A 72089-nucleotide genomic window follows, 5' to 3' on the forward strand; every position below is an offset into this window, starting at 1 on the left:
TCGTTACTGCTTATAATCCATAAAACTAGTGTATGCACTTGTATTGTCCTTTAATGTGTGCTACCACAGGTATGGCACAACTGTCGGTGTTGGAACTTTTCAAAATACCATATCTCGTAAGCTACTCGTACTAGAATCCTCCAACAAATACCTTAGACATTCTAATTTACCCTTCTTTTAGTTTGTTAATGTCAATAGGCATTGTTGCATTTAAAAACCTGTCTGCTTGCACAAACCATAAGCTTTATAAGTATTATTACAAACTGTTGAATGACTAACAATACGAGTCCCTGACTACGAATCCATTCTGAGAAAAACACACATCAATAACACTTTAAGCTTCCGTAATATTTGCAGTGCTAGTTTTAGGCAATTTACCCTGTATGCATGACTGTGAAGAAGACAAGGTCCACAACAGAGAGTTGTTGTTGTTGTTGTTGTTGTGGTCTTCAGTCCTGAGACTGGTTTGATGCAGCTCTGCATGCTACTCTATCCTGTGCAAGCTTCTTCTTCTCCCAGTACCTACTGCAACCTACATCCTTCTGAATCTGCTAAGTGTATTCATCTCTTGGTCTCCCTCTACGATTTTTACTCTCCACGCTGCCCTCCAATACTAAATTGGTGATCCCTCGATGTCTCAGAACATGTCCTACCAACCGATCCCTTCTTCTAGTCAAGTTGTGCCACAAGCTCATCTTCTCCCCAATCCTATTCAATACCGCCTCATTAGTTATGTGATCTACCTATCTAATCTTCAGCATTCTTCTGTAGCACCACATTTCGAAAGCTTCTATTCCCTTCTTGTCCAAACTATTTATTGTCCATGTTTCACTTCCATACATGGCTACACTTCATACAAATACTTTCAGAAACGACTTCCTGACACTTAAATCTATACTCGATGTTAACAAGTTTCTCTTCTTCAGAAACGCTTTCATTGCCATTGCCAGTCTACATTTTATATCCTCTCTACTTCGACCATCATCAGTTACTTTGCTCCCCAAATAGCAAAACTCCTTTACTACTTTAAGTGTGTCATTTCCTAATCTAATTCCCTCAGCATCACCCGACTTAATTCGACTTCATTCCATTATCCTCGTTTTGCTTTTGTTGATGTTCATCTTATACCCTCCTTTCAAGACACTGTCCATTCCGTTCAACTGCTCTTCCAAGTCCTTTACTGTCTCTGACAGAATTACAATGTCATCGGCGAATCTCAAAGTTTTTATTTCTCCTCCATGGATTTTAATACCTACTCCGAATTTTTCTTTTGTTTCCTTTACTGCATGCTCAATATAACAGATTGAATAACATTGGGGATAGGCTACAACCCTGTCTCACTCTCTTCCCAACCACTGCTTCCCTTTCATACCCCTCGACTCTTATAACTGCCATCTGGTTTCTGTACAAGTTGTAAATAGCCTTTCGCTCCCTGTATTTTACCCCTGCCACCTTTAGAATTTGAAAGAGAGTATTCCAATCAACATTGTCAAAAGCTTTCTCTAAGTCTACAAATGCTAGAAACGTAGGTTTGCCTTTCCTTAGTCTTTCTTCTAAGATAAGTCGTAGGGTCAGTATTGCCTCACATGTTCCAACATTTCTACGGAATCCAAACTGATCTTCCCCGACGTCGGCTTCTATCAGTTTTTCCATTCGTCTGTAAAGAATTCGCGTTAGTATTTTGCAGCTGTGACTTATTAAACTGATAGTTCGGTAATTTTCACATCTGTCAACACCTGCTTTCTTTGGGATTGGGATTATTATATTCTTCTTGAAGTCTGAGGGTATTTCGCCTGTCTCATACATCTTGCTCACCAGATGGTAGAGTTCCGTCAGGCCCGGCTCTCCCAAGGTTGTCAGTAGTACTAATGGAATGTTGTCTATTCCAGGGGCCTTGTTTCGGCTCAGGTCTTTCAGTGCTCTGTCAAACTCTTCACGCAATATCATATCTCCCATTTCATCTTCATCTACATCCTCTTCCTTTTCCATAATATTGTCTTCAAGTACATCGCCCTTGTATAGGCCCTCTATATACTCCTTCCACCTTTCTGCTTTCCCTTCTTTGCTTAGAACTAGGTTTCTATCTGAGCTCTTGATATTCATACAAGTGGTTCTCCTGTCTCCAAAGGTCTCTTTAATTTTCCTGTAGGCAGTATCTATCTTACCCCTAGTGAGATAAGCCTCTACATTCTTACATTTGTCCTCTAGCCGTCCCTGCTTAGCCATTTTGCAATTCCTGTCGATCTCATATTTGAGACGTTTGTTTTCCTTTTTGCCTGCTTCATTTAGTGCATTTTTGTATTTTCTCCTTTCATCAATTAAATTCAATATTTCTTCTGTTACCCAAGGGTTTCTACTAGCCCTCGTCTTTTTACCTATTAGATCCTCTGCTGCCTTCACTACTTCATCCCTCAAAGCTACCCATTCTTCTTCTACTGTATTTCTTTCCCCCATTCCTGTCAATTGTTCCCTTATGCTCTTCCTGAAACTCTATACAATCTCTTGTTCTTTCAGTTTATCCAGGTCTCATCTCCTTAAATTCCCACCTTTTTGCAGTTTCTTCAGTTTTAATCTACAGTTCATAACCAATAGATTGTGGTCAGAGTCCACATCTGCCCCTGGAAATGTCTTACAATTTAAAACCTGGTTCCTAAATCTCTGTCTTACCATTATATAATCTATCTGATACCTTTTAGTGTCTCCAGGGTTCTTCCATGTGTACAACCTTCTTTCATGATTCCTAAACCAAGTATTAGCTATGATTACGTTCTGCTCTGCGCAAAATTCTACCAGGCGGCTTCCTCTTTCAATTCTTAGCCCCAATCCATATTCACCTACTATGTTTCCTTCTCTCCCTTTCCTACTGACGAATTCCAGTCACCCATGACAATTAAATTTTCGTCTCCCTTCACTACCTGAATAATTTCTTTTATCTCATCATACATTTCATCAATTTCTTCGTCATCTGCAGAGCTAGTTGGCTTATAAACTTGTACCACTGTAGTAGGCGTGGGTTTCGTGTCTATCTTGGCTACAATAATGCGTTCACTATGCTGTTTGTAGTAGCTTACCCGTACACCTATTTTTGTATTCATTATTAAACCTACTCCTGCATTACCCCTATTGGACTTTGTGTTTATAACCCTGTAGTCACCTGACCAGAAGTCTTGTTCCTCCTGCCACCGAACTTCACTAATTCCCACTATATCTAACTTTAACCTATCCATTTCCCTTTTTAAATTTTCTATCCTACCTGCCCGATTAAGGGATCTGACATTCCACGCTCCAATCCGTAGAATGCCAGTTTTCTTTCTCTTGATAACAACATCCTCTTGAGTAGTCCCCGCCCGGAGATCCGAATGGGGGACTATTTTACCTCCGGAATATTTTACCCAAGAGGACGCCATCATCATTAACCATACAGTAAAGCTGCATGTCCTCGGGAAAAATTACGGCTGTAGTTTCCCCTTGCTTTCAGCCGTTCGCAGTACCACCACAGCAAGGCCGTTTTGGTTAGTGTTACAAGGCCAGATCAGTCAATCATCCAGACTGTTGCCCCTGCAACTACTGAAAAGGCTGCTGCCCCTCTTCAGGAACCACACGTTTGTCTGGCCTCTCAACAGATGCCCCTCCGTTGTGGTTGCACCTACGGTACGGCTATCTGTATCGCTGAGGCACGCAAGCCTCCCCACCAACGGCATGGTCCATGGTTCATGGGGGGGGGGGGGGAGGGGCAGAGAGTTGCGTTAGAAAATACCATTTTTTTTTAATTTACACACGCAGCTGAAAATCCAGCAGAGGAAATTGTTCTCTCACTAGTTTGGACAGTCAAGGAAAGCGAAAATTTGAATTAATGAACACGTCTTTGATGCAGACTTTTGCATCAAATTGTATTAATCAGGAGATAGAAAACTGAGTATTGAAATTTTAGAACTTGACATACTCGCCTATGAAGCAAGCCATCAGGAATTGGTATGTCACAGAGATGCATATAAAACAGTCCGCACGTCAGTGAAACAGACTGTAGCACTATTAGACATCACTAATAAAAAACTCGAATTTAAAAGGTTCACACAGACAAAAGAAGTTATAACTTTACACCCACAGCTATGATACAGCCAAAGGGAAATGACTGTTTCGCTAATAAGCGTAATCATGGTACGCAGTGAATTTAAAACTAAAGTCTGTGATGCAGACTTCTGGATTTTTTTATTTTACACACATGACTGTAAGCAGCCTGTTTCACTAATATATGTTATTTAAACTGCAAAAGTTTGTGAAGCAAACTGAGGGATTTACTTAGCACCTTTAGGAGCAAGAAAATCCCCGGCAAGCAGAACGACTGAAGCATATAAATTAGGCAAATAGAGTAACGGCTCGATTTCGGCCGAGCTCGCAAACAGTTGCTCAATAAATTCTAAAAAATACACACAAGGTACAAATTAAATTCACACAGCAACTGAATATAACAGAAACGTTAGGGTACATAACTGAGTCCATTTGGCCTGCTAGTGTGAGATGAGGAAATACTAAGAAGCACTTAAATACACGCGAAAACAGATTTTTTAACTAAAAAAAAAGATACTTCTCCTGAAACTGATAGCCTCTTACAAGCAAACGAGTATTTGTCTTAGACAGCTTCTTATGGCCTGGATGCTGATCCGCACCAAGTCATCGGGCAAACCCGGTCAGTAGAACGACCCGAATCAGTTAAATGTCAGAATAACAAAGGACACGCAAAAGCGACTGCACAGAAAGGCGTGTTGTCTCACGAATGCCGACTAGCACTAAAAAGAGTGTCGATGACAGTCGTTGCTGTACGAGACCGAAGCAAATCGTGGACAGTGTAAGTGGCCACATCTACCAGCCAAGGCAGCAGAAAATCGCCCATATCAGACCCGTCACCGCACAGGCAGGACAAAGTTGAAACTCCCCGGTAGGCGATGGCCGGCCTGCGAAGTAAACACCAACCGCGCAGACACAATGAGCAACCAGCACGACTCCGAGGTACCAGCCGCAATAATCTGCTAAGTTCCATTAAAACAGCCAAAGCCCAGCGGGTCACGTCTGGGCTGCACACGTGCTTAAATCCCTTGGGAGCTGCCACAGGTGGCACCACTCGAAATGCCAAGAAAGCCGTAGCTAAACAACGCTAGGCAAAGAATTTACTCTAGCAAGGAATCGATACTGCCATATGCGCGGCTCAACTTCGTTGCCCCCAGTTTTGATGTTAACCCTAGACAACTGAAGGTTACACTGCTACTAAACCATCATTTGTTTTAATACTCTAAATTCTATTCGAAAGAAGTCATAATTTATAGGTTACGCAGTAGTTACTTACAATTATTACACGTCCAGTGGTGTGTTACATGCAAAATAAGTGCAAAATGTCTTCTTTTATACCCTGTAATGAAAATTTTACTGCTCAAAATGTTATTTGGGAAAAAGGTGATAATTTATGTCATGCATCAGGTACTAGTTGTTATAATTATTATAAGTCCAAGAGTACGATATTCTCCTCAAAGAATGAGTAGATTAGTCTGCTTTAGACACTATTATTACAATGTAAGCAAGACCCACTCGGCGTTCTGCACGTATTGCTTTTGGGCAGCGGATATAAAATGTCGTTATTCTTCATTTTCTCGAAGGACAAAACAAACGGACTTTTCGTCCTTGATGTGGATGTCGGTACTGTTGCTGCTGCCAGAATGAAGTTCTCCAAGCAGATCATCCAGTTAGCGTCAAAATCAGATTTAGCAACATCTGCAGATGTTAATTTCAACAGCAAAAGGCGAGATTAAGGCGGAAGAGGCGCAATGTAATACAATGTAACACTCTTCTGGAACGTAACACTCTTCTGGTTTTGACCTCTTGGTGTTTCACTTAGCCAGCGGCCTTGTCGCAGAGATAACAACAGTCCCCTTCAGAACCCCGAAGATTAGCAGTTTGATTGGTCACCGCCCACATTTGCCGAGTGGTGTAGGCAAGCGGGCCACATTCAGCCCTTGTGAGGTCAATTGAGGAGCTACTTGACTGAGAAGTAGCGACACCGGTCACGAAAACTAACAACAGCCGGGAGATCGGTGTGCTGACCACATGCCTCTCCGTATCCACATCGGGTGACGCCTAAGGGCTGAGGATGACACGACGACCGGTCGTTACCATTGGGCCCTAAGAGCCTTCGGACGGTGTTTGTTTCTTTGATATTTCACGTACGATGCCACTAAGATGAATCGTAAACAATGAAACAAATACGCTGACTAAGAAACCAACCACACCATTAATAAACCTTCGTAATATTTACGACAAGAGCACCTGTGTCAGTAGGCCGCTGGAGTCAAGCAATAAACAATTCACCCTTTGTGAACAATAATGTTTGCCATGAAACTACTCAAGAGCACCTGTCGCTCACTTGTCCAAATTGGCGGCAACCGCAAAGAGATATCAACTGCAATCGTAAATTAAATTTGTGTTGGGTAATCTAGGGTTAAGATTCCCACTAATCCCATCCCGGTTACTCCTCATTACCTTCGTCTTCCTTAACTTGGAGCATAAGTCGTTAAGTAGATTGTGTGATAATTCTTGCCGCCTCCTGCCTTAGTATCTTTGGAATTGCGTGGATGATATTTTTCCATAACTCTGATGGCATGTGTCCATTCTCATAGCTTTTATACGCCAGCTTGAACAGTCGTTTGATTGCCACTTCCCCATAGAGATTTTAGAAATTCCAAAGGAATCTTGTTTATGCCTTCTGCCTTATTTGATTCCAAGTCTTCGAGAGCTCTGTCAAACTCTGACTGTAATAGTGGGTCTCCTGCGACTTCTAAATCTCTTCTTCCAGTATATCCTTGACGAGAAGGCACTCAAAGAATCGAGTATCTGCACGATCTCCGAGAAGCATTCTCCTGCGTAACGAGCATCGGTAATCTGATCACGGTCTTAAATGGTTCAAATGGCTCTGAGCACTATGGGACTTTAACATCTGAGGTCATCAGCCCCCTAGAACTTAGAACTACTTAAACCTAACTAACCTAACGACACCACACGCATCCGTGCCCAACGCAAGATTCGAACCTGCGACCATAGCAGTCGCGCGGTTCCGGACTGAAGGCCTAGAACCGCTCGCCCACCACGGCCGGTTACGGTCTTAAATATTTATTTGCGCTTCATGTCAATTTCGGACTTCACTGTCACCCCGTCGGCCAGCAGAAGACCTGACAACACTCAGTCAGGTATCATGCTGAGACACTGCACTCACCGTGGTGAAGGGAGCACTATCGATCCATCACACCAGCTATCTCTAATTCAGTTGCTTGTGAGTATAGAGAATGAACCGGAGCCCCATCAACAAGCTTTCATAGGTTATTCAGGGATAACTTTAGTATATGGTATTAGACGGCAATATATTGTCTGCATGCATGTAATATTACACCAGTTCGTTTCCATATTTTATTCGATGTGAGATCGCGATTGACGCTGGGTGATCGGATAATTTGATCATTTCCTTGATTGACACTCGTTAGCACCATGCACTAACATTTTTTCTGGACTGTTTCATTTCGGGGAATTATATTGAAGCACCAGAGGAACTGGTACAGGTGTGCGTATTCAAATACAGAGGTATGTAAACAGGCAAAATACGGCGCTGCGGTCGGCAACGCCTATATAAGACAACAAGAGTCTGGCGCAGTTGTTAGATCGTTTACTGCTGCTACAATGGCAGGTTATCAAGCTTTAAGTGACTCTGAACGTGGTGTTATAGCCGGCGTACGAGCAATGGGACACAGTATTTCTGAGGTGGCAATGAAGTGGGAATTTTCCCATACGATCATTACAAGAGTGTACCGTGAATATCAGGAATCAGGTGAAACATCAAATCTCTGACATCGCTGCGACCGGAAAAAGATCATGCAAAAAGCTGGACCAACGTCGACTGAAGAGAATCGTTCAACGCGACAGGAGTGCAACGCTTCCGCAAATTGCTGCGATTTCAGTGCTAGCCAACAACAAGTGTCAGCGCGGGAAACATTCAACGAAAGATCGTCGGCTGTGCTTTCGGAGCCGAAGGCCCAATCATGTGACCTCGATGACTGCACTACACAAAGCACCAACTCACTGGGTCGTCAACATCGACATTTGACTGTTGATGACTGGAAACATGTTGTCTGGTTGGATGAGTCTCGTTTCAAATTGTATCGAACAGAGGGACGTGTACAGATATAGAAACAACCTCATGAATCCATGAATCCTGCATCTCAGCAGGGGACCGTTCAAGCTGGTGGAAGCTCTGTAATCCTGTGGTGCATATACGACTCTGACAGGTAACACAGGACAATAAAAAATCCCATGTCCAGAATTGCTACAGAGTCGCTCCAGGAACACTCTTCTAAGTTTAAACACTTCCGCTGGACACCAAACTCCCCAGACATGAACATTATTAAGCATATCTGGGATGCCTTGCAACGTGCTGTTCAGAAGAGATCTGCACCCCCTCGCACTATTACGGATTTATGGACAGCCCTGCAGGATTCATGGTGTCAGTTCCCTCCAGCACTACTTCAGACATTACTCGAGTCCATGACACGTCGTGTTGCGGGACTTCTGCGTGCTCACGGGGGCCCTTACACCATGTTAGGCAGGTGTACCAGTTTCTTTGGCTCTTCAGCGCAGTTTGAGCTGGGCGCTGACAAGAGGGAGTGGTGACGGCAACAGTGGTTTGCAAAAGTAGGCGTGTCGGGTTCGACTGAGATGGATGGTTTTACTGCTCTGTAGAAAAGAGTGTGCAGGCAGAGGCTTTATAGGTCTACGGGCGATCTCTCACCAAGCGACGTGACACAATGGTTAACACAATGAACTCGCACTCGAATGGGCGAAGGCTCAAACCCGCGTCCAGCCATCCTGATTTAGGTTTTCCGTGATTTCCCGAAATAGTTTCAGGTAAATAAATCCTTTGAAAGGGTACTATTGATTTCTTTCCCCATCCTTCCCTAACCAGAGCTTGTGCTCCGTCTCTAATGACCTCGCTATCGACGGGACGTTAAATACCAATGCCCTCTTCCTCCACGGGCGGTCTTCCAGAGGTGAGGCCTGTGATCTGAGGCTAGATGCAGTTCCGGGGCTAAAAAATAGCCAGAGGCTGGCAGCCGTGGGTGGAGAGCGATAGCATCGTACAAGAGAAGAAGGCATCCTTGTAATACGGAGTAATACGCAGAGTCACGAAAGGTGGACACGAGTTGACTTTTCGGAAATCTCACGAGAAACGGCGAGAGACATTTCCCGCAGAAAATAACTGAATCTCCTTGGTTTGTCGAAGGTGGAGCTTTAGAATGTTCTAGAACAGTGTTCTGAGCTGCTGTCGATTGGCTGGCAGCTTCATGACCTGCGTAGTGACAGGAACTGCGTTTGTAACGGGCGCGAGGATTCGTTGCAGGAAGAGCACACGCGGACGCTGGGGGCCTTCCGGCGGGCATGCTGTCGAAAGAGGACACACTGTCCGGGAGACTTCGCTGATAAGAGCGTCAGTGAAGAGTCTCCATGTTAGAATTTGCAAACCGTATTTGCAACCGTATAGCGAGTTAAGTCCTTTTTCTGTAAGCACGGTGACGATTCCTTGCTTCTCTGTGGAGTCTGAGACATATTGAAGTACTTTTTTGCGAACGAAAACTTGAGTGAGTTTCTGTTCCTGGCTTATGAGCAGATAGAAATCTCGACTCGCGTTCTGTGTCGTACTGAAGTAGTTCCAGCTCCAGGATTTTGCGGACGGTATATTATGTCCACTCTGTAGACAGATTTTATAGGTTCGGAATGTACATGCTCTGCACGATTACCAACGACACCGAACAGATCGACGATACGGTGCCAGGGCTGTAATCGGTGAGACACGCACCACGGCTCGGCAGTCAAGGCCGCGCGGGGTATCTGCGGGATCTAAGGGCGCCTTGCCACGGTTCTTACGGCTCCCGATGTCGGAGCTTCGAGTCGTCCCTCGGGCATGGGTGTGTGTGTTTTCCTTAGGGTAAGTTAGTTTAAGTTAGATTAAGTGGTGTGTAAGCCTAGGGACCGAAGACCTCAGCAGTTAGGTCCCATAGGTACTTACCACAAATCTCCAAATTTTTCGTCAGACAGGGAAAAAATCACAGTAAATCTGTTGCGTTCCGTTTGCTTGTTCCCTGAGCTCCTTACTGTCTGTGCCAGTCAGGGTGGAGGTCTTCTGTTTCACGGTGCTAATCAGTATCAGCAAACTTAGTGCGTCCACCTAATAAACTGGGGCGCGATTTTGAGGAAAGTCACAGACGTTCTCAAAGTCTCAAAGCTAGATCAAAGGTAGGATTTAACATTTGTTTTTATACATTTATTTCATTTCTCTCTTGTTTGAAAATAAATAATTTTACAGTATCTAGTTCTATTCATTATAGCCGGCCGGAGTGGCCTAGCGGTTCAGGCGCTTCAGTCTGGAACCGTGCGACCGCTACGGTCGCAGATTCGAATCCTGCCTCGGGCATGGATGTGTGTGATGTCCTTAGGTTAGTTAGGTTTAAGTAGTTCTAAGTTCTAGGGGACTGTTGACCTCATATGTTAAGTCCCATAGTGCTCAGAGCCATTTGAACCATTTATTCATTCTATTAGGTTATCTATTCAACATTATCGATCTCCTCGTTAAGATAGTGTAGAATATCAAAACGACTTGAAATCTCATCTAATGTATCCCTCTAGGTATGGGTTGTCTATGGCAGAGCTGTTTTTCATTTACACTACTGGCCATTAAAATTGCTACACCGAGAAGAAATGCAGATGATAAACGGGTATTCATTGGACAAATATATTATACTAGAACTGAGATGTGATTACATTTTCACGCAGTTTGGGTGCATAGATCCTGAGAAATCAGTACCCATAACAACCACCTCTGGCCGTAATAACGGCCTTGATACGCCTGGGCATTGAGTCAAACACAGCTTGGATGGCGTGTACAGGTACAGCTGCCCAAACAGCTTCAACGCGATACCACAGTTCATCAAGAATAGTGACTGGCGTATTGTGACGAGCCAGTTTCTCGGCCACCATTGACCAGACGTTTTCAATTGGTGTGAGAGATCTGGAGAATGTGCTGGCCAGGGCAGTAGTAGAACAATTTCTGTATCCAGAAAGGCCGGTACAGGACCTGCAACATGCGGTCATGCATTATCCTGTTGAAATGTAGGGTTTCGCAGATAACAAATGAAGGGTAGAGCCACGGGGCGTAACACATCTGAAATGTAACGTCCACTGTTCAAAGTGCCGTCAATGCGAACAAGAGGTGACCGAGACGTGTAACCAATGGCACCCCATACCATCACGGCGGGTGATACGCCAGTATGGCGATGACGAATACACGCTTCTAATGTGCGTCCACCGCGATGTCGGCAAACACGGATGCGATCATCATGATGTTGTAAACAGAATCTGGATTCATCCGAAAAAATGACGTTTTGTCATTCGTGCACCCAGGTTTGTCGTTGAGTACACCATCGCACTCGCTCCTGTCTGTGATGCAGCGTCAAGGGTAATCGCAGCCATTGTCTCCGAGCTGATAGTCCATGCTGTTGCAAACGTCGTCGAACTGTTCGTGCAGATGGTTGTTGTCTTGCAGACGTCCCCATCTGTTGACTCAGAGATCGAGACGTGGCTGGACGATCCATTACAGCCATGCGGATAAGATGCCTGTCATCTCAACTGCTAGTGATATGAGGCCGTTGGGATCCAGCACGGAGTTCCGTATTACCCTCATGAACCCACCGATTTCATATTCTGCTAACAGTCATTGGATCTCGACCAACGCGAGCAGAAATGTCGCGATACGATAAACCGAAATCGCGATAGACTACAATCCGACCTTTATCAAAGTCGGAAACGTGATGGTACGCATTTCTCCTCTTTACACGAGCCAACACAACAACGTTTCACCAGGCAACGCCGGTCAACGGCTGTTTGTGTATGAGAAGTCGGTTGGAAACTTTCCTCATGTCAGCACGTTGTAGGTGTTGCCACCAGCGCCGACCTTGTGTGAATGCTCTGAAAAGCTAGACATTTGCATATCACGGCATCTTCTTCCTGTCGGTTAAATTTCGCGTCTGTAGCGCGTCATTTTCGTGGTGTAGCAATTTTAATGGCCAGTAGTGTATTTATAGGTGCGATATTTCCGTTGTAGGTGATACCCGTGGTGTAGGGGTAGCGTCATTGATTCATAATCAAAACGTCTTCGGTCCCGGGTTCGATCCCCGCCATTGCCTAAATTTTGATAAATAATCAGCATTGGCGGCCGAAGACTTCCGGCATAAGAAGTCACCCTCATTCTGCCAACGGCCTTGTCAAAGAGGGCGGAGGAGCGGATAGAGGTTCAGGGCACTCTCTTGTCCTAGGGGTGGGAAATTGCCCCTAAAGGCGGAAGAATCAGCAATGATCAACGACATGAGGATGCAGAAGGCAATGGAAACCACTGCATTAAAGACACGTAACGTGTATTCACAGGACATGTGGCCTGTAATTGAAGAAGTGTCATGATGATCTCTCCATTGGCAAAAGATTCTGGAATAGTCCCCCATTCGGATCTCCGGGTGGGGACTGCCAAGGGGGAGGTTACCATGAGAAAAAGATTGAATAATCTACGAAAGGATAACGTTCTACGAGTCGGGGCGTGGAATGTCAGAAGCTTGAACGTGATAGGGAAACTAGAAAATTTGAAATGGGAAATGCAAAGGCTCAATCTAGATATAGTAGGGGTCAGTGAAGTGAAGTGGAAGGAAGACAAGGATTTCTGGTCAGATGAGTATCGGCTAATATCAACAGCAGCAGAAAATGGTATAATAGGTGTAGGATTCGTTATGAATAGGAAGGTAGGGCAGAGGGTGTGTTACTGTGAACAGTTCAGTGACCGGGTTGTTCTAATCAGAATCGACAGCAGACCAACACCGACAGCCATAGTTCAGGTATACATGCCGACGTCGCAAGCTGAAGATGAACAGATAGAGAAAGTGTATGAGGATATTGAAAGGGTAATGCAGTATGTAAAGGGGGACGAAAATCTAATAGTCATGGGCGACTGGAATGCAGTTGTAGGGGAAGGAGTAGAAGAAAAGGTTACAGGAGAATATGGGCTTGGGACTAGGAATGAAAGAGGAGAAAGAGTAATTGAGTTCTGTAACAAGTTTCAGCTAGTAATAGCGAACACCCTGTTCAAGAATCACAAGAGGCGGAGGTATACTTGGAAAAGGCCGGGAGATACGGGAAGATTTCAATTAGATTACATCATGGTCAGACAGAGATTCCGAAATCAGATACTGGATTGTAATGCGTACCTAGGAGCAGATATAGACTCAGATCACAATATAGTAGTGATGAAGAGTAGGCTGAAGTTCAAGACATTAGTCAGGAAGAATCAATGCGCAAAGAGGTGGGATACGGAAGTACTAAGGAATGACGAGATACATTTGAAGTTCTCTAACGCTATAGATACAGCAATAAGGAATAGCGCAGTAGGCAGTACAGTTGAAGAGGAATGGACATGTCTAAAAAGGGCCATCACAGAAGTTGGGAAGGAAAACATAGGTACAAAGAAGGTAGCTGCGAAGAAACCATGGGTAACAGAAGAGATACTTCAGTTGATTGATGAAAGGAGGAAGTACAAACACGTTCCGGGAAAATCAGGAATACAGAAATACAAGTCGCTGAGGAATGAAATAAATAGGAAGTGCAGGGAAGCTAAGACGAAATGGCTGCAGGAAAAATGTGAACACATCAAAAAAGATATGATTGTCGAAAGGACAGACTCAGCATACAGGAAAGTCAAAAGAACCTTTGGTGGCATTAAAAGCAACGGTGGTAACATTAAGAGTGCAACGGGAATTCCACTGTTAAATGTAGAGGAGAGAGCGGATAGGTGGAAAGAATACATTGAAAGCCTCTATGAGGGTGAAGATTTGTCTCATGTGATAGAAGAAGAAACAGGAGACGATTTAGAAGAGATATGGGATCCAGTATTAGAATCGGAATTTATAAGAGCTTTGGAGGACTTACGGTCAAATAAGGCAGAAGGGATAGATAACATTCCATCAGAATTCCTAAAATCATTGGGGGAAGTGGCAACAAAACGACTATTCACGTTGGTGTGTAGAATATATGAGTCTGGCGACATACCATCTGACTTTCGGAAAAGCATCATCCACACAATTCCGAAGACGGCAAGAGCTGACAAGTGCGAGAATTATCGCACAATCAACTTAACAGCTCATGCATCGAAGCTGCTTACAAGAATAATATACAGAAGAATGGAAAAGTAAATTGAGATTGCGCTAGGTGACGATCAGTTTGGCTTTAGGAAAAGTAAAGGGACGAGAGAGGCAATTCTGACGTTACGGCTAATAATGGAAGCAAGGCTAAAGAAAAATCAAGACACTTTCATAGGATTTGTCGACCTGGAAAAAGCGTTCGACAATATAAAATGGTGCAAGCTGTTCGAGATTCTGAAAAAAGTAGGGGTAAGCTATAGGGAGAGACGGGTCATATACAAAATGTACAACAACCAAGAAGGAATAATAAGAGTGGACGATCAAGAACGAAGTGCTCGTATTAAGAAGGGTGTAAGACAAGGCTGTAGCCTTTCGCCCCTACTCTTCATTCTGTACATCGAGGAAGCAATGATGGAAATAAAAGAAAGGTTCAGGAGTGAAATTAAAATACAAGGTGAAAGGATATCCATGATACGATTCGCTGACGACATTGCTATCCTGAGTGAAAGTGAAGAAGAGTTAAATGATCTGCTGAACGGAATGAACAGTCTAATGAGTACACAGTATGGGTTGAGAGTAAATCGGAGGAAGACGAAGGTAATGAGAAGTAGTAGAAATGAGAACAGCGAGAAACTTAACATCAGGATTGATGGTCACGAAGTCAATGAAGTTAAGGAATTCTGCTACTTAGGCAGTAAAATAACCAATGACGGACGGAGCAAGGAGGACATCAAATGCAGACTCGCTATGGCAAAAAAGGCATTTCTGGCCAAGAGAAGTCTACTAATTTCAAATACCGGCCTTAATTTGAGGAAGAAATTTCTGAGGATGTACGTCTGGAGTACAGCATTGTATGGTAGTGAAGCATGGACTGTGGGAAAACCGGAACAGAAGAGAATCGAAGCATTTGAGATGTGGTGCTATAGACGAATGTTGAAAATTAGTTGGACTGCTAAGGTAAGGAATGAGGAGGTTCTACGCAGAATCGGAGAGGAGAGGAATATGTGGAAAACACTGATAAGGAGAAGGGACAGGATGATAGGACATCTTCTAAGACATGAGGGAATGACTTCAATGGTATTAGAGGGAGCAGTAGAGGGCAAAAACTGTAGAGGAAGACAGAGATTGGAATACGTCAAGCAAATAATTGAGGACATAGGTTGCAAGTGCTACTCTGAGATGAAGAGGTTATCACAGGAAAGGAATTTGTGGCGGGCCGCATCAAACCAGTCAGTAGACTGATGACCAAAAAAAAAAAATTTCCGTTGTGGACACAACACTAACAACCACTCACACACGCCGTACGTACACTGTTATACCAGTGGTCTACAAAGGGAAACTTAGTCTCCTGTGGCTCGCTATAGCGTAATAACGTAATTGCTACTTATTCGATTTCTTGGTCTTATCACTTTTGTTTCACTGAAAATGCCTTCAAATCGCTGAAAAAGAGCATGCTCATGGACTGCTTATGTTTACACCAGGCGTCAGACAGTGGGCTCTCCGTGGAGTGAGCAACACGAGACTGGACCGCATAGCATTCTTGATCGTCCACTCTTATTATTCCCTCTTGGTTGTTGTACATATTGTATATGACCCGTCTCTCCCTATAGCTCCCCATAGCCGAACCGCGCTTCTGTTTTCAGAATGAGACTCGAGGCACATTTTCGAAAATGGTTCAAATGGCTCTGAGCACTATGGGACAACTTCTGAGGTCATGAGTCCCCAAAAACTTAGAACTACTTAAACCTAATTAACCTAAGGACATCACACACATCCATGCCCGAGGTAGGATTCGAACCTGCGACCGTAGCGGTCGCGCGGTTCCAGACTGTAGCGCCTAGAACCGCTCGGCCCCCCGTCCGGCGGCACATTTTCCTGGATGCAATGTGATACAATCTCAGCAACCTCGTAACACGCAACCACCAAAGTGTTCAACACAAAACACTGAGTAATGGCGCCTATATAAAGACTCAAAAGTACTGTGAAGTGTTAGCCGTCGCTGAGGGAACAGATCACGTGGCGTCGTTGTGTCGTTCTCCCACTGTATCTACTGAGCCCGTATACCGAGTGCATACATCGGGCAACTCTTCTTCGCAAAATCACCAATTGTGATGATGAAGTGAGGAAGAATTACAGCATCAGTTAAACGGTGTCAACAGTCTAATGAGTACAGAACATGGATTGGGAGTAAACCTGAAAAAGACAAAAGTAATCAAAAGTGACAGAAATGATAACAACGAGAAACTTAACAACAAATTTGGTGATCACGAAATAGACGAAGTTAAGGTATTCTGTCACTTGGAATCAAAATCACCCGTGACCGAGAACATAAAAAGCAGATTATCACAGGTGAAGAGGACACTCCTGGCCAAAAGATGTTTAGTAGTATCAAACAAAGACATTAATCTGAGAAAGAAGTTGCGGAGAATGTACGCTTTAAGCACAACATAGCCTGGTAGTGAATCATGGACAGTGGAAAAACCGGAACAAAAGCGTTTGAAATGATATGCTACAGAAGAATGTTGAAAATTGGATGGACTGATAAGGAATGAGGACGTCCTCCATAGAAAAATGGTTCAAATGACTCTGAGCACTATGGGACTTAACTTCTGAGGTCATTAGTCCCCTAGAACTTAGAACTACTTAAACCTAACTAACCTAAGGACATTACACACATCCATGCCCGAGGCAGGATTCGAACCTGCGACCGTAGCGGTCGCGTGGTTCCAGACTGTAGCGCCTAGAACCGCTCGGCCACTCCGGCTGGCTCTCCATAGAATCGCCGAGGAAAGGCAGATATGGAAAACACTGACAAGAAGACGGGAGATAATGGTGGAATATACGTTACGGCATCAGTGAAGAGCGAACTGTATAGGGTAAAAACTGCAGGGGATGACAAAGACACAAATACAGCCAACAAATAATTGAGAACGTACGGTTCAAGTGCTACTCCTAGACGAAAAGATTGGCGCAGTACAGGAGTTCGAGGCGGCCGCATCATACCAGTCAAAAGACTGATAACTCAAAAAAAAAAAAGACTGTTATTGTACAATTAGAACTGCAGGACGAACAAACCCAAGATGTACTGAATGCAAGTTTGGGAGCCAAAAGTAAAGCGGGCTTTACTGTTGTCAACAACAAGTTGTGCCGTGCGGTTCAATATTGATAGCTCCCTCCGGCTGGTAGCATCAATGTCATTGGTAGAACCAGGGCGATTTTCCGCCACTAGAGGGAAGCGCAGTGATGGTGACGTAGCTGGGACGTGTCTCTCTCTGGGTGATCGGGAGTAAAGCGGTTTGTGTGGCGACGGCGAGTTGTTAGCGCCGTGTCGTCGTGGCCGATAAGATCCTTGGATCGCTGCTGCATTTGGAATGTTAGTCAGCGCGAGTTACGTGATGTCCTGTGTCGGCTGGGTCAATGGAGTGCCCGATGTAGAAGTTATTTCGGTGTGTGCTTGGGCACCTACTTGTATTTGGATCTGGACTCTTCCAAAGGAACCTATCTCCATTGTGGTGCCGCGTTGGTTTCCTGTACGCCAGTTCCTAAGGCTTGGAGACGAGGGCGACTGGTGGTTATGCTCAATCGATTGCAGCCATTGATTGGGCGGCTGTTGACTTATATTCCTACTCACTGGGAATTATGATGAGCAGCCAATTACAGTCCCAACAGCTACAGCTGACTTATGAATAGATTATTCTCTTACTTGCCGTTCTGGTTATCCATCGTCGTCTGTGAAGCAGTTTTGGTGAATTTCTGTATTTAAATCATTAAAGTCATTTTATTGTGCAATTTTGACTGTTAAACTGGCGATGTGGCAGCCCCTTGCCTGGGTTTGGCCACACTAACAGGCGTTATCTAATTTAAGCAGTAAGTAACGTGATGTCAATGCACGACTCGCTTTTTCTAAATTGCCAGTGCCTTTCGGTCTTGTATTTTTTTAAACATGTTACTTAGTATTCCATATGTTACACAATAACTTTAGTACCAATGCTCTTTATATTGTGAGTTCCGCTAAAAGGGTCTTGAGTAAAAGAAATAGTTAATCCTAAAGTGGTTGCTCTTTCTGTTGACAGTACTACAGTATGAGCCTAAAAACTCAGCTGGCCAACCAAGTAGAGTGTTGTTTTGCACCTACACAGGCACGTTGTCTGCACGACTAATTGGTTGTATTTTACGTTAACTTGTCATCAACCTATTTAATTGTATTTCTTGTTATTCCTACTTACATGCAATCTGTTAATTATCTGTTAATCATTTCTGTAAGATTCTAATGCTCAAATTTGGAATGTATTGTTAAATGACACATTACTGATCTTGTTAAACATCTGTATTAAGGCTTGGATTTAACGTCAAATTTTCAGAAAAAGTTTCTGAAGATTGTTTTCTTAAAATTTCTTCTTAAAAGTTATTTTGGAGATATTGTAAATTCTGCCAGCAGTTGCCTTTCTCCCAAAAGAAAATGACTATTAAATTAAATTCCAGTGTTAGTTACTGAGTTTTTTTATCTTTCTAATGTGCCAATATAGTGATTTATGTTTTATTATATTTGTTAATAAAATTATTCCCAGTATCCCACTACTCAACATCAGTTCCCTATCGTATATTTTGGAGCTAAGGGCATTCATGTTGTCGACACCAAGTACTGTGAGTGAATGAAACAAGTTCGTCTCGAAAAAAGATACACAGCGTATGCTGTCGACATTTGCTCTGTTGAGCAGACATTTTGTGTATAACACATACGAAGGTAAAAGTTGGTAAGAAATCAGTCTAAATGCAATTACTCTGCAACAAGCCACCGGGGACCACGGGTCTCTTACGCCAAAATACTCAGGAAACAGCCTATGAAATTTTACCGGTGTTCGGTATGTTCGTATGAGATGATACCTTCTCAACAACCTCACGAATCATAATCTTATCGTCTTCAGTTGTCATATACAGCATGATGAATTTTATGGACCATTTCTTCAGAAGAAATATTAATAGCACGTCTGTAATGTTCCAAATATGCAGTTCTCGTACAGTCACTTCTTAAATCATCTATACAGTAACAACTAGCCTTGAATTCTGATGCAGAGTCCATATTAGTTGCAGAAGACATTTTAAATAAACTGTTTTATAACTGCATTGTCTTCTTCATTATCCATTTCTGTAGAATTTATAACATGGATCACTTTTTTAAAATTTTTTATTAGTCTTCAGACATCTATCCTTACAAAACAGTTTTTTTTTTGGCGTCCAGGTAGCGAGTACACATAATAGCAAAACTCGCAGCACCTGAAGAAGACAGCTGCATCGGTCGTCGAAATATTATGCTTAAATGGGAAAAAACATACTATTAATCAGTTTAGCCGAGAAAACCCGAGAGATCACTTCTATTTACTGTTTCCATTCGATCGTAGTTCCTTAAATTTCTTAACAAATTTTTTAATGATTTAAGTAAGTCGGAGACCTCATTTTCCATTTAACTACATGCGGAGATATAAAGATCTAAAATGAAGGATCGTAATTATAAATTGTGTATTATCACGTTATTTCAACGAAATAAATGAAACAGCAAAAGAGATCGTGATAAAGCCGTAATTTCGGAAACACTCTACGTAGCCAGATATTTAAATTTACAACAGCGATAGAAGTGCTAAAAATGTACATGCCGCATATATCTTACATGAGTATGTTACAGTAGGAACATTAAATAGAGAAATCTAAAAGGAAAATTCAAATTTACGAATCTCGTCATAGAAATTTACAAGTCACAGTAATCCGTTCAGCAATAGACGTCAGTATCTGGTGTCGTAGCGACATTTGCAAAGGGAGCTCCGAAACAAGAAACTGTATAAAATTCAAATTTACGAATCTCTTCGTAGAAATTTACCAGCCACAATAATCCGTTCAGCCATAGACGTCAGCATCTGCTAACGTAGCGGCATTGTAAAGGGAGCTCCGAACCCACGATGTGTACAAAGTGCCACTCCAAGTTACTTGTTTTATTTATGCGACTGAGGGGCTATCTTTGAAGCTTGACAACTATCTGCTATTTAAGTGCACACCGTTTAAAAACTCACTACCTATTGATAGTTTATTCCAGTACTGCATGAAAATTCCATACACCTTTAAAACTGTTAGGTTGGTGCTATAAATTATTTATGGGGGTAATTCCAAAAATAACGGTCAGGTCATTAACACAGAACAGAACAGTAACTTACGAAAGTTTAATTCGATTGATTCAGGAAGATGTGAGTATTCTGCTTTACACACAATGTTTCTTTCATCGAGGTAACGCGAGTGTGAAATAGAACCCGCGTAGGTCAAGTGCAACGTGGCTGTATGAGATTAAATGTTGTACATTAAAATCGAAGGTTAATGTCGCAAAACCACTCTGCCTTGCATGAAGTTTTCAGTTAATGGACTGTGGTAGATTTCACCGTTCGTCTAATCGCTTGCAAGGTGGACGTGTCGGAATAAATAATGATCAAAGACAAGGAAGGCCTGAAACGTTAACAGACTGAAAAGATGTGAAAGAAGTTCGCCAAGAAAATCGACTTGTGGTGTCTGCGGAATATTTTGAACGCCATTGATTTTATCAATGTCAGTACAAAATATTCCGACAAATGATTTGTACGAGGCCTAATCAGAAAGTAAGGTCCGATTGGGCGCGGAATGGAAACCACAGTGAACATCCGATGAAGCATTTCACAGCTGTGTTGGGCAGTGTCTCTAGTATGCCTGTCTATCGCGTCACGTCGCTCTTTTCAGTGCTGAAAGCACAATGACCACGTAAAGATGCCTAGAAAATAGTGTATTCCGCCAAGTATGAGGGCTTCGTGAGAGATTTCGCCTGATGTCAGGCACCCCACATAACACAACTGTCACGTGTTTCCTTCTTGAACTCAGTTCTCTACCGCACTGCACAGGGGCAATGAAGATGCTCATGCGGCGTTTTCGATCGGGAAGTGTTTGATCGCCCATAATACAGTTCGTAATTTGCTCACCCTGAGTTTCATCACTGCTCACATAAACCGCTGGCTATGAAGAAAACATTCATGCACGGATAACGATCTGCAGACTAGCGTAGAGAATTGGCGGCGAGCACAGGCAGTGGAAAGTTGGTACAACGCTACGACAATATATAAGTCGGAGCGGTGACTATGTAAAGAAGTCATTGGAAGATGTAGCTAACTGTTCTAGACAATATATTTTTGATTCACAGTGGTTTCCATGTTCTGACCGATCGGACCTTACTTTCCGAATAGCCCTCATACAAAAAATACTTCCGAGCTTTAGGATCCTGACAGCTTGACTACTGAACATAAACAGAAATAGCTGAATCTTACTGGAACAGAAATTGTTGTTGACGAAACATGGGTTAGAAACTTCGAGCTTGAGTAGAAGTTGCAGTTGAACAGATTAAGACCTCCACCTACCACACAGCCAAAACAATTTTGTCTGCCTCAATGACAGGGGAAATAGAAGCTTGCCTCTAGTCCTTGAGCATAGCCGTGACAGATAGAGTTCTTCATGGGACAAATATGACAGCAGTTTATTGTCGCGGCATTAAACAGAAACCGCGCAGAGAAATGTGAAAAATCCGACCTCACTCGCTGCTTGCTAGGCTACACATTTTCTATGACAGCTCTCGCCCACAAATCGGATAATTCGTAATCTTCATTTACCTTCGAAATTTTGAAGAGGTTGCGGGATGACGTTGTTTCTCTTCTTTGGAAGAATTCTCCATCAATGTTACGCGAAGAGATGACGTTTTGGATGGATTAGTGGAGCTACCCAACAGTTGGAACTCGGCAACTGAGAAGCAGGGACTACACCGAAGGCTGTAAAGAGATACTGTAAGTAAATAAATATGTTATTAGCTTCCGAATTAAACCATAATCGCAGGCCGCTGTGACCAAGCGGTTCTAGGCCCTTCAGTCCGGAACCCTGCGCAGCTGCTACTGTCGCAGGTTTGAATCCTGCCTCGGGCATGGATGTGTGTGATGTCCTTAGGTTAGTTAGGTTTGCATAGTTCTAAGTCTAGGGGACTGATGATCTCGGATGTTAAGTCACATAGTGCTTAGAGCCATATGAAGCATTTTTTTGAAAGCATAATCCGGAACAGAAGAGAACAGTTAATCTAAAAAAAATGAATAGTCTGCTGTGCGAGACACAGTAGATTTTCGCAAAGTGGTAAAGGAGTGCTCAGGACATCAATTAGAGAAGTGGCTGAAAGGTCGGGAATGGCCACTCCTGGACAGGACAGAAATCTGGTCTTAACTGCTCCACTAAACCCAACGACTACGGCAAGACGATTGTCTACAGGTGTTGCAGCGTCCTCAGTTCCAGTTTCCCGACTGAGTATCGGAAGCTTAAAACTACTGGTCTGTATGCCAGACGTGTGTGCTCCATGGAGTCACCGACACGAGACAGGACCACGAAGAAATCTGCTGCCCACAGATGAAACACGCTTCTGTTTTCAGAATGAGTCGCGCGGAACGTTTGTTTGGATGCAATGTGGTACAGTCACAGCAACATCGTTTGTAGAGGCTATGTTAGTGATAATGAGGTACTGGCGACATTACTAAAACGTCGTTGCAGAACCCGAAACTCGAATTTCCGCCTAGGGGCAACAAAAGTTCAATTTTCATATTTTGCGAAATTATTGACCGATTTCAAACATTTTAAATGCTGTCATAATCTACTGATTAAGAGCTATAACAATAAGGCAAGTATTACGGTTGGAAACTGAGTGTTTTTCTTGAGGCAGCGTCACTGACGGCCGACAAATACCCGGACTTCATTCAGTAAGTACTTTAAAATGGGAGCACTTAGCAACTTCTGACAAACTTTACACATAACGTCAAACGTTCACGAAAATTTTCTTGCTGACACCTTCCACAAAATAATGAAAGGAACAAAGTTTATTGTTCACTGTTCGTGCAGTCAACTTTCAGCACAAGGCCTGACATTTCAATTTGTTACTTCTTTACTACAATTTCTATTCCCAACATACATCGTAGGCAGTATTTACACACAGGGTGTTCCGAAACTATTCGTTCAGATTAATACAGGAGGTAGGGAACATCAAAACAAATAGATTTCGACAGTGAACATATGGCCTCTGAAGTCAGCTTGTAATGTTAGGGAACATTTTGTTAGGGTGCAGATATAAGTTGTTGTGTCGGTGGCGCTGACGGAATGTGTACTGACATTCAAAATTGCTCTACGTACGGATGGTTGGCTCTTAGATCTGCTTGAAAACACGCCGATTCACTTGTCAGCATCACCACCTTGTGACAACAACTGCAATGGGCTGATTGCACCCTACTCTCATCCACTCCGTCTCAACGGACGGAGATATTGAATCTTCGTGGAACATGTGTTCCCAGAAGTGCTGGAGGATGTACCTCTGAATGTTAGTTAAAGGATGTACTTCCAGCTTGATGGCCTGGTGGCCCATGTCGTCTGACCTCACGTGTGTGCATTTCCTCCCCTGGAGGCATATGTAGGAGCTGGTGTATGGAACAGTTGTGAAAACAGAAGAAGACCTCATCGATAGAATTGCCTTCTCTGCTGGGACCATTGTGGACACGGCAGAAATCTTCACACACGACAATCAATGGTCCGAAGATGTACTGCGTACATGCAGGAATGGTCGCGCATTCGAGCAGTTCCTGGTAATTGCAGTTCTGTAATTAGCATGATAAACCACCGCGTGTATAAATAGTCCCTAGCGTCATAAATTACCGTCAGGGACAATATGTACCGTAACTAATTATATTTGTTTTGATGTTCTCTACCTCCCGTATTAAAGTCAACAAATAGTTCCGGAACACCCTGTGTAACCGGCCGGAGTGGCCGTGCGGTTCTAGGCGCTACAGTCTGGAGCCGAGCGACAGCTACGGTCGCAGGTTTGAATCCTGCCTCGGGCATAGATGTGTGTGTTGTCCTTAGGTTAGTTAGGTTTAATTAGTTCTAAGTTCTAGGCGACTGATGACCTCAGAAGTTAAGTCGCATAGTGCTCAAAGCCATTTGAACCATTTGAACACTCTGTGTACCACCAAATGTTCCTGCGAAATTACGTCACTGTACAACATACAGTTCAGGAGATACCACTCATAACCATTAAGGTTCGCGAAAAATTACCTGCTGCTTAAAATGAAGAGCAGATTACCCTGTTTACATTCATCCAGTGTTCCACAAAGAGAGCAGTTAGTGACTTCCAACAAACCTTAACCATAAGTTCAAATCCTTCGTAAACATTTCTTCACTTACATGTTTAAAGACAAATATTTACCGCATTAAATGATTTGTAAAGTAATCAGACGTTTGAAGCTATTTTACATTGTAAAGGATGCGCCAGACAATAAGAGATTTTACTTTATTATGTGATCTTCCAAACGGTAACTTCACTTTTCCATTGTGGCCGACCCACGGTCGGCAGTGTTAGCTGCCTGAAAATTCTTTCGTCCCACGATTTAGCAACAGGAAGTCAGCACCGATGAAGGGCACCTTGGCAAGGCGCCTCTCTCATGTGCTTATGAGGTAACGCCGCCCCAGGCGTCGCTTAGCAGGCAACGCTCTGGAAAGTTCCATGCCGCCCGCACGGTTTGCTCGGTCCTGACCAATCAGGGTGGAGGAAGCCGCGTGGTGCGTCGAATATACCCTGCCGCCCGTCGCCGGGCCCCCTCTCTTGTATTCTTGCTCACCCGCGAGTCGGTTGCTCGCCCTGTAGCATTGAACATCTCCCGCTTCTCCAGTTGCTGCAGCACTGTGGATTTACTTTGGCAGACATCAACTTTCGGTAGCTTCGCGAACTATGTTTCGCCAAACTCTACGCGCTGGCTCACCCTCACTTCCCTAGGCCTATGTAACCCCTTTCAACATGCTTTCGCCAATAAACGTCCTTTATCTAAAAATTACCCTATTCATTCCATAACGCCCACCGCCTGCCCATACGCCCATCCTGTACAACATGTGCGAGTTCGATTCTTTATAGAATCAGGGGTTTACTCGTAATAGGCTATACTGTAGGGAGGCATCGTGCTGGATAAGCGGACAGATGATACCAGAAATAGTGAAAATGCGCAAAAGCACCCTTTCACTGAAGGAAATTAAAAGTGTTACAACGTGGATGCCTTGACCGCATACTGTTAAACAGACAGTACGATAGTTCTGTGCCAATGGAAAATGTTGCGTAAAATGTCATACTTATGAGACCTTATTTACAGTACAGGAAAAAGCCATTCCCACAAATGAAGAATGGTATGAACGTATGATGTATCTGTCTAATGGAAGTACAACTTCTTACGTGAAGATAGCAAGTCATACCAAAAAGGACATGCATGTGCGGTTTCTAGCCATATTTCGAGCAAGTAGCAAGTAGGAGCATCAAACCTACAGATCGGATAGACAGATGGTTGTAATCTAGTGACTGCAGAACGATTGGTGGCGAGATGGACTCGAATAATAATGCAGCAAGAAGCGTAGACCCACATCCTTTCAGAAGGAAGAACGTATGATCGTTGGACTGGCTGTCACGAGTAGCCAATGACTGCAGTAAAAGCTCAAGGAAAGGTTACGGGTAGAATGTCATCAAGAACCACTGAGAGCATATTGCTGGATGTTGGGTTGAGATCCCGAGTTTCCATGCTCTGCTTACCACTAACATCAAGAAACGGGCAACAGAGACGTGTAATGATGTAGATCCCGATCAACTAGGATATTGACTGGCATTCTGTGGTGTTCAGCTATGAGTTTTTTGTCTGTTTGTGGCTATACGATCGACACCAACGTGCGCGTCGACGTCTCCACGAAGGGTCAGAGGGAGCAGCGATATTCGATCCCATACCCCTCTTCCTCCTCGGGTCATGATGTGGCAAACTACACTGAAGCGCCAAAGAAACTGGTGTAGGCAAGCTTATTCAAATACAGAAATATGTAAACAGACAGATTACGGCGCTGCGATCAACAACGCCTGTATAAGACAAGTGTCTGGCGCAGTTGTTAGATCGGTTACTGCTGCTACAAAGGCAGATTATCAAGATTTAAGTGATTTTGAACGTGCTGTTACAGTCGGCGCACGAGCAATGGGACACAGCATCTCTGAGGTAGCGATGAAGTGGGGATTTTCACGTACGACCATCACGAGTGTACCATGAATATCAGGAATCCGGTAAACATCAAATCTCTGACACTGCTGCTGCCGGAAAAAAACCTGCAAGAACAGCACCAACGACGACTGAAGGGAATCGTTCTACTTGACAGAAGTGCAGCCCTTCCACAAATTGCTGCAGATTTCAGTGCTGGGCCTTCAACAAGTGTCAGAGTGTGAACCATTCAACGAAACATCATCGACATGGGCTTTTGCAGCCGAAGGCCCACTCGTGCGCCACTGTACATTCCGACAATCTTGGGCAATTCCAGCAGAACAGTGTGAATCCCCACATGTCCATAATTGCTACAGAGTTTAAACACTTCCGCTGGCCGCCAAACTCCCGAGACATGAACATTATTGAGCATATCCGGGATGCCCTGCAACGTGCTATTCAGAAGAGATCTCCACCCCCTCGTACTCTTACGGATTTATGGACAGACCTGCAGGATTCATGGTGTTAATTCTCTCCAGCAATACTTCAGACATTAGACAAGTCCATGCCACGTCGTGTTGTGGTACTGCTGCGTGATCGCGGGGGCCCTACACGATACTAGGCAGGTGTACCGGTTTCTTTGGCTCTTCAGTGTAGCTGAGTTTCGTTTTGTTAATAAATTTATTCTTTTAAAGAGTCTTCGATAATTCCGTAGTATGAAGTCTAAGTAAACAGCATAGTACAGTCTGAGGCTATTATAAGCATTGCCTGCAAGGTTGTTAACATACGACGTGAAAACCAAGTCTTTGTTGATCCATTATGGACTGTGGGACAACGGCTGACATGTATTTCTTGATGCAATAATTCACCAACAACCGTTTGTATTGTAGACATTTATTTTATGAACTTCTTATGTGCGACCAGTTTCGGCATTACATTGATGCCATCTTCAGGCCCCTGTACAATGAGTAGAACAAATGTACTATTTTAAAAATACAGAACATACGTTAACAATTGACACCGGTCGTTGCACTCTTCATTTGCCACTTAACCAATTTTTATACTTGATGTAACATTGCATTTCCTTGACACTTAGCGGATGGGTATTAATTCATTATTGTTTGATTTTAGCTAGTCTAATATTCTGACCAGGTTTTAGGTACTGTGACATTTAGACCCATGCAGACAGTTCCCAACTCACTAAGGTCATTAGACAATATATAATGACACTGGATGATGTACTTAAGATCCTGATAGTCATCTTATACGTTACTACACCCGGCCTTGATGGAACGTTGAGAATGGTTTGACATGGTTATAGATGGTACCCTTAGTCATAGGGTTGGTATACCTTTCATTTTGAGGTCTACGTTCGGACTTATATGCGGCCTCCTATATTTTTCTTTTTCTTCTTTTCCTTTTTGTTCGTTCGATTCCAATTGGTATAATCCTACATAACTGTATAGGACTTATGTGTAGGGAGATAGACATATTTTGATATACAGAGATCGAGAATCTTCTTTGTCACTATGACTATATGAGGCAGCCACTGTAGTTGCATTAATCCACAGCACAGTGCGAGGTGGTCTTACATAGGGGTTCTAAAGTAGTGCCTACGGGACCAGGTGTTTGATGATTTTTATAGTACGATTGCATTGGTTTCATTCGTGAATGCAATAGGGTTTTAAGACGAACCTTTTTATTCTTCTTATCGTTAATATTGCGGCAGCAGTTTATCGTGCCACATACGACACGACCTAGGCTACACATACATAACTTATGTATTCTGACATGTTTATGTCACATTTTACTGTATTTTAAATTAGTTTATTATTTATTGATAATAGTTAATTATTTAAAAAGATATTCTTCCACTGGACATATGATTGTATGCAGTACATTTGATTTTTGTGTTGCATGGCCTATTACAACTGTGTGGTACGAATTTATGAATAATGGCGTATACATATGTGCATCTATTATGCTATATTCGAGTAAAACATGAAAACTTTTGACAACAGCATGACATAGGCAGAATCATATTTGCCGTAATTTTACATATAGTTTTAATGATATACAATATGTCCTTTTGAGCCACTTACATAGTTAACATGATACCTGTCAATTATTAACGTATGTTCTATATTTTTATAATAGTACGAGGGTCACTCCAAAAGAAATGCACACTATTTTTTTAAATAGTTTTCATTCTGCATATGTGAAAGTTTTACAGTATGTAGATACATCCTTCCCGCTTGTTTTCAAAATTAGTTCAACCTGTTCCCGTGAGTGGCGCCATCACAGCATATCTTCAAGATGGTTGCTACACTTAAAGTTCGTCAGAAGCAACGTGCTGACATAGAATGCCTGTGCTGTGAAAACGAGACAGTGGGAAACATCTACAAGAGGTTTAAAAAGGTGTATGGAGATGCTGCTGTCGATCGTAGTACAGTTAGTCGGTGGGCAAGCAGGTTACGTGATGAAAGCGGGTACGGCAATATTGAGGATTGTCCTCGCAGCGGCAGGCCTTGTACTGCACACACTCCAGACAATGTGCAGAGGGTTAACGAAGTGGTGACTGCTGACAGACGCGTCACAGTGAACGTTGGGATAGGGGAAGGAAGTGTTTGCAGAATACTGAAAGTGTTGGCGATAAAAAAGGTTTGTGCCAGGTGGGTTCCCAGGATGTTGACAGTGGCTCACAAAGAAATAAGAAAAACGATTTGCAGCGAACTGTTGGAACAGTACGAGAATGGTGGAGACGAATTTCTTGGAAGAATTGTGACTGGTGATGAAACATGGCTCCATCATTTTTCACCAGAGACGAAGAGGCAATCATTGGAGTGGCATCATGCAAATTCACCCAAGAAAAAAATTCAAAACCACACCTTCTGCTGGCAAAGTTATGGCTACGGTGTTTTTCGATTCCGAAGGCCTCTTGCTTGTGGACATCATGCCAAGTAAAACCACCATAAACTCTAATGCATATGTGACGACACTGAAGAAATTTCAAGTTCGACTGAGTCGTGTTCGACCTCATCGGCAAAAGCAGGATGTTTTGCTGTTGCACGACAATGCACGGCCACATGTCAGTCAAAAAACCATGGAAGCGATCACAAAACTCGGATGGACAACACTGAAACACACACCTTACCGTCCTGACCTGGCTCCAAGTGACTATCATCTCTTTGGGAAATTGAAAGACTCTCTTCGTGGAACAAGGTTTGAAGATGACTCCCTTGTGTACGCTGCCAAACAGTGGCTCCAACAGGTTGGTCCAAAACTTTACCGTGCGGATATACAGGTGCTGGTTCCAAGATGGCGCAAGGCAGTTGAGAGGGGTGGAAATTATGTGAAGAAATGAAAGTATTGTTCCTAAAGGATGTATCTACACACTAAAACTTTCAAACATGTAGAATAAAAGATGGATTTAAAAAGAAAATAGTGTGCATTCTTTTGGAGTGACCCTCGTAAATTTGTTCTACTCATTGTATAGAGGCCTGAAGATGGCATCAATGTAATGCCGAAACTGGTAGCACATAAGAAGTTCATAAAATAAATTTCTACAATACAAACGGCTGTTGGTAAATTATTGCATCAAGAAATGAACAGCAAGGGTCCCAACAATCAATGATTCTCCATCTAAGGTAAATTGTCGTGTCCTCCTTAGGTTTGACTGTGTCGAACGTTTCGACACTATTGTAGGTAAGTAAAAAAGTTTCTTTGCATTGTTTGTGAAACGTCTCCTCCTGCGTCGTTTCAGGCCCCACATTGATCAGTTGGTGCTCTCATAAACGAGGACTGAGCAACTGTTGCAGCTATGAAGCACCGTGATCTTGCGACATTTGTCGGTTAGAGGAGTGGATGGCGTATCCCGTAATCTGGTGTTCACGACCTCCGTCCAGTTTTCGGTACCACCACAGAGCTCTGAGCTGTGTTCCAGATGCCGGCGGCCACAGCAGCGGCGGTCTGCGACGCGAGGGCTAAGCTGCGAGTGACGGCTGCGGAGTCGCCGGCAATAGGCGGGGCGCTTGTTACCCGACGTATCGCGGCCGACCATCTAATAATCCAGCAAAGTCGCAGAGTCCGCAGTTCCGCGCCGGTTAAGCCGCCCGACGCGTGGATTATAAACTGCCGGCGCACTCGCCTGGAGTGCGTGCTCGAGCGGCGCCGTGTAGCTCCTGTCACACGCGTTACGGCATCAGCAGCGGATGGTCGCCGAACAGCGAACAAAATCCCTCACAAAATTCTGCACTGCCTGACAAAAGCAGTGAAGCATGCAGAACACATCGTCGGACGGCAATGTAACGGTGCACTTATACACCATCGGCGAGGATGTAAAGACTAAGGTTCAACGGAGAAATACCACAGACAACAGGTTGCAAGCAATTTTTTATACACTGAACTTGGTTTCAACGCCTCTAAGGATTCGTTCGTCAGAATTAAATTTTAATGAGCATAAAGCTACTTCACGAGTAGGCAATAGTCTAAATTGTACTGAAATGCCGGAGGATCTGCAACGAATTGACGCATGGTGCAGGGAATGGCAAATGAATTCCAATATAGACAAGTGTAATGTGCTGTGAATACACAGAAAGAAAGATCCTTCATCATTTAGCTACAATATAGCAGGTCAGCAACTGGAAGCAGTTGATTCCATAAATTATCTGGGAGTAGGCATTAGGAGTGATTTAAAATGGAATGACCATATAAAATTAATCGTCGATAAAGCAGGTGCCAGACTGAGATTCATTGGAAGAACCACAAGGAAATGCAGTCCGAAAACAAAGGAAGTAGGTTACAGTACACTTGTTCGCCCACTGCTTGAATACTGCTCACCGGTGTGGGATCCGTACCAGATAGGGTTGATAGAAGAGATAGAGAAGATCCAACGGAGAGCAGCGCGTTCGTTACAGATCATTTAGTAATTGCAAAAGCTTTACAGTAATGATAGATAGACTCCGGTGGAAGACTGCAAGAGAGACGCTCAGTAGCTCGATACGGGCTTTTGTTGAAGTTTCGAGAACATACCTTCGTCGAGGAGCCAAACAGTATATTGCTCCCTCCTATGTATGTCTCGCGAAGAGACCATGAGGACAATATCAGAGAGATTAGAGCCCACAGAGAGGCGTACCGACAATCTTTCTTTCCACGAACAATACGAGACTGGAATAGAAGGGAGAAACGATAGAGGTACTCAATGTACCCTCCGCCACACACCGTCAGTTGGCTTGAGGAGTATAGATGTAGATGTAAATGTAGATGTACGAGCAGACATGCTGAAATCAAAAATTAAATATATTTTATCGTTTGGTACGTATTCCTTGTAATGAACAAAATTAAATGGGTAGAAGTTATTCATTACGAGGTATGCGTACCAAACGCTCGAACAAATTTAATTTTTAATTTTTGACTGAAGCATGTCTGCTCGTAATTCTGACTATTGCCTACTCACAGTATAACTTCACGGTTGTTAAAATTTCATTCTGATGAAGATATCCTTAGAGGTGTCGAAACGTAGGTCAATGAGTCAAAAATTGCAACGAGGAATTCCGCCTTATGCAAGACACCTTTTCAGTTTCAGCACTTTTTGTGCTATCGTCAGTGGGTTATTTTATTTTCTTAACTTACATGAAGCTATTTGGTATTTTATGTTGGTAGCTAGTCCGCTACATAATCTACAACTTGTCATGGCTTTGATGTTGTAGTGTTTTCTCATGTGTTTTGGCGAGATGAATACGATGATTTCTGTGGCTTATGGTCGTTTATATTTATCTGAAAATTCGTAGAATGTGTGTTGTCAAACGACCATAAGTCACAGAAATCAGCTTATTCACCTCCCCAAAACATATGAGAAAACACTACAACATAAAAGCCATGACAAGTTGTAGATTATGTAGCACACTACCTACCAACATAAAATACCGAAAGCTTCACGTAAGTTAAGAAAATAAAATAACCCACTGAAGATAGCACAAAAAGTGCTGAAACTGAAAAGGTGTCTTGATTAAGGCGGAATTCTTCGTTCCTATTTTTATTGCAATCTCGGACATAAGAAGACCTGCAACACCGCAAGATGAATATTTAAAATTGTTTGCAGCCGGTTGGCTGTGTTATTTCTTCGTTGAAACTTATGCACGGGTGCTGAAACTGTCGTGTCCAAAACTAAAAGATTACGAGTTGTAATTGCTAGTGACAGGTAGAACAGCCAAACAGTCGCAAGAAGGTATCACTGTTGTTAGTGTTTGCTTTTGTTACCAGCTCCCGTGTGGGCAAGAACAGCGTTAAACACCCGAAGATGCTGAGCACTCGTGTGAGACAGCGTCATCAGCAGATTTTGAAAGGGGCCTCATTGTGGGTGTTCATTTGGTCGGCTGGTCGAGTCGTGGAATATCCAGATTTCTGAGTCAATCGGATGTGATTGTGGCCTGCTGAGCTGCACTGCAATGAGAGGTCCCGCACATCGCAGTCAGTGTCCAGTCGACCACATCTGTCGTCTGCAAGGGATAATTACCGCATTGTGCAAAATGCGTATAGTAACGCCTTCGCACCTGTGTGTGCCGTCCGACAACAAGTAATCAACTCCCTGAACATTCTGTGTCATCCCGCACCATTGGTGGCCGGCCGGAAGTGGCCGAGCGGTTCTAGGCGCTTCAGTCTGGAACCGCGCTGCTGCTACGGTCGCAAGTTCGAAACCTGCCTCGGGCATGGATGTGTGTGGTCTCCTTAGGTTAGTTAGGTTTAAGTAGTTCTAAGTCTAAGGAACTGATGACCTCAGATGTTAAGTCTCATAGTGCTCAGAGCCATTTGAACCATTTGAACCACCTCAGATGTTAAGTCCTATAGTGCTCAGAGCCATTTGAACCAGCACCATTGGTCGGATACCAGCAATAGCGGGATTTAGGAGTAACGGTTACATGTGTAGACTACCGATGACGCCATAACACAATCGGTTGGGCCGGCTGCTGTGGACGAGCGGTTCTAGGCGCTTCAGTCTGGAACCGCGCGACCGCTACAGTCTCAAGTTCGAATCATGCCTCGAGCATGGATGTGTGATGTCCTTAGGCTAGTTAGGTTTAAGTAGTTCTAAGTCTAGGGAGCTGATGACCTCAGACGTTAAGTCCCATAGTGCTCAGAGCCATTTGAACCATTTCTGACTACAGTCGGTCGCGTCTGGAGTGGTGCCGTGACCAGAATGCATGAGCTACTGGTGAATGGTATTGGACCGTGTTTAGCGATGAATCGTGGATCTGCACGATCCTGGATGACCATCGGCAGCGAGTACGGCGGCCATCTGGGAAGAGGTTTCATTCTTGCATTGTTTTGCAGAGGCACTGCGCTGTTACTCCAGGCGTCATCGCGTGGTGAAGCCTTGGTTGTCACTTCACGTCATGGCTCGTAGTGATTGGGGGAACTCTTACAGCATAAAATAAATAACAACCAACGTCAGTCACAATCGTGGTTTTGTTTCAATGCACGATGCATTTCGAGCCCTGGGTGCTCGTCTTACGTGCTTCGATAGTCCACATCGGTTCTTTTTTTCAGATTTAGGTTAATTCTGGTTCTGGTATGGTTACAATGGTATATTACAAAGTGGCACATTGTGAATATAAGTTTACAAGAATAATATAAATCGAAATTCAAATGGTTCAAATGGCTCTGAGCACAATGCGACTTAACGTCTGAGGTCATCAGTCGCCTAGAACTTAGAACTAATTAAACCTAACTAACCTAAGGACATAACACACATCCATGCCCGAGGCAGGATTCGAACCTGCGACCGTAGCGGTCGCTCGGCTCCAGACTGTAGCGCCCAGAACCGCACGGCCACTACGGCCGGCTATAAATCGAAAAATAAATTACTGTTCCAGTGGTGGATACATCTTATTTTTCGATCGAAAAATAAGATGTATTCATCATTCGAAAGGAAGTTCTCTAAGTCAAACCAGTAGGCTTTGTCGAAAACTGCGTCGTCTTTCTTCCAAGAAGTCCTACTTCAGTTTCCTAACCACTTGTGTTACACTTTCATAAGACCTATGCCAACTTTTTACGAACCCAACTGTGTGTGCCTTAGTTCGTTCGATGTTCGTTGTCATGGTTGCTTGATAAGGACGCCAAACACTTGAACAGTACTCTAGAATTGGCCGCATCAGCATTGTATATGCGATTTCCTTTACAGAACCATAGCGTTTTCTCGGAATCCTTCCAACACATCTAATTTTTCCATTCACCTTCCCTAATACTGATTTTACATGACTGACCCATTTCATACCGCGTTGTTACGCGACAAAACGAGTAGTTCTAAGGCAGTGTGAGAGAAAAAGGTCTTCTACGTTCGTCACTCCCGTAACATTACACAAGAGACATTAGGTAAGACGCAACGATGAGTTGTGGGGGTTTGACTAAGTACTAAAGAACCCGTAACAAGTTCGTTAAGCAGATGTAGCGGAACTGAAGACGCCTGACGGTTAGTGAAGAGCAGAATCAATTCCGTCATTATGGATGAAGTTGTAGAGTAGAGCATGTCCTCGGCGAAATAAATACTCCACCCCTACTAACTTTTAGTACTCGATCAGTATTATCGAAGGTGTTCATGTCGTTTGCACTGATGCTCTGGTGGTGACATTGTTTTAGTGTTGGTCCTGCACTTTCTGCCCTACGAGACGAGCAATGATACGAAGCCACCGCTGATGGAGTCCAGCGTCCGCTAACACAGCAGCCAGCGCTGATGGGTAGACGGAGGGTCTACCAATACGACTCCGGACCGGGCCGGGAGCTCCCCTGAACTCCTGCGTCACCCGGGTCTGAAGGCCTACCACACCGGTGTGCCACGTTCAGGATCAACGTGACTACACGACTTCCGACATCACGGTCCACCTGAAGGGGCAACGCGGGGAGTGATCTGCGATGGCTCGAGAACTCCTCCTAAAGGGAGTGTGGTCACCACCATCTCCAAAAGCAGAGCTATCTACGGGGCGTGCCTACCTTGCCAGTGGGCGGCGAAACCGCTACATCACAGACTACCACTTCAAGCTGATGCAGCGTCTTCGGTAGCCATTAGTCCGCTGTTGGATTCAGAGGCTTATTCTCCGGATTATATAGCCGCCAGTCGACGCAGAGGAAGCAGCAATAATATGTAGTTTCAGCAGTAACCGGAATAATTTTGGATAGTGTTTTGTTGCGTCTAACGACGCCGCACCGGTCCACGGTCTGCATCCTGACGAATTAGGAGGGGTTTCCAGCCCGGGAGAGGGCGGCCCTTACAGCGTCTTGGCATTAAACCTACGAGGGTTGGAACTTTAATAGTAGCAACTATTTATTTACAGCTCGTACAAAATAGATACGTGTTTCAATGTTTCACTGACCTTCAAAGTAGTCACCAGCATTGTGTATAACCCGTTGCCAGCGATGGGGAAGTCGTAGGATACTCTTAGCAGTGCTAGTTGTGTTTACAAAATGGTTCAAATGGCTCTGAGCACTATGGGACTCAACTGCTGTGGTCATAAGTCCCCTAGAACTTAGAACTACTTAAACCTAACTAACCTAAGGACAGCACACAACACCCAGCCATCACGAGGCAGAGAAAATCCCTGACCCCGCCGGGAATCGAACCCGGGAACCCGGGCGTGGGAAGCAAGAACGCTACCGCACGACCACGAGATGCGGGCAGTTGTGTTTACAGTTCGGGCGGCGCGGTCTGTTGACCGACGAATTTGTAGCAGTTGTGAAGCGAATGCCGTAAAGTGTTTCCTTCAGTTTAGAAATCGAGTTGAACTCACGAGAGCTTAAGTCAGGCGAGTGCAGTAGGTGGTATACCAATTAGCAGCCCCATCAGTCCAACAGATCAGTAACAGCTTGCACTGTACGGGTCCTGCAGAACGTGTCATCACTTCTGTCTCTAAGCCGGTCGTAGGTTGTGTTTCAAAAGTGAACAGCATAGAGACAGAAGAGATGAGACTTTCTGCAGGATCCTCGTAAGTTCAACTCGATTTCTAAACTGAAGGAAATACTTCTACATCTACATCTACATTTATGCTCCGCAAGCCACCCAACGGTGTGGGGCGGAGGGCACTTTACGTGCCACTGTTATTGCCTCCCTTTCCTGTTCCAGTCGCGTATGGTTCGCGGGAAGAACGACTGTCTGAAAGCCTCCGTGCGGGCTCTAATCTCTCTAATTTTACATTCGTGATCTCCTCTGGAGGTATAAGTAGGGGGAAGCAATATATTCGATACCTCATCCAGAAACGCACCCTCACGTAACCTGGACAGCAAGCTACACCGCGATGCAGAGCGCCTCTCTTGCAGAGTCTACCACTTGAGTTTGCTAAACATCTCCGTAACGATATCACGCTTACCAAATAACCCTGTGACGAAACGATCCGCTCTTCTTTGGATCTTCTCTATCTTTCGTTTGCTAAACATCTCCGTAACGCTATCACGCTTACCAAATAACCCTGTGACGAAACGATCCGCTCTTCTTTGGATCTTCTCTATCTTCTCTGTCAACCCGACCTGGTACGGATCCCACACTGATGAGCAATACTCAAGTATACGTCGAACGAGTGTTTTGTAAGTTACCTCTTTTGTTGATGGACTACATTTTCTAAGGACTCTCCCAGTGAATCTCAACCTGGCACCCGCCTTACCAACAATTAATTTTATATGATCATTCCACTTCAAATCGTTCTGTATGCATACTCCCAGATATTTTACAGAAGTAATCGCTACCAGTGTTTGTTCCGCTATCATATAATCGTACAATAAAGGATCCTTCTTTCTATGTATTCACAATACATTACATTTGTCTATGTTAAGGGTCAGTTGCCACTCCCTGCACCAAGTGCCTATCCGCTGCAGATCTTCCTGCATTTCGCTGCAATTTTCTAATGCTGCAACTTCTCTGGGTACAACAGCATCATCCGCGAAAAGCCGCATGGAACTTCCGACACTATCTACTAGGTCATTTATATATATTGTGAAAAACAATGGTCCCATAACACTCCCCTGTGGTACGCCAGAGGTTACTTTAACGTCTGTAGACGTCTCTGCATTGAGAACAACATGCTGTGTTCTGTTTGCTAAAAACTCTTCAATCCAGCCGCACAACTGGTCTGATATTCCGTAGGCTCTTACTTTGTTTATCAAGCGACAGTGCGGAACTGTATCGAACGCCTTCCAGAAGTCAAGGAAAATGGCATCTACGATTGCCCGATTGTATACGAGACAAATTAATAAATGTACCCGAAAATGACCTGGAACGGTACTTGTCTGTGCTGGACGAAATCGATCTCTCCCAGGAAGAAAATAGGATAAATACAGACCGGGAGAACAGTAATGGTTCACCACGCAAATTTAAAAATGGCAACAACAATTCCAATTTTGGAAACCACGGAAATGGAAAGGAAGATCAATCCGCAGAACAAAACAGGAAGAATGGAAACGGTCAACCATCTTACAATCAAAAACGTAAGTGAGAAGATCGAGTACATCCCGGCTACAGTAACAGTAATAATAATTACAATAACAAATGTCGAAATGAAGGTCAATGGCCGCAACAAAGCTGTAGTGCCAACAACCGCACTTACCCGGTGCAGTGGATGCAAACTTCTATGCCACCATCACCGCCTCCTAACGGTAACCAGTACCAGTGTGACAATAGGAATTCTACGCAGAATACTAACGCAATACCACAAACATGGACAGACTCGAGTAGCAGCGTAAGGATAGTAGAAATGCCCACTGACGGAAACCACCATAGTACAAGACCGTCAAACGAACAACGGTCACAATAAGCTCCCAATTGATGGTCGACGAAAAAACAGAGGGCACACCTATAAACAATACACAAGATAATATATTATTACTGAGGTACCAAGATGGAAACAGTACACAACATGATTTACTTATGGAATCAAACCAGTGTAACAAAAAATAAATAACTGAAGTACAAACCATCATAAAAGCTAGAATTAATGAATTGCCAGTAGAAATATACATAGATACAGGTGCCACTACTAATGTTATGAGCTATGACCTATTCAAAACCTTGAGCCAAAACCGCGACTTACCGACATTTCCTGTACAAAACTGCTGTGTCATTGGAGCCATGGGAGCACAAGCACAAAACGTTCAGCATCAGGTGCTGGTAGATTTATGCCTAGGAGAAGATAACGTAAAATGTATCTTTCTCGTAGTCAAAGGATTGAGAGTAGCCTGCATCCTGGGGGGAGGTTTCCTGAGCGAGAAGAAAGCAAAAACTGATTTCTCCAGCGGGAAGATCTCCCTACTGAATGAAAATAAGCAGATTGTACTGGATTTAACACGAACAGTAAGTACACCCGGTAAAGATTACCCGAGCGTACGAGTAAAAAGCGAAGAGATGCCCATATTTCAATTAAGCAGCAATTTAAGGGGCCAGGGAGAATATTATTCGGACGTAGCTCACAACGAAACACTTCGCTGGACCGAAACCCTTAACAACAAAGCACAAAAATCATGTTATCTAACTTAATCCCAATGAAAGCAGCTCGCACAATTATTGAATAACTACAGTGATGTTTTCTCTGAAAAACTCGGAATCATCGAAGGGTATATGTATAATATAGATGTGTTTCCCCATGCGATATTCTGCCAAGCATCATATTCAGTACCGTGGACGAAAAGGGAGGCAGTTAACAAAGAAATACAAAAAATGCTGCAATGGGGTACAATAGAACCATCCCTTTCGCCGTACAGCAGTCCGCTAGTAGTTGTAGCCAAGCCAGATGGAAAAATCAGACTTGTCCTAGACGCCAGGAACATTAATAAAATTATAGTACCCGTTAGGACGAGACCGGTGAATTTAGAAGAACAAATACAGAAATTCTATGGAGTCAAATATCTCACCTCGATAGATATGCGAAGTAGTTACTGGCAAATCCCGCTAACCAAGGAATCTAGAAAATTCACCGCCTTCATTTTCAATGGAAGGAGTTATCAATTCAAAGTGTTACCTTTTGGACTCAACGTAAGAGCAGGCGTATTCATTACGGCATTGGACCAAGCGCTAGGTGCAGACTTGCTAGAAAAAGTTACTCTTTACGTGGATGACCTTCTAGTGGCCACAAGCACATGGGAAGAACATATAGAAATCCTGGAAAGAGTGTTAAATAAGCTCGCAGAAGCAGGAATAACAGCAAATCTTGAAAAATCAAAATTTGGGAGGGACCAGCTTAAATTCCTTGGACACATTATATCAGCTTCTGGAATAATGCCTGATACCAAGAAGATACAAGCGATCAAAGAATTCCCACAGCCCACAAACAAAAAACAGTTAAAATCATTTATCGGACTAGTCTCCTTTTTCCGACGTTTTGTGCCGAATCAGCTGCTCAACAAACCTTGCTCACCTTGTTGCGAAAAAATGTCACATGGAACTGGTCCTCAGAGTGTCAGCAAGCTTATGAAGAGATCAAAGGAGCCTTAGTGAATGCACAAATGCTCTACCATCCGCATATGACCCGGGATTTTTTTATAGCCACCGACTCTTCATCCTATGGTTTAGAAGCATGTCTGTTTCAAGTAGAAGAAACCAATGGGAACAGGGAAATAAGAGTTATAGCTTTTGCCAGCCGAGTGCTTACTCGATGTGAAAGAGCACATTCGGTGACCGAAATGGAAGCACTCAGTGTTGTATGGGCTCTGCAAAAATTTCATTATTATGTTTATGGCAAGTCAATTAAATTGTTCTGTGATCACCAAGCCTTAAGCTTCCTATTAACTTGCAAACTATTACATGCCAGACTAGCCCGTTGGGCATTAGTACTACAGGAATAGAATTTAAAAATTATGTACATAAAAGGGAAAGATAATGTCATTGCGGACGCTTTATCACGTCTACGAGTAGGCATGTCACAGCTAAATGAAATGATCGAGCGAGCGTCAGAATATAAAGTTTTATTAATGACGTCGCAACCATACCGTCGCGAATATTTGCACCTGTGCAAGAATGTAGGACAGCTGCAAGACGAAGATCATACCTGGATGAAAGTGCAACAATCACTAATATTAGAGCAAGCTAACAGCGAAAATTCGCGGTACAAAGTTGAGAACAACATATTGTACCACAGAAATGACACCACCTCAGAAAACGTGCGTGTGTATCCAGTACAAATACATACAAAATTTTATCTGGTACACGCGTTACGCATGGGGACATGTAGGAATACAGAAGTGTGTAGCAATAATACAAAGGTATTGTTACATCCCGAATAATAAACGTGTGGTCCAAAAGATATTACGAACGTGTGACGTTTGTCAGAAAGCTAAAGCCAACAATAGAAGCAACAAAACAGAACTGCATCCAATTATTCCGATACAGCCACTTCAAATTGTGTCAATGGACATCGCAGGACCATTACCTACGGCTCGCGGTGGAATGAAATATACATTAGCTGTTTACGATACCTTTACTAAGTATGTGAAATTGTTTCCTATGAAAACCACTACTGCCAAACAGATGATACAACGCATATCAAAAGAATTCATACCGAAAACAGGAAAACCACTAAACGTTCTAACAGACAATGCTAGATATTTCACTGGTCAACTGTGGAAGGAGTTTCTACGTGACCAAAACATAAAGCATATATTAGTTGCACATTTCCACCCGGAAGCAAGTCCCGTAGAGAGAATTTTTCGGGAACTCAAAAGATTTATCCGAACATATACTCACAAGCAACATACAAAGTGGCCGGAATTGTTACCCGTCTTTGAAAATATACACAACAATCTAACTCATCCAGCTACCAGATACACGCCTAATGAGTTATTATTTAGTACTGCAGAACTAAATGAATGGATCACGCCGCTACCAAAACTGCCGCGCGTAGATAAAAGGCAAGAGGATAAAATACAGGACGCCATCAGCAACATGACGAGCTGCGCTAGTCAACGAAAGAGTCGATATGACAGGTCAATAAAACGGACAGTCCCATATCAGATAAACGACTTAGTTTTGATAAGAAACCATCCTAAGTCGTCACTCATAACGAAGAAGAACAAGAAATGGCAAATGCTGTATAATGGACCTTTTAAAATTATACAAATACCGCACGGTTGTAGCTACCTTATAGCTGATGTGATGAGCGGGAAGATCAAAGGATTGTATCCCTATAAGGACTTAAAGAAATTTGTGGTACCTGACAATAGGACATGAATGGTTTACCGTATTTTTGTGTAATATGTAGGTTTTGCACAGACTTCAATATATATTTTTGTGTAGTTGTAAGAATTTGATGTTTTGTTTCTGCTTAGTATGTAAGACGTTTTGTCTTTATGTCAAGGAATGATTTACACATCAGCCTTCAAAAATGAGTAAACAGAAGCTAAAGGACCGTCAGTCCAATGATAGAATTTGTTTAGAAACATAATCAGTAAGTGTAAGATGTTTTTCAGTGGTTATTAGAGTTAGTAACTATAAATTTTATTATACTGTGTGATAAATGTTTATTTAAAGAATGCACTAAATATTCTAATCTGTCACATGAAAAATGAATAGAAATGGTGTATGCAAAAGACTGTGCACATACCATGTGACATCTGTGATGCTGTGCTTTGACCTTAAAAGAGAAAGGATAAGCATCTAGCCACAATATTTGAGATTAAATAAGAGCTCTACTTTAGAGCCTGTTTTTGACAGTTGCAAACCTTTTATAGGATACGCGATTACGCTAACAGCTTATGGAGCAAGCACATGCGCAGTGGTCCTAATCCCCAAATGAATAAACCCTATGACAAATTTATTAATGCTCAAATATAAAAGTATTGCAAGTCAGGCCAGAATCCGTTGCATGTATGATGTAAAACTTAATTGTATCAATAACAGGATAACAGTGCTTTTGATCTGTAAAATTTCGTTGTAACATATTGTGTAAACGAACAGACATCTGTGGCACTACGTGATATAAAAAAACCAGTAATCACGTAATACAATTGTATCAAAGTCATGCTGTAAGCAATACTAACAGGAACTACAATAGTGTGCTGGTATTCGCGGAGGAAGTGTGAACTTTGAGAACTATATTAGTGATCAACTTGGACAGTGAACACTTATGTGCTGTACAATTGAAAAAAAAACGCGAAGTACAAACATTAACAAAACATATTTGTGTGCAGTGACCGAAAACACAAAACTGTGATCAGTGTGTGTTCGAAACTGTACAGACAACATTTTTAGTTTGGACGCTACCTCCTGTGCGCCAACAATTAATATGACGTCACGGGTCACGTAGTAGGACGTTACTGCAATGGCAACTACAGTGGAACGCCGTCAAAAAAAAATTGTGAAACATAAATATTCCATACGAAGTGATGACAACAGGGATGTGCAGTGCTTACTTCAGCATCATATCTCCTGCATCATTCAGCACCAGTACGTGCAAACGAACGCGAAAATACCAAGTAACTGAGCCTGTGCCTCGATGATGCAATAATGTTGACTAATCAATTCTTACCCACAGCCATAACATCTTACAAAATCCGTTCTATAACATATCTGCATTTGTTTCATGATTTGCACGAGTCAACATCCTCTCCCGTGCTGAAAACTTTAACGAGCGGTGCGCAACAGTGCAGACGCACCACGCAGACAAAATAACGTCGTTCCGTACTCCACATCCTGACCGCCGGCTACGGACAAGAAAGAAGACAACAGTTTCCAGCCGACGCTCCACGGCAACGAGCACGAGGCATCGCGGTAGCAACATACAGCGTCATCCACACCACACGACGAGAAATTCGCCGACAAAAATTTAAAAAAAACTCAAAATATTACCAACACAATATAAAAAATTTGATGAACACTTTCATATAAAAACTATATGTTTGTTTCTTTTTCAGAAAATTTTATATTTGATGTAAATACTTGTAATACCAAAACATGTAGAACCAACTTATGTAAGTAACACCCATGTAAGTAACACCCATGTAAGTAACACCCATCAGCTCTGCCGAGGTTTTTCTGGGGTTTCCCTGCGGCCCTCGTCCAAATGGTGGTGGTGGTGTGTTGGGGCTTATGGGCGCTCAATCGTCCAAATGGAAGAGCTTGTTATATTGTAACTGTCCCCAGTCATGTTATGTAAAAAGACTCAAAATGAATGTGTACTCGTGACCTAATACACGGTAAAGTGAACTGAAAGTGACCAACGAACGAAAGAAAAGTGACACTCGTGGTCTACAAGGACTAAACATTAAGTAGTGTGTTCCTTGTAGCCCAGGGGGCCGTGTAGTGTCCCTTTTGCAATATTCACCATTATCGAGGTGAGACATGAATGGGAATGACTGTATGTGACTCAAGATGAATTGCAAGCATTGATTTGTCTGCGAAGGGTAGTAGCACTAGCTGTAAGAATATACAATGAATGCAGAAAAGACATTATTTTTGTTGTATGAGATTGTAGTGTGATTATCTTTGTAAGAGTATAAAGTGCAATGCGGTGCTCATTCTTCTGTCTAGTCTGTTTTGTTCTGTTCGTTCTGGTGTTAGCTGGAATAAGGTACGCAAGCTATTGTGCTGCGCTAGCACTTGTTTCTGTCGTAACGTAATTGCAAATATTTAATGGTGTAAACTGTGTCCTAGTAAGAATATATTAGTATAAAGTGATCTCCGTGTGTTATTTCAAGAACCTACGCCACATTTATCTTATGAAAAGAATATTTAATGAAAATTATTTAGCATGTTTCCAGCTGCTGCGGAGCGAGTAACAGTGATCTCTAACTGTTAACAACTAGCCGCCATTACGCGGTACATTTAAAAATATTTTTTCACAGCACAATTTCTGGTAGCCGGAGCGGAATAAATTATGATAAAATATTCAGTGAGATTAATTGAAGGAATCCAGTGAAATAATTTTATTAAAACTTGTCCATTTTCTGTGACAGTAATAATTTCAGAGCTCAGTAATACTACGCTATTGCATTTACAGTAATTTCTAGGGAGCCTGGCGCTCGGTAAAACCAGATACAATACGTAATTGGCAAACTACTAAATTCATTATTTTGCTTATTATATCTCTTTTGTATTTTTTTAAAGCTAAACGTAAAAACAAACTTCACTAAAAATCAGTAACAGATCACGATAAATCAAAGGACAAACAAATTTACTAGGAGAGTGTTTCCTCTAAATAAATAGTTACATTATTTTTTTTAAGAGATATAATATCGTTTCTTCAGAAGGTATTTGTGGTGTCACCGCCAGACACCACACTTGCTAGGTGGTAGCCTTTAAATCGGCCGCGGTCCGTTAGTATACGTCGGACCCGCGTGTCGCCACTATCAGTGATTGCAGACCGAGCGCCGCCACACGGCAGGTCTAGAGACACTTCCTAGCACTCGCCCCAGTTGTACAGCCGAATTTGCTAGCGATGGTTCACTGACAAAATACGCTCTCATTTGCCGAGACGATAGCCTTCAGCTACGTCATTTGCTACGACCTAGCAAGGCGCCATTACCAGTTACTATTGATGCTGTAATACATGTACCGTCAAGAGCGATGTTCACAATTTATGGATTAAAGTTAAGTATTCCACAGCTACGTCCTTTTTTGCTAGTCTAATTTCCTTGACCTGTTCCAGACCTCACGCCAGCCTGCGTGAGCTAAAACGCGTGCCTTTCGGCTTCCTCTCATAGTGGGTTGGCTCTCTTGCCAATCCACAACAGTATTCATCTGTAGCCTAGCCTTGTACAAAAGTGAAACGTCGATGATAAGTAGATAAGTCAAGAAAAGACTAGAAGCTTCTCAAGTATGGTGCTACAGAAAAATAAGTGGGTAGATTGAATAATTAATGTTGACGTACTGAACTGAATTGAGGAAAAAGAAATTTGTAACGTTACTTAAGTCGGTATATAGACTCCCTTACATTTCGGTACTATCAGAGTCCTTTTCAAATAAGACTAATCTAAAAGTGTTATTCTAAAAATAAAGGAGTGACTCACCCGTCGAAAATCACAGGATTTTCAATTCTTTTCGGCGCATAAGTGTCGTGGGTCCAACGTGACTACCTTTAGATCGTGCTTCCTAAGTTTTGCCAGACGTGTATTTTGTCTCTTTTTCTCGTATTCCGAAATGTTCGTAGAGCTTTTACCTTCTGATCCGTAACGGGAAATGGTTGCTGGTGATTGTGGTACCTTATACTACGTAATTGGCATTTAATGGCACTAATAAATAATTTCTGACTCAGTTAGTTTAAAGCATTCTGACTTCCCTCTTATCCCTACGTTATTTAAAAAAAGCCATGGAAAAGCAGGTCTGTGTTGTAGAGCTTTGAAATGTTAGTTCGCGAACGTAGACTCATTATTTCATAATATTCAGTTTGGGATTCTCTTAGACCTCGTAAATTTTGTCCACCTTCACTATAAAGGTACCGTAGTGACTCTTCTTAGACTAATTTGATACGAATATTATAATATCATTATCCAGTATAAATGAAAATTTTTTGCAGGAGGTTAATGATTCAGAATTATTAGTCATTTCTTATAATCCTCGCAGATAGAATTAATGTTTGTAGCTGTAGCAATTCCCATGGTGTGTGTGTGTGTGTGTGTGTGTGTGTGTGTGTGTGTGTGTGTGTGTGTGTGTGTGTGTGTGTGTTACTGGAAAACTGAATTTTTTGTTTTGGATCGAAGTAAACTGTAAAGAGGCACTGGGCATTACGTAGAACCACCTCTACTGCTAGAATATTTATTTTGTGTGCTTAGCTTTCATGACCCAAAAATTATAGTGCACGTACTCATCGTCTCTCATCGAACCTGATCATCAGCAGCATAAATACCAATTATAGTGATGTACACATGATGCCACAATCTAACAGTATCATATTTCTGCATCGAAAAATTAAATTATTTTCACTTATTCATAGCGATTTTTCACATTAGTTTCGACACGAAATGAAGATACCTCGCATAATTCTACATTTTCCTTGTGACATCTTCTTTCTGTACCTCCACGTGGTTCGTGACACATTTCAAAGTATCAAATGTTTTAAGTATTAATTACAAGTTTTTCCGATAGTGAACGATAGTGATTCACCAAGTGCTATATTTCTCTTTGTTAGAGACTAGCACCAGTACCTTCGTAACATGTTCTGTCTGTAAATAAATTCTCAGCCAATGCAGATTCATAAAATATTCAATAGTACCACATTTTCATGAGTGAGCAATAGCGTAAAACTCTATAAATGTCTTTACAAAAGCAAAGAATAAACTTTTGTGACGTCTTCATTAAAAATTTATTGAGTACTAAGCAGGGGTTTTAGTAATACACGAAACAGACTTTAGTAACAATGATTTAGATGACTCTTCCAAAACAAGCGTAAAAACAAAAATTGTGTGTATTCTTTTGAATAACACCGGACGCGGTACTGCACCAAAACTGCCTGCTTGCTGGGCATCCGCAAGCACAGCTACGCACCATCCCAAGCAGAGCTCACTGCGTACCCAACACGATCCTCTTAGATTGTTGTTCGGATTCAGTGTCTTCCATTACTGGTTGTGAACACGTCATGTCACAAAAACATGAAGATGAACCGGTTAGAAACAATTGTGACACATAATTTAGAAAACCATCATTTGTTCCGTCAATTATCGTTTTTCCAGTTGCACAAGTAAAAAAATTTGTCGAAGTTGAGCAACGAAAAAGTTCTTGTCTTCCCCCTCGGCGTTTCACCGTAAGAGTCAGCCTATTTCTGCCTCCAAACGTTGCTTCTGTTCCAGTCTTCCATCGCTTCCTGTACGTATTTTTGTCGTCCCTACGCTGGTCTTCCTCTCCTCCTTCTTCCGGAATGTTCGCAGTTTAAAATTTTCCTTGGCCTCGTATGGCTGGGCATTCTCTGTACTCGCCCGTACCAGTGTACCGCTATATTCTCCAAATATTTTCTATGGAGTATATTATTCCCATTTGCCTCTATACCTCCTAATTTTGTATACTATCTTGCCTCGTAAACTGCAGACATCTTCAAATGTAGTCCATTTCCATTGTTTTCTTTTTCTCTCAAAATTTTGGGCCACATCTCAGAACCATATGGAACTACGTTCTCCACCACACTGTCAAATCTTTTTTGATGTCCCGCAGAATATTAATATGCCATGTTATCCCGTGGAAAGCTTCCCCGTTGCTGTTCTGGAACTATATTCTTGTCACGTCTGCCCAATTTCTCTATTACTGTTCCCAAATATACGTAGCTACGGCAGAATTTTGTTTCCTCTTCCGCACCAAAAATCTTCAGTACTTGTTAAGGCGGTATCCCCGGCGACCCTGGGGCACCACCACTTTGTCGCCCAGTCGTTCCGCCCAACAACGGCGGCAGCCGCGTCTGCGCCGATGTGCGGGCGGCGCCTCCTCCCCACTGGAAGAGCCGGCGTCTGCGGCGGAGGGCGCCACGACGGCACACAAAACAAATACTCACTTTAAAACGTTTGTAGCTTCACTTTTCTTCAATAACATTTTGTGTAGGTCCAACACTGGCTACACATCAGTATACTGTTGACTTTCTACTTCAGATAAGCAGTTTTCCTGTCGAAGCGGGAAGATTGAATTTAGAATAAAATGTGAAAATCTCGCATCGTTATTCTTAGTTGATTAGAATACTATTGCGTAGTTTCCGTAGGCTACCTTATCATGCATTTGCTGCCGCTTTAAGAGATTTGCCATTTCGTTGCCCCTACGAAGTATTGGTGCAATCTTCCTGTATTTCCATGCAGCCACCCAGTGAGAGTGTTTCGCAGTGGAGTCCGAAGTCGTTAACGGACTTATGATACTGGCCCAGTCTGATTAATCAGTTATGCACACTGAGGGTATTAACCAAACGCTTTCTTGTTATGCGCTTGACGTTGCTTTCAGTTGTGTAAAACTTCCCCCGCATTCAACGTTTTTAAGACGGTGCTTTCTGTATCATCGTGTTATGTCTATTGGACGAAATTGTGAGACTCTGTCGAAAGCGTTTCAGTACACCAAGAAGACGGAAATTACTTGTTCCCTGGCCGCACGGGGTAGCCGCGTGGTTAGAGGCACTTTGCCACGGTTCGCGCGGCTCCCCCCGTCGGAGGTTCGAGTCCTCCTTCGGGCATGGGTGTGTGTGTTGTTCTTAGCGTAAGTTAAAGTTATATTACGCAGTGTGTAAACCTAGGGACCGATGACTTCAGCAGTTTGGTCTCATAGGAACTTACCACCACCACCACTTGTTCCCTGTTTCAACTGTTTCCAAGATGTCGCATGCTCAAAGCTCGGGGCCTATTGCAAATGAGTGGTGTATCTTGAATCGGTGTTGATTCTATGCGGGAAAGAGGAATGTAATTTAGCTTGACCACTGATCTCTAAACTTTTGAAATGGTTTTTTTTTATTTTACTTTGGTCTCTCTCTCTTCATTCTAATTCGTTACATTTCAATGAGACACTGTGAGCGGAAACTACTTGGTCACATAAAGAGTTACTTCAAAATTCGCATAAAAATGAAACTTTATGTGCGTAAAATGTGAATAAAAGTAAAAAAACTGTGTGTTTAAGATGACTTTTGTGATCAATAACGCATTACATAGCAAGGCTGTAAACCACTGCGAAGAAATTCTGCATATAGTGTAAGCAGAGTTCCACAAGGAGCGCTTCCAATTAAGAATTGTGAATGCGGAACTGCTGGCTTTTTTTTTTCATTCTACCGTAAGCCTAATGAAAATAAATTCCCTTGGACGGTGCATACATTTCTGAACAATAGTTAAAGTAGTACTGTCCAAGTCGAAATATTTCCTGCGTCTTTCGTTGAGTGAATTACTCCATGCCATTAACTATGAATTTCGTGAGGGAGTAGACGCACACGAATGATGCAGTTAATATACAGATATGCTTGAACGGTGGCCTGCACGAACTTCTTAACTGGTATCAGAAATCGTCTTGATTGCGCTTTTCTGACCTGACAATGTTCTTTGCAAACTGATTCAGTTTATCGTAACAAAGGCACACGAATGATGCAGTTAATATACAGATATGCTTGAACGGTGGCCTGCACGAACTTCTTAACTGGTATCAGAAATCGTCTTGATTGCGCTTTTCTGACCTGACAATGTTCTTTGCAAACTGATTCAGTTTATCGTAACAAAGGCAATGTAGCTTATTCTGCACCCCCATGACTTCTTTTTATCGAAATCCACTTCTCAGTACTGTATTCAACATAAGAAATGGGTGTTAGTCATGTTCTGGGCCGAAAGTTGCACGCATCTCACCACCATATAGTCTCACCTTTGAGCGGTGCACAGGCGGGACAGCAAATCGCGACCTATTGTCTAGCCACACTGACATAATTTCTGTGATACGTTCAAGACGATAATTCAGGAACACAAACCGCCCACTTCGTGAACACCTTGCTACAAGAGAGGAATCAGCCTGATGAAATATGCTCCACACATGAACGAGGGTTTCGGAAAAAGATCATCCACACAATGCTGAAGATAGCAAGGGCAGATAAACGTGAAAACTATCACACAATCAGCTAACAGCTCTTGCACCCAAGCTACTGACAAGAATAATATACAGAGAAATGAAAACGAAAATTGAGGATATATTAGGTGACGACCAGTGTGGCTTTAAGAAAGGTAAAGGTACCAGAGAGGCAATTCTGACTGGAGCAAAACTACTTTTTAATTTTTGTAACGAGTCCTACAATATCCAACTCCTCTAATCGTCCGATCACTTTTTGTATTAAAATGTTATGTCAACAAAAATGCCATGGCAGTAATTCTGAGCTGTAATTCCTTTTAAACTTATGTTAAACGGGAACTACCATGTATCGTGGTCGTGCCCCAAGCAAGAGGCACTCGTAGCCAATGCGAGATAGAAGAATGGCTGGCTCCACACGTGCTCGACATTAGATATATAATTTGAATGCCCTAACTATTCATGTAGTTTCACCCTTATTGCCCCCCGTGTAATCATAATGTTGCCTTACCTTTCCACTGATGCGCCACTCCTGCTGAGAGTCCTGCAGCCCAGGACGCACGTCAAGACTGACGGCCACAACATCAGGTGACATCGGAGTCTTCTGCGGCTCGGGAGCCCTCGGAGGAACGTCTCTCTTGACCGGGGGCCAAACGGAACTGCAGTCGCACCACGGTGTACTCCTATGAGAGTTAGGTTTTCATCGTCATGTTTTCATTTATTGATTCTGTTTTGTTTCTTTCCAAAAATACAAACACAATGTAAGATATTCGTACTTGTGAGTTAAAGCTCCTCTGAGTTCATCATTATGTAACTAGAGTCATAATCACATTCTGTTTCATAAAAATCATAGCTTTTAGCTGAACTACGTTGCAGAATTTTCATAGGTATCAAGAAGAAAAGCACAGGCAGTATGTTACCTTGTGCAATTACAATTGCTATAACGAGCAAAGTGCTACAAGCGTGCCCCTACGTAAGTTGCATTTGAGTTTAATAAGGTGTGCTGACCACTTCATGTGAATGGAAAAGAGTATCCGTTCATTGAATCCGTGAAGTAGCTAAAGAAAACCCTATCCAACACGAAGGCCTAGCGTCGACTGTACTGACCTGCTAATATTAACTTTGGGCTCAATACTGATATCAATCTCCAGTTAGGGTCAATCGTCTCCATCTAAATGTCGTTGCTTAGCGAGGAAACAGAAAGACGAATCATCCTTTTAAAGATTTTCAGTGTGACTCATACAGAGAGGTCAACGACATGAAGACGTGGGTGGTCACGCGACAGGATATGCTGCTATCCAGAAGGCACAAACCACGCATATCCCGAGGCAGTAATTTGTCCACGAAGCGATGAAAACCGCCATTCTCATGAAAACGAGACCATTGTCTTTACCACCTCGTTCAGTGTTTTCTACACATGTTTGATTTGAACTCGGTCCACAAAGAAAAATGATTACAAAAATTGTAATTTGTGGTAACCAGTCTAACGCGTTCACAGCCCACTTTCAAGAAGGACGTTGTTGGGACGACCCAGGTCGTCAGCTGTGTACCTCGAAGATTCGTCCATTTATCTGGCAACAAATTCCAATCGAGTTTGAGGACGTATGGATGTCAATAAAAATTAGACATATTCGTCAGCAGAGAGTGCCTGCGATGGTTACTTATTTAAAACTGTTCCAATGGATATAATTACTACCAAAATTGCATCAGAATTTTGAGGAACGTATCACAAACAATAAACAGTAGGCGCGAAGTAAAAGATGGTTTGTTAGCTGGTGATTAAGGGCCTAAAAAGGAGCCTCATTATTCACGTGTTCATAGATTATTCCATCTGTAGTTAATGACATCAGACTGAAATCTGCTTGGAGTGGGAGAGAATGTGGGAATAGTAAGCTCTAGGCTAGGAGAGCAATCAGAGTGAAGCCAGAGGTGACAAATGACTGTCCACAAGCCAGACCACAAGTGACAGTCCCCCAGAGCTCATCTGCGGCAAGAGGCAGCTCCATCACATTGGACATCCCCCCCCCCCCCCCCCCAGCCGACACAATAAAAATTCGCTCTAGCCTCGTAGAGAAGAGATCCCTAGAGCTGTCAACAACTGATGTCTCGCTTATAGCCACCAGTAACTGGGATAACTTTCGAAAATCCAAAATTTGTCCGGGTAATATGCGGTGTGATGTGATGGTTAATGATCATTACACAAGAATCTGGCTGCCTCTAAGCGTGAATGTTACATTCTTCACACTTCTGTAATTGCTCACCTCTGGGCTAAACGTCACAGGGTCATCGTCCTCGTCGCAGACCGCTACGACACGAAGATCTTCGCTGTCTGTCTCCCGCCCACAAGGGAGACAGAAAAAGGCGAGGGCTCTGCGGAACATCTGTGAACATAAAAAAGTTGCATCAGGTGTTGTCCTCCACCCACACATTAGTCCAACACAGCGGTTCCCAACCTTGCGGTAATTCACCCTCAGGGGTAATATTTAATTTTCTAAAGAGTAAAAAAATGGCATCAGCTGTGTTCCACTCACGAAGCTAAATCATTTTTAAAAGATCGTTACTGTTATTATTATTATTATATCTTAAGAATGTAACACTGATTACATTAAATTTCAATAATTACATTCTTTTAAGTATTACTATTGACGTGTGACGCAGTATGGTGGAAGTTACAGAAACGTAGTGCACCCATTACATACATACTTTGCACTTTGTACCACATATATATGACAGAGAAACTACCACATGTGCATCACATATATCCAGATGTCTCATTAAAATGTTTTTTCCGAGATGTGGACAGTTCCCACAACAGACCAGCTATTGCTTCTTTATTCACTGCTCTACAATAAACGAACTAATCGACAGCCCAACATAACAGTAACTGTATAATGGTTATTATGCTGTTCTAGTGCCTGCACTGTATTATTATTATTATTATTATTATTATTATTATTATTATTATTGGCAGTCATCAGACACAAAGCACTTGACAACCCGAGGTCTTCCAATTTATCCCAATTCGTACCTACCGAGTGCAAGAGTCAAACGATTACCAAGTAAGTATTAGGCACACATTCTAATTTCATTTCTAATGGGGATGCAGTATCTAGATGAAGTAAGTGCCGCTAGGTAGAAGTGTAGTGCAAAGGAACCATATTTTGTAACAAGCGACTACTCTCAGAGCGGATAATTTACCTTCTTTTCAGAGGAGGAGTTGTAGGTAGCACTCACGGTGCACTGAAAATTGTTTCATCTACATATATGAGAATCAGCTGCCGCGTGCATGAGAACGGCTTGACAGATTCGGTTAATTTTTTTGTTATGGTATTTGTTACTGGCAGATTAAGATCTGTTTGAAAAACATCTTTGGAAAATCCAGTAGAAAAGTCGGAAATGAGCATCAGTTGCCGCATGTATGAAATATCATCAATTAAGAATGGCTCAACAGATCAGCTTAATTTTTATATTTCCTGTCTTCGTAATTCTTGTACGAGTCGAGGCGCGGAATGTCGGATGTTTGAACGTGATAGGAAGCTAGAAAATCTGAAAAAGGAAATCCTAGGGCTCGCTCTAGAGGCAGTCGACGTCAGTGAAGTGAAATGGAAGGAAAACAACGATTTCTCGTCAGAAGAGTGTCGGATAATGTCAACAGCAACAGAAAATGGTAGCGCTGGAGTAGTATTAGTTATGAATAGGAAGGGAGAACACAGAGTGAGCTACTGTGAACAGTTCAGCGATCGGGGTGTTCTCATCAGAACTGACGGCAAACCAACACGACTGCGATAGTTCAGGCATACATTCCGACATCGGAAGCGGAAGATGAAGAGACAGAGAAAGTATATGAGGATATGAACGGGTAATTCAGTACTAAAAATAACATTAAAATCTAATTAATAGTCATGGGGGATTGAAATGCGGTTGTAGGGGAAGGAGCAGAAGAAAGGGTTACGGCAGAAAATGGACTCGGTATTAGGAATGAGAGAGAAGAAAGAGTAACTGAGTTCTGCAATAAATGTCAGCTAGAAATCGCGAATACTCTGTTCAAGAGTCACAAGAAAAGGATGTATAGTTCGAAAAAACTGGGAGATACGGGAAAATCCAGTAGAAAAGTCGGAAATGAGCATCAGTTGCCGCATGTATGAAATATCATCAATTAAGAATGGCTCAACAGATCAGCTTAATTTTTATATTTCCTGTCTTCGTAATTCTTGTACGAGTCGAGGCGCGGAATGTCGGATGTTTGAACGTGATAGGAAGCTAGAAAATCTGAAAAAGGAAATCCTAGGGCTCGCTCTAGAGGCAGTCGGCGTCAGTGAAGTGAAATGGAACGAAAACAACGATTTCTCGTCAGAAGAGTGTCGGGTAATGTCAACAGCAACAGAAAATGGTAGCGCTGGAGTAGGAGTAGTTATGAATAGGAAGGGAGAACACAGAGTGAGCTACTGTGAACAGTTCAGCGATCGGGGTGTTCTCATCAAAACTGACGGCAAACCAACACGACTGCGACAGTTCAGGCATACATTCCGACATCGGAAGCGGAAGATGAAGAGACAGAGAAAGTATATGAGGATATGAACGGGTAATTCAGTACTAAAAATAACATGAAAATCTAATTAATAGTCATGGGGGATTGAAATGCGGTTGTAGGGGAAGGAGCAGAAGAAAGGGTTACGGGAGAAAATGGACTCGGTATTAGGAATGAGAGAGAAGAAAGAGTAACTGAGTTCTGCAATAAATGTCAGCTAGAAGTCGCAAATACTCTGTTCAAGAGTCACAAGAAAAGGATGTATAGCTCGAAAAAACTGGGAGATACGGGAAGATTTCAGTTAGATTACATCACGGTCAGGGAGAGATTCTGAAATCAGACAGTAGATTACAAGGCGTATCCAGGGGCAGATATAGCCTCAGATCACAATTTGGTAATGATGAAGAGTAGACTAGTGACACACACACTACGTGTACGCCCGAAACACCATTCACACCGGTTCAGAGCGTAGTGCGGGCTGCGTTAGTGTGAATGGAGCACTGCAAAGGGGGCGATGGCAGTCACAGTGGAGACGAGTGTGTCCGTGGCGGTACGTTACGTGGCAACAAAGTCGTGAAAACGGTGTGGTCAGTTGTTTGCTGAGAAGTTTAATGGTGTCAAAGTGTCAGCAAAGAGTTAGTCCAAAAATGGCGTCAGACGGGCTCTGTTTTGAATAAGTCAAAAAACATTCCGAAACGTGCGCGCAGACCAGAAAATGTGGCTACAGTTCACCAAAAACTGCTTCAGAGTCTGTAACCGCTCTTTAGAGAGTGGTTATACAGGAACGAGTATTAGAGTAAATTCTGTAATACGAAATGACCTAAGAGCCAAAAAACGGTTGTAGTATTTCGAAGTAATAGTTAGTTAAAATTTTACAAAGAGTAGATATTCGAAATAGAATAACGCAAAGACGTACAAAGGTAACCCAAGGAAGACATAACAGAGCTGCGTTTTGCTTTGAATGTAATATATAAACCCATGCGCAGCATTGTCAGGTTTCTTGAGTTCTTATTTCCGGCGATGGTGAGTGTGTTAGCAGTTCTTCCGTGGTAGTCGGAATTTTGCGATTAGAAGTCTAATTAAATTGCTTTCTTAGACCTGGATTAGACATTGGAGTGGTGGAGAATAGATTATTTTGGGATAAATTCAGAGACGGAGTCAATTAGAGGTGATTGGGTGTACGAACATTGATATTCAAGTGAATGGTGATTGTACGTATTAAACGAAACGTTACCATCGTGTACTTATGATTGTGGAGAGATTTATTGACAATACGGAAACTTTTATGTTGAATTAGGACTTTATTCGCCCTATGCGAATTATTAAAGGGTACTGGGATCTAAAATAGTTTGGACCTCATCACACTAGTATCTTTGCCGCTCGTTGTTAAGGTGATTCCGCAAATAAACGAGAAGTGGAAAATAGTGCCCGTTAAAATACTAAACTTGTGCTGAACAGGCATGGAAAGGATTCGAACCCATAATTAATATCGTGTCGTGAGAATTGAGAAGCTTAGACATTGTAAGGCCCAGAGACATATTTATAATTTATCGGACATTAACAGCACAGGACAGTTTCATGGAAAAGCACATCTTTGGTGATAGGTACACGAAGGAATGTAGTACTGACTGACTGTTATCATACCGAAACAATACAGACTAGGAAAACTCTCCTTTCATTGATCCACCAGTACCATCTCTCATTAATTTAAGAACTTAATTGTGTCAATAAAACAGAAATATACGAGACATTCCCAGTATTTACTAAATTCCATAATCAGCTAGTACATAGACAATAATATCTGTGAACATTCAAGGGTTATTGAAGGAAGCTGATAAACCTTTTTAGAAACAGATTTAATAGGATTCAACGAATGCATACAGACTGCTAAAGTAACTAAATTAAATCACTCAGGGGAACATATTAGTAAAAATAGACTTGTTGAACTCAATTGATATCTTACTCCAGAGTAATAAAAAAAATTAAAATTTTCTTTGGATCCGTCGTGGTTGAAAGTGTATGAAACCTCTCTGAAAAAGGCGATCAATTTTCAACTGCTCGATCAATTTTCAACTGCTAGTTGGTGGGGGGGGGGGGGGGGGGCGGGGGGGGGGTCGGCGAAGTGATATCTGTGCAGTCGCGACGACGGTGCATGTGCGGGTATAAGTCCTACCAAATCAAACCGACGCCTGTTGCAAAAGACCGGCATATCACGTCGATCATGCGGATGAATACTCCGCCTCGACCTGCACATGCATCCCTACTGAGTGTATGTCGTGAATGCACTAAAACCAGCAGATTTTCCGCAGCGACTCCAGTTTTATGAGTGGCTGTTCTCTGAGATAACAATGAATGCCTTGGACAGCGATCTGTTCTTTTTGTCTCACAAAGCCTGGTTAACCTCAGTGGCTATGTCAACTCACAGAATCACAGGTTACGAGCAGCGGAGAATCCTTATAACTTCCACGAAACATCATTGAATGATCAAGTCTTGTAGTCTGTGGAGGAGTGTCTGCACACGGCATTACTAGTCCATCTTCTTTCAACAGATGCTGACTTCGACACCTTACATTACTACCATTTTGAAACCAATTGTGGCAGCATTAACGGAGGAGGAAATGACCTACAGTTTCTTCCAACAGGATCAAGCAACAACCCATACAGCCGGCCGCACCTTGGAACACATTTACATAATCTCCACGCGTAACACAGCTGTTAGCAGACATCAATCTGGTCGCGGCCCTAGATGGCCACCCAGGTCACCTGATCAGTCAGTGTTGGGGAGCCCTCAAGTCTAAGATGTGTCGCAAAACCCCCACAGTCTTCAAGAACTACAGTAGAACATTTCGAATGAGACTGCAGCAATTCCAGTAGTCCAGCTTCGATCCGCATTCAGCAACTCGCTGGCCATGACCCAGAAGTGCCAAGACGTGAATGGTGGTCACTTTCAACACCTGTTGTAGTCATGCAACTACTGTATTTCCCCTCCTCTGCTGTGATTCCTTGGTCCCTGGAAGTCTGTTTATTTGCCCCACACAATATATATATATATATATATATATATATATATATATATATATATATATACTGGTGTGCAAAATTAAAGCAACTATTGTCTCTTTCCTGTGTCTAATTCACGATATAATCACACAAAATGTCAACAGATGTCCGTGCGATTGTGTCCTGCAAGGAAGATTGCATTCCGGTCAACGGAAGACGGCACCAATGATGACGTCATGGCACCTATCAAAGGGTAGCCCCACATCCACAATCGCTGTGTACACAGTCACGGAAGATGCATTATGGCACAGAGAAGACGCTTACCAGGCTCTCTGCGTCGTAGGGCCATGGAAAGAATGGAAACAGAAAAGTCGCAAACTGATGTGGCCCGATGGCTTAATGTGAACCGTTCTGTCGCTTCTCAGGTGTTTGTTTTGTTTTAGGGAGCGAAAACAACTAGGATCATACGCGCCTATGTCAGAACTCACGAACACGAAGACAAAGAGAGGAGTTAAAAACGACTACACGTTAATCCAAATCGACGGAAGAGAAGACAGCTAAAAACAGGGACGCGGAGAAAGGTCTATAAAATACATCATAGAGAAACGGAGGTCCTGAACTACAGATTACATATCCTTCGCCACATTGCTACGACGTATAAGAAGTAAAACGCGATCGACAGCGCGCGCGTCTTTCGCTAAAACGGCCGATAACTCAGACAGCAAACACAAATGAGAACGTAAGTGGTAAAAAAATGGCATTCAAAGGTTGAGGGCAATAAGCACAAAGTTGTGGGGGAGCACCACTTAACAAGTGGCGATGGCTAAAAAAGACAATGTCCGATACGCAACCTAGCTAAAATGATTTCCTCGTGGCGAGAGGGCCGAGAGGAGGTCACCCAAGCCTCTGGGAGAGACTTGATTCCCCGGAGCTTGTTCCCATTAACGGAGGACGAGTGGTGATGCCAAAGTGACACCACCTGGTGACAGACGGCAACACAGAAATCATCTGAGGGAATGGAAGAACTAGCGGGCCGAAGTATGAGGACTGCAGCCTTGGCAGTAGCGTCTGGGCCTCGTTTCCCGTAAGACTGACGTCACCAAGGACCCACTTAAATATCACAGTGACTCCATGAAGAGTGAGCGAGTGACGGCTTTCCCGTACCCGTTGCACTAAGGATGAGCGGTGTACAGCACATAGAGGCTTTGAAGGGCATTGAGAGAGTCGGGGCAGATGCCGCAACAGAAAAACCTGTGTCTCCGGTTGTACCGCGTGGCCTGATACAGAGCGAAGAGTTCTGCTGTAAATAATGAGCAGTTTTCCGGAAGCTGACACAAAAAAACGTGGTGCCAATGACGGAGGCACACCCGACACCATGATCAGTCCTAGCACCATCAGTGTACACAAAGATATTATCGCGAAGTTCCGTGCGAAGGTCGTGAAACTGAAGGTGATAGAGCGAGGCTTGAGTAATGTCCTTAGGAAGCGAATGAAGGCAAAGGTATACACGGGCCGTCGCACAAAGCCAAGGTGTTGAAAGATTCACACCCATCGGTAAAGTAGCAAGTAGCGTGAAGTTAAACTGCCGGAGCAAGAGCAGAAAGCTAACTCCAGGAGGTAACAGCAGAGGGACGCGTCCCATTCTGACGATCACACGAGTCATCGAAGAAGGAGGCATACGGTGGGTGGCCACTTATGGCAGACAAATGGCATGCATAGCTGCATACAGGTTCTCAACTGGGCTAGTGTAAAAGGCGCCAGTGGCCAAACGGATGCCACAGTGGTGGATAGTATTGAGACGGCGTAAGAGGGACGGATGTGCAGATGCATAAACGGAACACCCATAGTCTAGTTTCGAACGGACAAGGGACCGGTACAAACGGAAGAGGGTGGTTCCATCTCCTCCCCTTGAAGTACCATTGAGGACACGTAGGACACTGAGGGACCGCCTACAGCGGGCTGCCAGGTAAGACACGTGGGAGGACCAAGGAAGTTTCCTGTCGAGCATGAGCCCCAGGAATTTCGTAGTTTCAACGAACGGCAGAGCAACAGGCCCAGGATGTAAAGACGATGGAAGAAACCAACTGAGCCGCCAGAAATTCATACAAACTGTTTTGTCAGTGGAGAAACGAAAGTCATTGTCGGTGCTGCGTGAGTAAAGACGATCGATGAATTGCTGAAGACGCCGCTCATTGATACAAGTCCGTGGGGAACTGTAAGAGATGCAAAATCGTCAAAGAAAAGGGAGCCGGATATGCCCGGTGGGAGACAGGCCATTACAGGGTTAATGGCGATAGCAAAGAGCACAACACTCAGGGCGGAACCCTGAGGCACACCGCTTTCCTGGATAAAGGTGTCCAACAAGGCAGAACCCACCCGAACCTTGAAAATACAGTAAGTTTCATATCAACGCACACTCCGTTGCAGAGTAAAAATCACATTCTGGAAACATCCCCCAAGCTGTGGCTAAGCCATGTCTCCGCAATATCCTTTCTTCCAGGAGTGCTAGTCCTGCAAGGTATGCAGGAGAGCTTCTGCGAAGTTTGGAAGGTAGGAGACGAGGTACTGGCGGAATTAAAGCTGTAAGGACAGGTCGTGAGTCGTGCTTGGGTAGCTAAGTTGGTAGAGTATTTGCCCGCGAAAGGCAAAGGTCCCGACTTCGAGTCCCAGTCCAGCATACAGTTTTAATCTGCCAGGAAGTATATATATATATATATATTCCCATGAATGGAAGACCAGTTGTGATGCCGAAGTGTCATCACCTGCTGACAGACGGCAACACAGAGATCATCAGAGGGAATGGAAGAACTAGCGGGCCGAGGTATATATTGTTTGTGAGTATTTCGAAAAATAATAAACAATACAGAATGGATTGCCAGTTACGTTACGTTAACTAACAGTCCTTAAAAAGGTAATCCAGAGGACATTGTACAGAGGTACTTCAACGAAGACGTCTGGTAGCCCTACAACACATTATGGGCTGAATTTGTTTTGTCAAGGTAAGCTATTAAAAGTTATGCAGACAGCAACATGAAAACAAATTTTTTTACAATGTTCGTTGTATTCTCATTTCTACTACTAAAGAAAGAAAGAAAGAATGGATGATTGTGGCCCCATTGATGATGATAGGTACTGAGACCTCGAACTGAACAAGGAAGGCGTGTTATTGCCTGTCCAGTTCCAAGGTAAAATTGATTACCTGACGTAACTATTTTAGTACTTACAAAGCTAATTAGATTTATAATTTCTAGAAATACGTACAGTAAATGACAAGACTTACACAGCATCACACGTCCCGCAACCGATGGTAAAATACAGTATGAATTTAACGAGGTATTTTTTTTCAGTTACTTATTATGTACTGTTCCTGCTACGCTATGGGGAAACGAGTTGGTGGCATTATGCGTGAAACGGGAAAGACAGTTTTATTGCACTAGAAATTTCTTCTATTTTTCATTTGTATATTAGTATTCTGGTTACATGTTTTGAAGAACTACCTATCCATACAGTTCCACTTGCTATCACTTTTTGGTTTTGAATCTGTCTAAAATGGTTGTTGAGAATGTTACTATTGCCAACACTTGGTAAAGGGTCATCTATCAGTGTAAAAAATACGGGGAACTATGGGTCTGTAGTGGTAGTAGGCCGGAGAATTTCGGATGAACAAATAATTAAGTAAAGTTTTATTGGCTGTAAATTAAGGTTGGTAGGAGACAGTTGTACACACTTGATACGGAATATAATGAATTAGCTTAATGCCCGCTGCTTCGCTCTCGTAGACTGTATGGCCTGGGAGATTCTTTTCATTTTTTCTTTTCTTTTTATTTAATCGAACTTTTATGTTGTTCAGAAATTGTAACATCATCTTAATTTTTCATGCTAATTTAGGCCATATAGCCTTTTGTGAATGTACTTCTGACCAAGAAGCTATTGTTGTACCTGGAGTCCAAAGTTTTTGTTAATCATGCCTTTTGCGTTCTTGTGGAGATATTTCCGTGACAACTTCCATCCCCTGACAAATATTTCCTCATATATAACCCAGAAGTGAAATACAAGTTTTCAAAACTTTATCTTCAATTTTTTTACTCTGACTAAATCATCTATTTCACTCCCTTAGGGGTTTTCATTTCTAACCGAGAAGTCAAATACCAGTTGTCATAGATACAGGCTTAAAAATCCTCTAGTTGTTCTTTGGTAATTATTTATTTTCAAAACCCTTTCACCCACTATTTTACACTCTCAGTTGTTGAATTTCCAAAAATCTTGAAACATGAAATTTTTATTTCCTGACTGAGAATCCAAACACCACTTTTCGTAATTCTAGCTTCAGAATTCTTTTAACACCGACATACTTCCAAAAAACCTTTCACTGCACATTTCACCCTCATAGATAAACGACGCCTCCAGTGCAAGTTCCACGCCTTCTCCAAACTTCAAGTTTCTTTCCTTAGCTGTTTGGGCTGGGCGACGATGAGTCAGTGGATCAGTCTGACCCCCCCTTAGGATTTGAATTTCCTAAATCAGTGAAACATGTATTTTTATTTTTTTCTAAATGAGAAGCCAAATTTAAATGTTCATAGATTTAGCTTTAAAAATGCTTTCATAATACAATATTTTCATAAAAAACTCATCCCCTATTTCACCTCCTCATGGGTTCAGTTTCCGTAACCACTGAAACACGTAATTTTTTTTATTTGTAACCGAGAAATCAAATACCAGTATTCATAGATGCACCTTTAAAAATACCATAGTAGTTTTTTAATAATGATATTTTTTCAAAACAATCTTTCACCCAGTATTTTACCCCCATAGAGTTAAATTTCCAAAAATTCTGGCACACATATTTCGTTATTTCTCACCGAAAAACCAAATACCAATATTCGTAGATCTAGCTTCAAAATTGCCTTAAACGTCACTTCCTTTAAAAAATGCCTTCATCCCCTATTACATCCCCTTAGAGTTGTAATTTTGAAAAATCCCTTCTTAAACGACGCCTCCAGTATAAGATCCACATCTTCTCCAAATTTCAAGTTTCTATCCTTTGCGGTTTGGGCTGGGTGATGATGAGTAATCAGCCAGTCAGCCAGGACGTCGCATTATATACGTAGAGATTGTATGCGACCAGTTTTTGAGTTCTGTTACGGCGTTTGGAGTCCCGATAAGCAGGCTCAAGCTGACATTGATCGGTTTCAGAGACGCGTTGGCACTCATAACAAACCATTAAACAGAAAGGTTAATGAAAAGCAAATCGGAATCTCTAGATCCGACTGTTTATCTGAATGTTAAGGTAGTCCATAGTGAAAGCGGTTGCGATTTTTGAAAAGGTAATGCATGATGGACCCGACTGCGAAACGGTATTGTATATAGCAGTTATGCGGCTCTGTAGGGACCATAGGTGAATTACATGAGCCTTGATGTCTGCGCGCTAACGACGGTTCTGCTTGACGTAATGTGTTAGGTGAAAATGATTTTCATCTAACATCGCCCTCTTATCCAGAAAATCAGTGCCCTTGCTTATGTGATCTCTCTGGTCTTACAGGCTTTTTATGAATAAAACAGAAACTACAATTCGGCTGAACACGTGGAAACACACCATTAATAGTTCTCGCTTACCGGTATGTACGTTTTCATTTCTTGACGCTAAAAATTTCAGCCAGATGCCCAGTTTCTACAGGAAAACATGCCTACAACAACTTGTTTTAAAACGTGACGTTGCCGGTTCTCTAAGTTGGCTACGCATGATAAACTACTGATCCATACCCGGAGAAGATAAGCCGGAAGGGAAGTCGAGTGGTTCTATAGCACTTTATGGCGTGGGATGGTAACGGAGCTAGTGAATAGGTAAGTTGGATGTGTGGGAAATTTGTGGGGAGTCGATAGAGTTGTTGGAGTCGAGTTTGCGCGATGTAGGCTACACGACATATAGAGAAATGTTCACTGTGGGCCAGAAATGGTGGGAATTTAGTTGTCTGATGAATAGCTGTATATGGAGGAGAATAAGCGAAAGCGGAAAGTAAGGTGGTATGAACTTCTTTCTTAAATCCGACTCAATCTCTCCTGATTTCGTAATCATCTTTTTTTTTTTTTTTTTTTTTTTCTCCTGTAGTGTGAGAGCATCCGACCAAACTATCTGTTTCTTGTAAAAGTTTTATGTCACGTAAATCCGATGTTGCCTACACTAGTGTCCAATAGTGGCAGTTTTTACGTAATGCCTTGTGTTCTGAAGTCTTACGAACTCCAAATGACTTCCACAAAGCATCCCAAAAGTTCCCCTGTTAGAATCGTGCAGTACATTGAACACTTCGTATTTAGTGTTACAGTGTAGCAGCTGATTCTGAGTGTGGTTTCCGAATGAAAGAAGAAGTACCGTGGACATATCAGAGGTTCCTTTACATTTCAGTTGGTAACAGATGGTTAGGAGAGTTTGCAATAATGACCGCCTCATGCTTCCGATGAGTATGCCAGAATTATTGTCAGATCGGTACAGCATGATCTTGTGGATCCCTCGAGTAACGCACGGCTTTCAACCTGTTATGACTTGCTCTTTAAGGCAGATATCTGCTTGGCAAGCTTTCCTGGTAGTCAGAGTTAAAGCCAAAGAATGAGAGTTGCTTTCTGCTGCTCACTATAACCTAACAGAAACGGTTCTTTTGGAATGACAGATTATGCAGCACTATGCAAGTGTATAGGATTTGTGACGGCAAACGTATGATAAACAAAAACAGTGACTGTGAAACCATATCGGTTGCAGAAAATAGAGCAAGAAAAGGATTAGCATTTAATGTCATGCAGACAACGAAGTCATTAGAGGCAGAGTACGAGCTCGAATTGGGGAAGGAAATAATCCACGTGCATTTGAAAGAAACCTTCTCAGCATTTGCCTTAAACGATTTAGGGAAATCGCGGAGAACGTAAATCTGGATGTTGTGGCTTTGAACCGCCATTCTTCTGAATGCGAGTCTTGTGTATACTGTACACGCCTGTTTCATAGCTTTCTGGCCGGTAATAAAACAGTACACTCGTTAAGATTTTTTTTTTTTTTTGCATAATTCGGGTATAGGGCATCATCAGAGTAGCAGGTAAAGGAACTTAATACAAAATATATTATTAGATGATTTCAATAGTGCTCAAGAGTTGAGATTAAAATAAAGTACACGAGACTCTGTATTAAATTCTTTTATCTGACTTTTGACGATGCGCTATACCAGAAACGAGTAAATAAACAAAGTTTTAAAAAGCAGAGTGTTGTTATTAGCGGCCAAAAAGCGGTGAAAAAGACGTGCTGGGTATTCACATATTAGGTCGCAGGCCTTCTGCACGACTTTATATTGCAACGTAAACAAGTCCAGGTCTTATTATTACCCCCTCTCACTCGGTGTCTGGCATCTCGTGTGAGCAAAGTCCATGAGTTGCGAAGCTACACATACTGGTAAAAAATATCTGGACATCCCAATGTAATGCGAAATTGAACATTAAATGTCACGACAGGAGGGGATCGCCAGTATAAAAGGGGAGTATTTTGTTGTCAGCAGAGAAGCAGTAATAGCAGAATTGGTCACTCAGGAGCACTGTGTGACTTTGAACGTGGACTAGTCACTGGGTGTCACCCGAGTAACAGATTCATCAGGGACATTACAACCCTTCTAAAGCTGCCCAATTCAACTGTTGGTGAGGCGATCGTGAAGTGGAAACGCGTGAGCAGTGCGGAGAGTGGTTGTAAAAAAAACTCCGTCCCAACAGGCCCAACGGTACCGACCGGCCGCCACGTCATCCTCAGCCCACAGGCGTCACTTGATGCGGATATGGAGGGGCATGTGGTCAACACACCGCTCTTCCAGCCATATGTCAGTTTACGAAACCGGAGCCGCAACTTCTCAATCAAGTAGCTCCTCAGTTTGCCTCACAAGGCGAGTGTAACCCGCTAGCCAACAGCGCTCGGCAGACCGGATGGCCACCCATCCAAGTGCTAGCCCAAGCCGACAGCTCTTAACTTCGCTGATTTGACGGGAACCGGTGTTATCACAGCGGCAAGGCCGTTGGCTGGTTGTAAAAAGTCATCGCTTGAGATTAGCAAAAGGAATCACTCATGAGTGCTAGCGGCAGTCCCGGACTTTGCGTAGGGAGTTAAAAATAATGGGGTACATTGGTCGATCAGCTCCTCATAAGCCACACATTTCTGCAGTCAGTGCAAAGCGACGCTTGAGGTGGTGTCAAGAGTGAGCCACTGGACAGTGGATGACTGGAAATAAGTGATTTGGAGTGATGAATATCGCTATAGCTTGTGGCAATCCGACGGAGGGGTTTGGGTTTGGTGAATGCCTGGAGAATGTTGCCTGCCGTAATGTCTAGTGCCAGCAGTGAAGTACGTGCGGAGGAGGTGGTGTTGTGGTATAGGGGTGTTTGCCATAGTTAGAGTGTGGTCCCATTATTGTGCTTAAAAAACTAGAAATGCGGAAGGCTATGAATGTTTACAACATTCTGTATTGCGTACAGAGGAGAAATAGTAGAGAGGAGATGGTTGTGTGTATTAGCATGACAATGCACCCTTTCATTAAGCCACATCTGTGAGGCAATGGACTGTGTACAACATCCCTGCGATGGACTACCCTAACCAGAGTCCCAGCCTGAACATCTTTAGGATGAGTTAGAACGTCGACTTCGCTATTGTACGCTGGATCCAGTATCACCAATTTCACTAGTTTGGGCTCGTAAAGAAGAATGGGCTACCATTCCTCCACAGACATTCGGACACCTCACTGAAAGTTCAAGCCGTCATAAACGAGAAGAATGGGCACATCCCGTATTAATACTAATAGGTGTCTGAATACTTTTGATAATATAGTATACCCTGAACAAAAGTAGTAGGATTTTTAGAGGCATAGGGAGATACATATTAAAGGTGACATCGTTTATGTCTAGTATATCAGTATACAAAAATAATCACACTGATGTGCAAAACTTAAGGCCTACAGTAACTCCCGTATTTTGTGTCTCTGTCAAGTAGTATAGCACGATGAAACTCGGATCATGTGCAGAAAGAACTGCTACAGCACAGTACGGAACGTAACTGAAAGAATTGTGCAATGAGACGATCAGAAATTACACTTTGATTCAAAGATAATAATTACTCTTAAGTCACCGCCATTCATGATGGTCCCCTGGACATTACAAACGGCAGGGAATGGTTCTTAACAGGGTTTGTGATCACCAGGGACGGCAATGCATGCTCTACAACGCGCTCCTCTGCTGACCACAAGGTTGGTACGGAATTCCTGTGGCAGGGCGCTCCATTCCTCCACAAGCGCGGTTCACAACTGTTGGATAGTCGTTGGTGCATGCTGTCGTGCTGCAGTGCTTCAGCCATCGCACACTGCCGGGGAAATGGCAGGCCAGTGTATTGGCCGAATATCTTCTCGTTCCAAGAGGTCCTTCGCCTGCGCTGTTCGATGAGGTCGCGCGTTGTCATCCGTCAAAATGGATTCGGATCCGAATGCACCACTGAAAATACGTACACTGGGAAGGAGTGCAGAGTTACAATATCTTTGACCGATAACTGTACTGTGTTCAAAGATTTGGAGGTCAGTACGGCCATATAACATTATGCCTCTCTGCACCATTGCTCCTGGACCACCAAAACGCTCGTGCTTGTCAGTGCTGGCCATAAGCTCATAAGACGAGAGGCGAGAACACGTAATGCACCCAGGAACATCGTCGAATATGGTCGCTTTGGTGGTCCAAGTGTTATGGTGTCGAAAGGCCTAATGTTGCTTGACCTCTATATCTTTGACACAGTATACTTACCGGTCAAGGTTAGTGTGACACTGTACTCCTTCCCCACGTACGTCCTCCCAGGGGAGCATTCGGACGTGACTTTATACTTATGGGCGACAATGTGCGACTGCATCGAACATGGCAGAGGGAGGAGCCCTTGGATCGCGAGGATATTTGGAGAGTGGCCTGGCCTGGCCGCTTCCCCTACTTAAATCCCATCGGGCACCTGTGCGATGTGTTGGTGGCAAGTTATGTAGCTCGTCCACACGCACCAACGACCACCAATAGTTGTGAACTGCTCTGGTGGGGGAATGGAACGTCCTACCACAATAATTCCTTTCCAAGCTTGGAGGTAGCGCGGGTGGACGTTGCAGACCGTGTACTGCCGTCCGTAGGGATCACAAACACTGTTAGTGACCATGTACTGCCTTTTGTTATGTCAAGGGGCCATCATGAATCGCGGTGACTTCAGTACAAATACTGTCTTTGAATAAAACTGTCATTCCCGTTCGTCTCACTGCGATTTCATTCAGTTACCATCTGTACTACACTGTAGCAGTTCTGTCCGCCTGCTTAGCTGGGTGGTAACGTACTCGCCTCCCATGCAAGCGGGCCCGGGTTAGATTCCCGGCTGGGTTGGAGATTTCCTCCGCTCTGGGTGTTGTGTTGTCCTCTTCATCATACCATAATCATCCTGGCGCGCAAGTCGCCCAATGTGGCGTCGAATGAAATAAGACTCGCACTTGGCAGCCGAACTTCCCAGAATAGTGGCCTCACGGCCAACGATGCCAATGCCATACGCTCTTTTTTTTCTTATTTTTTTTCTTTTTTTTTTAGCTGTTCTTTCTATGTATGGTCCAAGTTTCATCGAGCTGTGTTACTTGGCAGTGACATACCATGAGAATGCTATTTTAGACTTTGGGCTTTTTACACCAGTGTATCTCTAACAAAAAACATTTACAACGTCAAAATTACAAACAGTACCCACAGTTAACATCACAGTAGAAAAAAATCTTGCCATCCAGTCATCGAACATACCGTATTTCATTGTTTGGAACATGGTGGCAGCTACTGAGAATTTCGCTGAGGCTACAGAAACAACGCTTTTAAATAGCGCAAACTGTGAAAAATATGAGAAAACACTTAAGAAACTTGTAGTGGGCGTAACCTGCTACAGCACATATCACTTTCGTTGAGGTGATATTGATCCTTCCGTGAGGGATAACAGCTTCATAACGAGTAACTGGGGGTGTAGACACTGTTGCTTTGTAACTAGAGAAAAAAATCAAAAAAATTGGCAAAAAATGCGAATACTGAAACTTGTGAGTGTAAATGTGAGCTACCTTCATCGGCTCAGTACTTAATCAGTGAAACTGAATGTTCAAGAGAGAAGACGCTACCATGTCCAACATACTAGACGACGTGAAACAGTCAAGTGCGACAAAGTGACAGTTACCAATCTTCTTAAGTGTACTCATCACATTTTACTAAACAACCAGGAAAACAAAGTAAATTAGAACAATGCAAACAACAATCTGTTGCAAGTGTACTCACACAACAAACAAGCGAACATTGTGATCTAAATCCGAAACAGGAACTAATAGTGCGGAAGTAAACAATCACAATCACCAGTACAATGCATCATTCTCGCCGAATCGCTTGGGAAAACGTAATGAAGAGGCTATGGAAAGCTTCCATAAGCTGCTTATTGAAAAACACACGCTTCTCAAACCACTGAAGTTGATGAACACGAGAATTCAAATGTTACTGATAATCCTTATAAATCAACTGACCCCTGAAAAGAAACTGGCAAGAGGTACGCAAAAAGAAAAAGCGAAGACTTGCCAGACCGTCTCGAACAAAGAATAGTAACAAACGAACAACAAGTGTTATAAGTACGGGTGAAATCTTGATATGTTTTGTGGAGAGAAGAACGCCTCGTTCCATACGCACAAAGTAAAAAGCGACACAACACCTGAAAATGTAACTGCTTTAACGGAAAAGTGTCTCCCAGAACCCAAGAACTTTGTAGTTGAGAAACTAAGTGTGGTGTCACCGCCAGACACCACACTTGCTAGGTGGTAGCTTAAATCGGCCGCGGTCCATTTAGTACATGTCGGACCCGCGTGTCGCCACTGTGTGATCGCAGACCGAGCGCCACCACAAGGCAGGTCTCGAGATACGACAGAGCACTCGGCCCCAGTTGTACGGACGACATTGCTAGCGACAATACGGACGAAGCCTTCCTCTCATTTGCCGAGAGACAGTTAGAATAGCCTTCTGCTAAGTCCATGGCTACGACCTAGCAAGGCGCCATTAGCCTTACATAGTTTGATAGTTTGCGTATGAAATGTCTCCTCAAGAACGTTGTACCACAAGGATAAATAAAAGTTAAGTAAACCGACGATACATTCTTTTCTTATTAGCATTCATTACTTATATTGTTCCAGACTTCACGCCAGTCGGCGTGTGTGTACGCGTGCCTTTATTTCGGCTACTTCAGTGTGGCGTAGCAGTCTTGTTACGCTACAACACTAAGCACAAAAGGATTTAAGCGCAATTTTAAACTAGGTGCTGAGTATGATGTAAGGGATAAATTAATTGATCCCTCTGTGTGACCTAAAATGTAGTCCCAAAGCGTTTTTTATTCAAGAGGAAGTACAGCTCCCCAATTAAAAAGTATTCCAGAATAAAATGTGCTTGTTGTTCTAGCAAGTGTAAATACCCATTGTATTAGAACAAAACCGAACAGTTCAACCATCTTTGCGGACCAAGTCAAACCAGATTTTTTGTACGTCACTGTACACTAACTAGCTGTGCAGGAAGGCGATTATTATAGACGTGCGAAATATCCTGAAACGATAAGTGCATGGTATCGAAAAGAAATAACTCATGATGGGGTATCCGTTTACGAAAACTGTCTTAGTGTCAGGAAAGTTGACCTAAAAAAGGTCTATGTTGACTTTGATTTAGAACTGGTTGCATTATAACTGTGTGATGTAAATATTATTACCGTCTCCGTGTGCCATGCACCTGGTGGAGACTTTGATAATTTTCCCATCAAGATGGACACCTGTTTGTGCAACGTAATGCGTATGAATTCAAAAATTATGTTATGTGGTGACTTCAGCATCCATTTAGGAAAGGCAGCACTAAGAATAAAACATTAAAGTACTTGATGAGTAGCTATGGGTTGTATGTGGCTAACCATGAACCAACAAGGGGAGACGCTTCCGTTTGACACTGCCGTCGCCAATCTAAACACATGAGACTACAAAATAAGCTTGGTGGATCCATATTAGCAGATCGTGATGCATTAGTTGTTCACCTAAATAGTCAAAGAAACCTTCATAGAAAAGCCAGTTTGTGGTATTCTGACTATACTTACAGTAAAAGAATTATAACGGAGCAAGGAATGAATATCTTCAAAAATGTGGTTTCCAGATTGATTGGCAGTCTGAAGTTGTAGGGCTGGGACCAAGTAATGCCTTTAAATGTGTTTTCCAGCTCCTCAAAGTAAATTTTGACAACTATTTCCCATCAGTAACCATAAAGAATCCCTTAGATAAATTACAAAATAGGAGAAAAATAGGCAGAGACAAAGCACTCCCAAGCTGGAAAACGTTTTGCTATCAAATGACAGAGTTAGAACTGCAACAGATGCCAGGGCCAAAGACATGTTTCATTGTTATTATCTGAAAGCTAAAAGAATCTACAGAAAGCAAGCAGAAGTGGCCAATAAGACACATAATGATGGTTCTGAAGCCCCCAACCGAAGCAAAGTGGCCTGCGAACTTGTTAACGAACTCAGAAAAAGAGCCACTGCCCCATTAAACGCTTCAGCCCTGGCGACTTTAATAAATATTTTATGATGTTGTCGGGAACAATGTAGCTGGAGTACCAGATTTAGAAACTGATATTACAAACAACAAAAGCAATGGCAATAGTTGCACTTTGACCAGGTGGAATAAAATGCTGCTGGAGGACATAGTGAAAATTGTGAAAGATTTTAAACTCTGTTAGCTCAGAGAAGGAAACTGAATCTGATATTGCTGAACCTTGGCTGCTGCCATTAACCAATGCCTTGATGATGGTACTTTTCATACTTCTTAAACGTGGAATAACAGTGCCAGTGCATAAAAAAGATCATCCTAACAGTCCATCTAGCTTTGGACCAATTTCTGTAGTAGCTATACTAGCAAAAGTAACTGAAACTATAATGGAGAACCAACTGCTACCTTATTTCGAAGACAACAACCTCTTCCTGGATCACCATCATGAATTTAGAAGAGGGAAATGCTTGATATAATAACAAAAATAATGGAAGAATCTGAAGAAAACAACTGCATGGCTTGAATTCTCTGTGATCTAAGCCAGGCATTCGATTGCATCTCTCATAAAATACTGATGGAAAAATTAAAATCTTATGGTGTAAAGGGTTTAGTTTTTGAGACACTGTCATCTTGCCTAAGAGACAGGCGGAAAAGTGTTTGTATCAAGGGAACGATGTCTCGTGAAATGACACCTAAACACAGTGTACTGCAGAGCTCCATATTTGGCCCTCTGCTCTTTTTCAATATCTCTCAATGACTTAAGTTTGATGGTCATACCTTGCTCTTTGCATATGATACAACATTAATAACTAAAGGTAGAAATTCGCCTGAGGCACTAGGCACTAAAAAAAATGCTGATATTGTGTTTCAAATAAACAAAAAGTGGTTCAAAGCAAACAAAATGAAATTAAATAAAGATAAAACCCAGAAAATATTATGCAGCGTTGGTGAATCCCGGGAATCACAACTGACAATAATCTGACGTGGACCGAACACACTGCACAATGGTTCCAAGCTCTCAAGAATAGTTAGCTCCCCAGGAAACTCGAATGTGTGATAACAGACCAGTACTTAATCACAATATACTGTGCACTTTTCCGCAGCCACGTCACATATGAGTTGCTGCTGTGTGGACACACTATTGGAAGTAAAAATATA

Source organism: Schistocerca piceifrons, chromosome 2 (assembly GCF_021461385.2).
Source record: "Schistocerca piceifrons isolate TAMUIC-IGC-003096 chromosome 2, iqSchPice1.1, whole genome shotgun sequence".
NCBI lineage: Eukaryota > Metazoa > Arthropoda > Insecta > Orthoptera > Acrididae > Schistocerca > Schistocerca piceifrons.